Source organism: Simochromis diagramma, unplaced genomic scaffold, assembly GCF_900408965.1.
Source record: "Simochromis diagramma unplaced genomic scaffold, fSimDia1.1 OVJJ01000501.1, whole genome shotgun sequence".
Classification (NCBI taxonomy): Eukaryota; Metazoa; Chordata; class Actinopteri; order Cichliformes; family Cichlidae; genus Simochromis; species Simochromis diagramma.
In genome coordinates, this window is record NW_024387320.1 from 1,198,943 (window position 1) to 1,253,759 (window position 54,817).

Genomic DNA, 54,817 nt, shown 5'->3' on the forward strand with positions numbered 1-54,817 from the left:
AACACGTCCCAAGACAACCTCCTGCATCATCACACCTCCAGCAGTGTAAACCGTTGATACAAGGTAGGATAAACCCATCTTTTCATGTTGTTTATGCCAGATTCTAACCCTACCAGCAGACTCATCAGACCAGACAGCATTTTTTCCCCCATCTTCAGTCTTTGTAAACTCTAGACTCAGTTTCCTGTTCTTCACTGACAGAAGTGGAACCTTGGCACGTTTGATATGTTATGCATTCAAGTTGCTCTTATGCCTATTTTGGTTGTAACGAATTGTTCCTGTCAGTTCAAAGCAGGTCTGACATTCTCCTCTGACCCCTGCCATCAAAAAATACATTTTCACATACAAAAAATGTGTGGTTGATGTCTCACTGGATCTCTTCTCTTTTTCTGACCATTCTTTGTAAATGCTAGAGATGATTTTGTGACAAAATCCCAACAGATTAGCAGTTTCTGAAACACTATAACCATGTTCAAAGTTACTCAGATCATATTTTTTCTCATTCTGATTTGTTTGGTTTGTTCATAGTTTGTTTGTTTGTTCAAGTATTTTTAAGTAATAGTTATATAGTCCTTCTTCAGCTCTTTAAAAGTTTTTTTCTCCTTTTTTTTTTCCGACATGTTGATGTTTTTCCACTCATTTTTAGCCCAGTCTTTGTATCTGACCATTTTCAGAGCATTTCTGACAAGTTTGTTGAGCCACTTGACTTCAATGAATCACTGAAGCATTAAAAAAAGGAACTTCAATCAGTGTTGTGTCTACACAACAATGCTTTATTTGTCCCCATTTGCTTTAGTTGAAGACAACATCTTTTAACAGGCATAAAATTTTGTTTTTGCACCAACAAAGTGATTCTAAAAGAGATATCATATACCATATCATATACCATATACCATATTTCACCATATTGTGTAGTATGTCTTTAAAACTTTTAGGGAAAACTGGACAAGACTAAAACTTGCGACACAAATGAACCTTATTTGAAGATCGTATCTTAACAAGAAAAAAGTCCAGGGGTGAGGACCTGGAGGACCTGCCACAAAACCTGAAAAATGCATCTGGCCCTTCACCTGGTCATCTACTGTTCATTGAAACACCATCAGAAATGGTATCTTTGAAGGGTGGATGTCAAGAAGCCATTCTTAAGGAAAGGAAACAGGGAGAAAAGGCTGAGATATTTCAAATTACACAAGAACTGAACTGAAAATCAGTTGCAACATGTCATATAGAGTGATGACTCCAAATTTGAAATTTTCAGTTAAAAGCTGTAAAACAGTAAGTGTTATACATGTGTCATTACACACATCTGTAAAACATTGTGGAGTTTTTGGGGCTGAATTTCAGCCAGTGGTGTTGGGAATCTAAAATTGTTAAAATTGATGGAATTATGAACAAAAAGCTCACTGTCAATGCAGTAAAAGTCATGGACTGGCCTCCCCAAAGCCCAGACCTGTACATTACTAAAGCAGTGTGGGATCATCTTGATACAGAATGGAGAAAAAGGCAGAACTCTATTTATGACCTTGAATACCATATTACCATTTATCTTTGCACATGAATACCTTGCTGCACCTATTTGTCATTTTCCAGTATATACCACAACAACCATCAGCTTAATATTGGCCACTTTGGGATGTTGTTAAAGAAATGAGGGGTGTTTTAAAACTTGTGCACAGTAATGCACCTAACAAAGTGATGGATGAGTGTAGATTATAACAAAATACTTTATTAGTTATTAATAAGCTACATCATGGCATCATTTTCCCCCACTGTTTTTGAATTCACAATAGTCATTCTGGATTGAAATATCACTTATGGGCTTCTTAAATGTGTATTTCTGTATTTCTTCTGCATACATCATTAAATTTTCTTGTTTGTATGAACTTGATAAAATGTTTACCCCTTCTCTTTCTTAGCTTGTCTCTATTATATCAAACGTTTTCCACCATGTTTAAACAGTCTAAATGTTGAAACGCTGATTTGACTGTGTAGAACTGTACGTCTTTCTGGTCTCCACCAGATGGCAATATTGCGTCATTAATCTACAGGAATGTTCAAACAGACGCATTCAAATTATCACTGTTTGCAAAAACTGGGTCAAACTCAGATGGGGACCGTTTCTACGCAACGCAACTTGACCGCAATCACGTTATCTCACAAGTCGCCTATGCAACAATATGATCATGCTATGAAAATATATTTTAAAGGAAGTCGATGAATAATCGAAAAGTTACATATGTTTTCCCAAAAAGTTCATTCCGTTCATCTGGAAGTCTCATCTCAGTCGCAGCTGACTGCAGGTTTCCCCCCAACCTTGTAAACAGTATAGCTCTGCACAATGACTGAAACTAGCACCAAGTTTCAGTTATTATGCAAAAGTTGAGACTGAAGAAATCGCTTGGGTGAGTGACGAAACGTTTCTCCCTCTGAAAACGCTACATAGAAATGAACAGAATGAACGGGTTGGTGACCCACTTATGAGCCGTGCTTAAGGTTGTCTAACCACGCGTGTAACCATCCAATGTTTCGATCGAGGATGGAAAAAAAACGAGCGATATCTTACTGATCTCCACCGATCCACTTGTACACATACACAAAAGTCATGAATAACGTGCAGTATGCAGGAAATATCTCAGACTTCCTCTTGCTCTAGGTCACCGACAGGAAACATAAACCACTTTAACAAGTGTGAAAAGACACAGGCAGATTTTCACACAGACTAAGAACTTGATGACAGAGGCTATGCCGAGGACGTAAAGTTCTGAGCCTGAAGCTGAAGGTTCATGATGAGTTGTTTCCTGCTCTCGGTTTGGAGGTCCAGTTTGATTCTCTGCCTTGGTCAGCTTTTGCGTTGTGGTAAGTGGTACACTGGCTTCCTTTAGCTGGAGTGGATTCTAGTCAGTGACCTCGAGGATTCACTGGAGATGTCAGAATATTAACTGTGTTAAAGTAAGCTGTTGGTAAGAACACACTGTATGTCCATTTTGAATAGAATAAAAATATAGAATTACCATCAGTACATTTGCATGTTAAGCTCATCGTCTTTGGTAAAGCTAAAATATTGTCTGTGTTGTTTGCGAAAGCAAATTAGCTCCGAATTATTTTCATGCATCATTTGCATCATGAAATAGGTAGCAATAAATGTTTCATGGGTCTGGATTTTGACCCAGTGTTTTGTTTTTAAAGTATGGAATTTAAAGTGTTCAATATTCCCCTTGTGTATAGGCTATATTATTATATATTATCCCCCCTGTAGTCTGAGTGTTTCCTCAGCTGCCCTCCTGTCGTTTAGATTCCATGTTTCCTCGTATTTCCATGTTTAATTTGTTCAATTTTGGTTTCTCTTATTTTATACCTTTACGATCAGTGTTAATAGAAAGCTCACTTTATATTAACTTGTTCCTGCCTGTCAGTGTCTCCTTCATTGGGGCCCTCATTCAGTTTCACATCATCTGCAGCCTGCAGATCTTGACAAAATGTTTGCTTTCTCTGGGGAAAAAATATTTCCTACATGAAGGAAAATAAAGTGACTCAAGAAAACAAACAGTTTTTACTTGGATGAAAAGAAGACGATTGTACACATTATTTGATTTAATTCGATTTCTATCACGGTCTGAATAGCACTCCTATCCTTGTAATCTTCGTCTAGACTTGTAAGACTACCGCAGACAGTTTGTGACAGGAACCCACAGTTTCCTTAAAAAGGAACTAACAAAAAACACAGTCATATGGCTGATTGTGGCCATCACCTGGAGGGTGAATATATCTTTTTTCAAAACTTGCAAACATTTTTTCTTTTTTTAGCCGAAATGTCATAAAAACCATATTTTTGCAGAAAATAACTTAACAAATAAAAAAATATATAAATCTTTCTGAAAATATTGTGTATTCATTCCATCATTCATTTGTAACATGCCTGCAACATATATGTTAGATACTTTAATACTTATAAATACACAAGTGGCACTTTGAAGTTGCAGGATTCAGATGACTTCATTTGTGTTTTGTCTCTGCTTTACTCAGGAGAGGCCAGAGTGAAAACTGAAGTACAAGCTGGGCCTCTGTATCGTGTGTTAGGCTCTCCCCTCTACATCACCTGCAGTGTGAGTGGCTTCAGAAGTGAAAACACTGACAAACATTTTGAATTCCGTATGACGAAGCCTTCAAACCCAAACTTTGAGATCCAAATCATCAGTTCACATGAAGATGATTTTGGATATTCTTCTCACCTAAACCGTGTGATAAAAAATGAAATTACTTTGAAACGTCTCTCACCAAACTCAGTCCGCTTCGAGATAAAAAGCCTGCAGAAAACTGATGAAGGGGAATATGAATGTACTGCAGTCAACTTAGAAGGTGCTTATGATGGAGAGTATTCTGCTAAGACAGTCGTTAAAGGTAATCAATCGCCATCCTGATTTTCAGTCATAACGCTTGAATGTGTCTTCATGTAGGTATGGTACAGATGATGTCAGAGCATTCATGACTTTTGATTTCTCTGATGTGGTTTCATAGTGATTGAAGACTCCCTGAGTGTCTCATCATCTGCTTCCACACCACTGAGCTTAAACGAGGGTGAAGCTCTGACTTTAACATGCCTGGCCTCTAGCAGCACCAGCCAGCACACCCATCTGTCTGTTGCCTGGTATCTCCATAAAGATGGACAGGAGGACGCTCAGCCTATCATTTCTCTGAATAGAGATTTTACACTGAGCCCAGGCCAGGGGTTTGAAAGGCGTTACCAAGCAGGTCTCATACGCTTAGATAAATGGGGAGAGGCCTCGTACAGCCTAAAGATGGCTGAGGTTGAGCCATCAGACCAAGGTAGGATCTACTGCCAGGCTCAGGAGTGGATCCAAGATCCTGATGGCTCCTGGTACATCATCATACAGAAGAATGCAGAAGAAATGACCCTGACAGTTAAAGCCACAGGTTGGAAGCATTTCATTGATTTTGCTTAGCCATGCTATATTAAATTACATGTATTGATCAGCACATTAATGTTAGACAACTGCCTTCATGATTTAATGTGTGGATGTCTCACTGTTTTCATTTTTTATCTTGAGTAGAGGTGGTGGAGCCATCGTCTCCGTCTCTGGCAGTGGAAATCTCAGCACAGCCGGCAGCGCTGCAGGAGGGGCAGGAGCTGATGCTGTCCTGTAATATAAACACACAGGACGTGGAGAAAAGATTCTTCTCTGTAGCATGGCTCAAGGGAAGTGTGGAGCTGGCCCGCATTGGTCCCACAGGCGTTCTCACTGTGGCACCGGAGTACAGTGTTCGACAGAAAAATGGAGAGCTCAGAGCCGCCCGAAGCGGGAACAGAGATTACCGTCTCATCTTAAAGCCTGTGAGAACTGAGGACCAGGGAGAGTATATCTGTACAGTCTGGCCTCAAGAGAGAGGCCAAGATGATACTTTTATTGAGGGAGAACCCAAAGACTCCAGCCCACAGCGGGTCAGCGTCTCAGCCACAGGTGTGTCAAAGTGAACACATTCCAGGTTTAACTCTTTTCCCTTTTTCATTGTTAATTTTATCTGTAGTTATTAAGGATTACACAAGGTGATTTTTCTTATTTGTTTTTACTGTTAGTGAAATTGAATTATTTTATTATTAACTTCTCAAACACAGCAGTACTATTTGTCTCTTGCCTCATCTCCTCACAGAAAACAGGCTGACAGTCAAAATGCAGCAAGCTGTAAATGTGGCCGAAGGGGGCGGGCTGCATCTCTTCTGTAAAGTGGATGGGGTTCAAGGTCAGCTGTCTGTCACCTGGCAACACAAACCAACACCAACGGCCCCGTTCACTGAGATCATCAGCATAAGTCAGGAGGGTGTTACAGAGATAGCAGAGGAGTTCGTTAGTCGCAAAGTGAAGGTGATGCGTCCAACTACTGACAACTTCACCTTAGCGCTTGATGAGGTCACACTGTCTGATTCAGGAGTGTACCAGTGTGCTGTGTCTGAGCGCAAACCTAACGGCAAGACTCACAACCAGGCACAAACTACCACTGTGACAGTGACTTCTATAGGTAAGATGTGTCTGTGTGTTTGTGTAGTACAAACTATGTAAGATATGATATTACCTTCATTGTAACAGGTGTTTCTATCATAAATTCTAACACTTCTTTGTTAAACTACACTTCAAATATTACAGAAGAAATAGCAAAGTAAAAAGTGGATTTTGGTCAGCTTGACTATTAATCTGTTTACTTGTAGATATATTCATTAAACCATTTAGCCCATAGTAATATATTAAAAGATAATGGCATAAAAACATCCGAAACATACTGTACTGATATTGAGAGTCTTAATGTAATCCTTTGGGAACCCTTCTTTTGTTTACTGAACAACATTAAATCAAACGTTACATTTCCCCACAGGAAATCTAGATGGAATACGTCTACAAAGCAAAATCATGTTGTTTAGTGGATTTACTCTTTGCATCGTCATAAGTCAAAATTTTAGGTTTCCACATCTCAACACTCAACAATCAGATTGCACATTTATCACCAGCGAGCAAAAAATATTTTGTTTTATGTATTTTTTTTAGCTGAATTGTGAGTGTGGCTTTCAGAAAACAAAACTGTCTTCAGAATGTTTGACTGAACATTATGTTTTGTAGCATTTCAGCCCCAGGGTTTGTCATAGTGAACACACACACTCAGTTATTCAGGGTTTAATTCACTTTCCTTTTTACATTGTTGATTTTACCTGCTGTTATTAAGGCTCACTTGTAGTTTCAAAGTGTTAGTTTTCTTATTTATGTTTTTGCTGTTTGTAAAATTACTTTTTCTATGACTATCTTCTCAAACACAGCAGTACTATTTGTCTCTTGCCTCATCTCCTCACAGACAACAGGCTGACAGTCAAAATGCAGCAGGCTGTAAATGTCACCGAAGGGGGCGGGCTGCATCTCTTCTGTAAAGTGGATGGGGTTCAAGGTCAGCTCTCTGTCACCTGGCAACACAAATCAACACCAACGGCCCCGTTCACTGAGATCATCAGTATAAATGAGGAGGGTGTTACAGAGATAGCAGAGGAGTTTGTGAGTCGCAAAGTGAGGGTGATGCGTCCATCTACTGACAACTTCACCTTAGTGCTTGATGAGGTCACGCTGTCTGATTCAGGAGTGTACCAGTGTGCTGTGTCTGAGCGCATAACTAATGGAAAGACTCACACCCAGACACAAACTACCACTGTGACAGTGATTTCTATAGGTAAGATGTGTCTGTGTGTTTGTTACCTACATTACAACAGGTTTTTCTTCTTATTGAGTGTTTTGATTTGTTTAATAATAAATTAGCAAAGTAAATATGTGGATTTTGATCTGCTTGGCTATTGATCTGTTTATTTGCAGATATGTCCATTGAACACTTTAGCTCATAGTGATATATCACAAGAAAATGCTAGACAAATATCCAAAACCTGATATTGAGATCTTGTCACCGTTGGGAATCCTTCCTTTGTTTACTGTACCCCTGCAATTAAACTAAACTTTACATTTACAAGCAATGTTCTTTGCTTTTACGTAAGAAATGAAGGGTGACATAACAATAGCCATATTGTGTAGACTGAGAAGCCAGTTGTGGTTTTGTAGCCATGTATTCACATCTCCTTTTTGCTTTCAACACTAATGATTGCTTGATCACCAGCTTCTCCTTTCTTACTTGCTGTCACTGACTATTTTGGATTTTTGTGTCAGACACGCTGATGGGAGTGTCTCTAAGCAGTCGCAACACTCAGGTGACTGTTGGAGAAAAATTGGAGTTGATGTGCCGGGTCAAAGGTCCACACATGCCGGTAACAGTGACTTGGAGCGTGCAACGTGAGGCTAAAACACCAGACACCGTCCTGACACTTTTCCCTGATGGCACCATCAGTTGGTCTGCAGATCAGAACCACTACCAGCTGCGAGTAGAAAGCAGAAAAACTGAAGTCATGTACTATCTGCTGGTCATTGGTACCAGCCACAGAGAAGGAGGAAGCTACCAGTGTAATGTGTCTGTCTTACTGAAGAATGTACACAAGGAGTTGAAAGCATCCAATCAGCTTTCTGTGATAGTAATCAACCCAGGTACTGCCAGCTGCAGCCATTTTGGGGCATCATTAAATTAAATGAGTCATGTTTTTCCCTGTTTCCTCAGAAAATAATGAAAATGTTGTCTCCTTTTCTAGTAAGCAGGCTTGATGTGTCACCTATTCCTGCGTTGACAACAAACATGAACACTGACATAACAATAACATGCTCCATCATCACAAAAACGTCTGAATCATCACTCTATTCTATCACCTGGCTGCATGAGGAAAATGCCGGAAATAAGACCATTGTAAGCTTGGACCAGAATTCCATAGTAACGGAATCCCAGGTGGACCTGCGTCAGCGAATCAGCATGAGGCGCAGCAAAGGACCCACTTTTGAACTGATTATTCGGCAAGCTCGAATCTCAGATAAAGGTTTATATACATGCAAAGTGGGCGAGTGGCTTCAAGATCCTCGTGGTGAATGGTATCTGCTCTCAACAGTGTCCAAAAGCACAGTGCTAACAATTACTGAGCCTGGTGAATACATTTATTTTTCATACTGCAGAAACATGTTCACATGCCATATACAGTTGGCACCACAATAAATTAAACAGACCATTTAAAAATATATAACTTCATATTAATTTTTTTCCATTCTCTAGCCAACGACCTTCGTTTAGATAAGAAAGAGCAGCAGCTGACTGCCAAAGAAGGAGAGGAAGTCAAGCTCAACTGTAGCATCACCTCAGGAGCTTCTGGTTCTTCGGTTTTCTATCGAGTCATTTGGCATTATGCTGCACACAGTTCTTCTTTGAAGAAAGCCTCCCTGGTGGAGCTTGATCACACCGGCCTGGTGAGTTACCCAGACAACAATGACATCAGAGGCCTGCAGGAGCGGCTACGCCTGTCCAGACCCACTCAGAAAAGCTTTTACCTAAGTATTCAGAAAGCCCATGAAGAGGATAGTGGAACCTACTGGTGCCAAGTGGATCAATACCAGCTGGATAATGAAGCTCACTGGCAGCTGAAGGCCTCAGACAGTGGTGGTGCTATCAAAGTCAGTGTAAAAGTAACAGGTATGATCACAGTTTTAGAAGTGTTCTGTTGGGCTCCTAATAGTCTAGCTATTTTGTGAGGTGTATGAATTAAGGATACTTGTAAGCACATTTTAAACCAATTAAGAAGCGGGTGATGTGTTTCCCTCAGTTACAAGTTCTGTGTCAATCCATCTGACCCTAATAGTGGTGGATGACATCAAACAAGACTTAAGTTTCAATCTTAAATTCAAGTCAAAAGCTCGTGCTTCAGGCCTTTTCTAAATCTGGGTCTGTACAAAGTCATAGAGAGTTGACATCCCCAGAACAGCCATATGAGAGCACACAGCTTTGGATGTGAGTAAAGCAGCCCCAACCATCCACACTTGTGACTGGAGACCTTTAATGGAACTAGATGAACTTCAGTGGGCTGCCAAATATGACTCAAATCAAGATGTGTTTGCACTGTGAAGCATGCAAAGGTTTTTCTAGTCCCCTCACTGAATGAAGATGGAGCTAGAAATGAACAAGAGACTATCTTCAATCTTCTTGCTGTAACTTTGTATCAACCATATATAATGTAGTGTTATCATCTAATTTAACTCTATAAAAAAGGAATCAAATGTAATTCCCAAAACCTTGACAAAATGTTCCACTCTTCTCAGTTGTCTTCTGGGCACCTCTCTTGTTTTGCTGTTGATTGTTTCATCTCTTCTGTTTGGCTGTTTGCAAGCTCTCCCTTGTGTGTCAGTATAACTGAATTTCATTAGGTCTCACTGATTAGTTACCTTAATAAACTAAAGTTTTGCCCTTGTCCTTTTTCACAGAAAACAATCTCTCTGTTTCAAAGGAAGATACAGCGATGAATATAAGCAGAAACCAGGATTTTACTTTCCCCTGTAACATCAACAAACAATCCAGCAATGAATCCAAGTTCCAGGTCACATGGTTTTGGCAGAAAGAAATAGAAACGAAACAGCGCCCCTTATTTACAGTCTACAGAAACTCCATTCTGCAACACAGGTTTGGGGAGAATGTTCGCCTGAGATACGACCACCCTGACCCCAGCCAATTCAGCCTCACGTTCTTGAACCCTGGCCCTGAAAATAGTGGCCTGTATTTCTGTGAGGTAGAGGAGTGGCTGCCTTCTCTGTCTCGTGGGTGGAGAAAAGTTGCAGTGGAAAAGTCAGGGCATTTCAATGTCAGTGTTCTCACAGAAGGTAGGCATGTCTTAACACACTTAGTCATTTCTCTCAGTAAATATCACAAGATCATCTGGAAATACCTTTCTTTGTCTTCTTCTTTGCAGGTGATGCTAATGCCGTATCTGAATGCAATACAACAACCTATACAATCGTTATTGCAGTTCTCATCATTATGGTGGTGGTTATATTATTACTGATGTTCAAGTTGTGCAGAAGTAAAGGCTCACAAGGAAAAAACTCATCTTCATCTCTCTGGGCTGAATCAGTACCTATGAACAACAAACCCAGTGGAGACGATTGAAGAGCAAAGACATTTTTTTTTGGTGTCTTTTAGATATGATGCAAAAATATGTAAAATTTTCCATTTAAATAATTGTGTCCATTCATTTGTTTATAACATTCCATGAAGTAGCTCTGCTGATTTACTTTTAGTACAGGTAGGAAGATTTTTTTTCTTTAGGAGTTAATGAAACTACATTTAGAAAGGCAATTCTCATTTTATAGATACTTCTGCTCATTTTTAAGGCCCGAATGCACAAGCAGCTGAACTGTGGTGAGTCTGTGGCTTCACATCTGCGAAGACGTTGCAATGTAGCACGTTTTCATGCAGTTATAAGCATAAATTGTGGTGAATGTCTAACTAGTTCAGCAATTACTCAACCGGGAAGTGCTGTGGTAATGCTCAGAATGACTGTGTGGTCTTGAAATCCTGCTGAGTTTTCCATGTGGCAGACATTTAAATGTTAGATACTGATTGCCACAATGTTCTTAAGAATTTTCACAAGATACTTACTAATGCAAACTTTTCCCTTTTTTGCTATCGTTACAAAATTGTTTTGCTAAAGCTTACGAAATTGTTTGGTGATGACCGTATTTCTCATTTGCATCTGAGCCATGATGCACAGTGTTATATATATGTGTGTGTGTGTGTCTCGTTTTTTTTATGTTTGTCACATGCAATCTAAGTATTACATTTTTTTCATTGCTGTGGCTTGAAACAATAATTCTGATTTAAATTTTTAACTGAAGATAAAAGCCATCTAAAGAATAGACCTTGACAGTTCATCATTAGATAAGATACTGAATATCAATGGATTGTAAAAATGAACTGCACACATATGGTAGACATAGGTATTGGTCAGCCATTTAAAGCATTTTAATTCATGGTTATTCATCTTGCATTTGTCCCACTGGCTGTTAAGTTGAGTGTTACTTTTTTATGGATTGTATTCCTCTATGAATTTTATTTTTTCAAAAGTTATAGGCTTGGGCAGGTCTACTGCCCCTGAAGGACTGCTTTTATGTTGATGTGAGTGCTTTCAAAGTGAAAAATAAAGTCAGCACTTTGACGTGTCAATGTGTCAAAATAAAAAATATATAAAAAGACATAAACAATAATAGTGTGTGGCTATGCAGGGGCACATAGGATGCAATGTACTATATATGTGTGCTGTCTCACACTCTGTCATTCTTTCTCTATTTCACTCAATGTTTCCTGCATCACCCTCTATGAATCTTTAACAGTCCATCTGTGCAAAAGACTAGAATTGAATCAACTTGTTGCCTTTCCTTTTCAGTGAACAGCTGAAAGAAAAGGAAGGCTTTTGTGTGGTGTTTGTATACAAGTTGAGGTAAAACTTGCAGCGTCGCTCTGAAAGATGTGAGAGACTAAAAGAGCACTTTATGGCAGACTGTAGTTCTCTCGGCCTCAGAGAGATGTTGTGCTGTTTTGAATTTTTGAATTGGTTGAATTTTACAAAGTGGTGGACTCGGCTCCTTGGTACAGCCTCCCCCTAAACGTTACTGTAATTTCACTTGCTTGTGTTGCCATGGCAATGACTGTCGGGGCAAACAAAAAACCAACAAAAATTTGGGAGGCAAATCGCTGCACAAATGTTGCATTGACGGATATGATTTTATATAATTTTATATGATAGAGGTCAGTGATATTAAAGCAGTAGGCTTACACATTTCCCCTTCTTTTCGTGGGAAATGACACTGAAAGAACACTGCTTTTACAAAAACAATGACTCTGTTTGTCCGTACCTGCATACACAAACAATGAGTAGATTTCATATGTCAGTTGTGCATGCTGCCTGTCTGGTTGTTTAGCACACTTAAATGGCAAAGTGCCAGGAAGAATATTAGTGCCACTTGTAATGTTGTGGATCCTGTGGCCTCACCTCTAGCACCACCATGAGGACATTTTTTGGGTGAAATGTCTAGATAACTTTGACGAACCCCTAGGTTTCCATCTAGCTCCAACAACAGGATGCAATATTTCTTTTTCGCGTTGGCAATAATAATAAAGACGATCTGATGGTTGTTAACTTCAGTACAGCTACTGAGTTTTGTGGTCCTTCGATATTGAGTCGAGAGCCATCATCAGCTCAAGATTCCAGTGTTCAAGATCCTAAAACTGCAAGAAAAGAAATTCCAATTAGTCCAAAATATAAATGTCAGCAATATTCCCCAACATTTAGACTGCAAACATGTTAAACATTAAGTCTGCTAAAACAACAGCATGTGAGCACTCATAGAAGGTGACTGCAGTTTCCTGAAGGAACAGAAGATGTCCGGGGAAACCCGCTGGTCCTTATGGGTGGCTCCAAACTGATTCCATAGCCTCTGGTTCACAGCCAAGATCTCCATCCCCCCAATTTTCTTTAACCTCTTAAGCCCCAAGCCTACCTGATCTCCTGCCTTTTGCCCCCGTATCAGGGGGCATTGGGGCTTAAGAGGTTAATCAAATCTATAATTCTGGAAAACTTAACCCTTATTTCTTTCAATGTTTCTGTAAGTGTGTCTTTCACCTGCATTTTGAGCAGCAGCTTGATGTGACAATGAAACATGCAGGTCTGTGAAACACTGTAAGTCTCAAAATAGGACTTTAGGACAAAGAGATGATCTAATTGAGATGTAGGAATATCATATTGTTCAGTCTATAGCTCAAAAGAAGACTCAAAGTCCTAATGAAGCTAAGAAAAGGTTTCATGATACATGATACTACATGCAATTCACCCATTATTAGCAGGCTTCTGCTTAATTATGTGCCAACTTGAACTGGGAAAAAACTCCTGGTGTTATTTATGTATTGTTCCATAGGAGGTGTGAATAAATTGGGGATCTGTGCCATATATTACTTCTATAGATCCCTAGTTTCTGTTATGATTATAATCCATGCTGATTCATACAGGGACGAAGCATGGCAGTGCAGGGAAAGGTAAAAACACTTTGCATCTCTAGCTGGTTTTCTTTTTTTGCTGCTAATTAAAAACATCACTGATTGGCATGTGGCCTGCAGAAGCTTCACGGTTTAGCCTACAGAGCATTTCTGTTTTGTTTGCAGTTTCTATTCTGTCTCATTCAGAGTGAATTTCTAATATTTTTATTCTTGAACACATGTCCTGAACAGTTTACACTAGAATACATTTTCTTTCATCATTTCAAGTCTCTTTTCTCTTAACCAGAATTTAATATGGTGAATATGGTAATAAGGATAGATGGATGTTTTCTGATTGATACTCACTTCATAAAATGTTTTTTCCCCATACTACTTTCTGTATTTGTCTCACAAATGTGTATTTTGTTTAAGGACTAATACAGTCTCCTACCTAAAATACTTTCTTAGCATTTCTGTTGAATACATCCATTCATTCTCATCTGCATGCCCAATTCAGGGTCCTGGAGGGGCTGGAGCCTTTCCCAGCCACCACAGGGCGAGGTGTACCCTGGACAGGCCACCAGTCTGCAACAGTGCCAAGGTTTTTAAGAGTAGAAACTGCTGCTGTGAGGCTCTTTATGCCTTTTTTGAACATACCTAAGAATATTTTTTATGGCATCAGGGTAGAGAATGACAAACACATAAAACGTTATTTTGTTAATTTTATGAACATTTAAAAATAAAGTCCCCCACTATTTTTAAGCAGTCTGCAAATTAAAATGCCGATTTGAATATGACTGGATAAACTGTAAGTCTTTATGTTCTCCACTAGGTGGTATTATTGCCTCATTAATATACAGCATCATTCAAACAACCACATTCAAGCTTGCAAAGTTTGCAGTAAGTGGCCGAATTTAGATGGGGTGGTCCTAAGCAGCATAATTAACTACTTTCTCTCAAGCTGCCTATGCAAGAATCTGATCAAGGACGTAAATGTCAATGTCAAAAACGTGCATTACCTGCTGGGAACGCGCAAAGACATGAGTTTCGTTTGCACGAATTCAGAGGTGGAAGCGACTTGCTGTCTAGCAGGTTTTATTTTTAAGACATGTATTTGTAATGTCTAGCGGTGGTCAGTTTTGCCCTTCTCTCTCCCCACTCGTTTTGGGGAAGCAAGAAAAAAAAAAGAAGCCCAGTTGTCGTTCCAGTTTTGCCACTTCTTCGTACACTGTTTGGCAATTTCCCGACAGGAATTCACTGACATGTACGAGGCCAGGTGTTCTGGGAATCCATCCTACCCGTTGTTTCTACGCATGCGCACAACACGAATTTCAGTGGCGGACCATCCTACCTATGTGAATATATGCTACTAACATACTCTGACAGGTAAAATTAAGTGCCAAACCGTCCTACCTTTGTAAATGTGACGTACAAGCATACTTTAACAGCTAAAATTAAGTGGCAAACAATCCTACCTTTGTGAATATGCGCTAGAAGCATCATTTTACAGCTAGAATTCAGTGGCAAATCATCTTACCTTTGTTAATAACAGCTAGACAGATACTCTGACAGGTAAAATTACGTGCCAAACCATGCTACCTTTGTGAATGTGACCTACAAGCATACTTTAACGGCTAAAATGAAGTGGCAAACCGTCCTGGCTTTATAATTATGAGCTACAAGCATACTCTGATGGGCAAAGTTAAGTGGCAAACCGTTATACCTACTTACATTTGTGCTGGAATGAATCTGTGACAGCAGAAATGTGCATAAACTACTTGCGGTAGGACGTTTTGCCAAAGTAGGACGTTTTGTCAGAACACCGGAAATGCACAGGAGCAGTCTGAACAGGCCAATCACAATAGTAGCCGTCTCCCTCAGCGGGACGCGCAATAACATTTCCAAGAAATTGCACGTCATTATGTTCCCATTTACGGCGTGAAAGGTTTCAAAGAGGTTCGTAACGTACCTGAAGCGCAGGCAAATCAAGGCATGAAAAGGCACAGAGAGATCACACAGTACACATTAACCAAGGGCTTGATCGCAGCCGAGGACGTACAGTGTTGAGCCTGAAGTTGAAGGCTCACGATGAGTTTCGTGCTCTCTCTATGGAGGGCGGGTGTGATTCTCTGCTTGGGTCAACTTTTATATTGTGGTAAGTAGTACAGTGAATTCCTGTAGTTCCATAATATTAATTTTAATGTCTCAGATAAACCCAAGATGTTGTTTGTGTTGTCTGTAAATGTTTTTTTCACATTTTATGAAATTATATTTAGCAGAAACCTCAGAGTAAACTCACTGATTGATAAATGTTAATTCTTTTTTGGTCACCATAGTTTAATATCAGTTTAGTTGCTACAGAAAATTAGCTCCTCCAAATTATTTTCACTTTTCACGAATCACTTTTATGACAAAGTAGTAATGTTTGCTTTCTGTGGGGAAAAATATATTCCTGCATGAAATAAATAAAGCCAATCGAGCCAACAGGACACACCGTTACAGGTGATATCTGACAAAACTTGCAAACATTTTCTTTTAATCATAAATGTCATACAAACATATTTCCACAGGGAAATAAGACCTCTAAAAATAAAAAATGTCAAAATCTTTCTGAAAACATTGTGTGCACCTGTATATCAATGGATGTTCTATGCACAATTCATGCAGTGTGCCATAACCTACAGTATATGTTAGATACTTATAAATATACTTGTAAATACATGAGTGACACTTCAAAGTTTCAGGATTCAGATGACTTCATTTGTGTTTTGTCTCTGCTTTACTCAGGAGAGGCCAGAGTGAAAACTGAAGTACAAGCTGGGCCTCTGTATCGTGTGTTAGGCGCTCCCCTCTACATCACCTGCAGTGTGAGTGGCTTCAGAAGTGAAAACACTGACAAACATTTTGAATTCCGTATGACGAAGCCTTCAAACCCAAACTTTGAGATCCAAATCATCAGTTCACATGAAGATACTTTTGGATATTCTTCTCACCTAAACCGTGTGAGAAAAAATGAAATTACTTTGAAACGTCTCTCACCAAACTCAGTCCGCTTCGAGATAAAAAGCCTGCAGAAAACTGATGAAGGGGAATATGAATGTACTGCAGTCAACTTAGAAGGTGCTTATGATGGAGAGTATTCTGCTAAGACAGTCGTTAAAGGTAATCAATTGCCATCCTGATTTTCAGTCATAACGCTTGAATGTGTCTTCATGTAGGTATGGTACAGATGATGTCAGAGCATTCATGACTTTTGATTTCTCTGATGTGGTTTCATAGTGATTGAAGACTCCCTGAGTGTCTCATCATCTGCTTCCACACCACTGAGCTTAAACGAGGGTGAAGCTCTGACTTTAACATGCCTGGCCTCTAGCAGCACCAGCCAGCACACCCATCTGTCTGTTGCCTGGTATCTCCATAAAGATGGACAGGAGGACGCTCAGCCTATCATTTCTCTGAATAGAGATTTTACACTGAGCCCAGGCCAGGGGTTTGAAAGGCGTTACCAAGCAGGTCTCATACGCTTAGATAAATGGGGAGAGGCCTCGTACAGCCTAAAGATGGCTGAGGTTGAGCCATCAGACCAAGGTAGGATCTACTGCCAGGCTCAGGAGTGGATCCAAGATCCTGATGGCTCCTGGTACATCATCATACAGAAGAATGCAGAAGAAATGACCCTGACAGTTAAAGCCACAGGTGGGAATTTTACTCAGTCGTGCTATATTTATAACACATCTTGAGATTGGTCAGCACATTAATGTTTACTTATCCTATAGACACCTATGTGGATGTCTCACTGTTTTCATTTTTTGTCTTGAGTAGAGGTGGTGGAGCCATCGTCTCCGTCTCTGGCAGTGGAAATCTCAGCACAGCCGGCAGCGCTGCAGGAGGGGCAGGAGCTGATGCTGTCCTGTAATATAAACACACAGGACGTGGAGAAAAGATTCTTCTCTGTAGCATGGCTCAAGGGAAGTGTGGAGCTGGCCCGCATTGGTCCCACAGGCGTTCTCACTGTGGCACCGGAGTACAGTGTTCGACAGAAAAATGGAGAGCTCAGAGCCGCCCGGACTGGGAACAGAAATTACCGTCTCATCTTAAAGCCTGTGAGAACTGAGGACCAGGGAGAGTATATCTGTACAGTCTGGCCTCAAGAGAGAGGCCAAGATGATGCTTTTATTGAAGGAGAACCCAAAGACTCCAGCCCACAGCGGGTCAGCGTCTCAGCCACAGGTGTGTCAAAGTGAACACATACACACTCAGTTATTCAGGGGTTTAAGTCACTGTACCTTTACATTGTTTGTCTGCTCCCAAAGAGAGGAGTGAAGAAGTTGTGACAAACACTGCAGTCAAAATATCCACTTCAGCTGTTGTTATAAGTAGCTTCATTGACTACATCCACTGGTCCTACTAAAATTCACTGGACACGGGCACACACAGAGGTTGTGGCACAGTGTGAAGCACTATTAAAATTATTACTTATTAACTCAGTTATCACACTCCAAAACCCACTACACTCAATTCCATCACCTCACCAGGTCCGACCTAACACCTGACCACTTCCAGTGAATACACCAGCTGCTACCAGGAAACCTTAAATATAACAGCAGGACCAGGGTTAAAATCACTAACACAATATCTAAAACAAAAAAATTTAAATAGGAACCATTTAAAAACTCCAGTGGATAATAATTGGCACATGACTGGAATTCGAAACAGAAGCAAGGAATAATTAGAATCACGCATAGCATTAACACATCATACACGACTGCATTGCTACAAATATGCTCAATAATTAAACATGTAAATCCCCACAGCTACAGGTTAAGGTTCCTGAGGAAGGGCTTTAACATAAATTTGCATCAATAAAATAACAAAATGGCTCAAGAGGTACTTCACTAACACCAGCTTGCTTTGTTTCATTTTTTTTTTTAAGTTTATGACATACTTCTAAAAGAAACATCCAGCCCCAGGTTAGTAATTAATCTGCTAAAGTGACTCATCTAGCTGATAGTACATTTACTGCACAAAGATGAGGCCGGTATTTAATCAACCCCGTTCACTGAACAAGACAAAGGCCTACCACACCTGGTGCACAGCCTTTTGTTACCTCAGCACCTCCCACTAATACGCCCATTATTCTCAATACTGCTGATTCTCCCAGGAACCTGTAAGTTTCCATACACTAGGTTAATTTTATCGAATGTTATTAATTCTTTCTGTTGCCTCATCTCCTCACAGAAAACAGGCTGTCAATCAAAATGCAGCAAGCAGGAAATGTCACCGAAGGGGGCGGGCTGCATCTCTCCTGTAAAGTGGATGGGGTTCAAGGTCAGCTCTCTGTCACCTGGCAACTCAAATCAGCACGAATGGCCTCGTTCACCGAGATCATCAGTATAAGTCAGGAGGGTGTTACAGAGATAGCAGAGGAGTTCATGAGTCGCAAAGTGAAGGTGATGCGTCCAGCTACTCACAACTTCACCTTAGAGCTTGATGAGGTCACGCTGTCTGATTCAGGAGTGTACCGGTGTGCTGTGTCTGAGCGCAAACCTAACAGCAAGACTCACAACCAGGCACAAACTACCACTGTGACAGTGATTTCTATAGGTAAGATGTGTCTGTGTGTTTGTGTAGTGCAAACTATTCAAAACATATGATATTACCTTCATTGTAACAGGTGTTTCTCCCATAAATTCTAACACTTCTTTGTTAAACTACACTTCAAATATTACAGAAGGAATAACAAAGTAAATATATGGATTTTGGTCAGTTTGAGTAATTAGCTGTTTACTTGCAGATATATTCATTAAACACTTTAATCCGTAGTGACATATTACAAGAAAATGGCAGACAAATATCCAAAACATACTGATATTGAGAGTCTTAATGTAATCCTTTGGGAACCCTTCTTTTGTTTACTGAACAACATTAAATCAAACGTTACATTTCCCCACAGGAAATCTAGATGGAATACATCTACAAAGCAAAATCATGTTGTTTAGTGGATTTACTCTTTGCATCATCATAGGTCAAAATTTTAGATTTCCACATTTCAACACTCAACAATGAGATTGCACATTTATTAACAAAAAGCAAAAGTTGTTTTGTTTTGTGTGTTTCTTAGCTGAATTGTGAGTGCGACTTTCAGAAAACAAAACTGTCTTCAGAATGTTTGACTGAATATTATTTGTTGTAGCATTTCAGCCCCAGGGTTTGTCATAGTGAACACACACACTCAGTTATTCAGGGTTTAATTCACTTTCCTTTTTACATTGTTGATTTGAATCTGTTGGTATTAAGGCTTAAACAAAGTGTTAGGTTGCATATTTTTGTTTCTGTTTTTTTTTTACTGTTAGGGAAATTATTTTGTCTTCTCAAACACAGCAGTACTATCTGTCTCTTGCCTCATCTCTTTACAGAAAACAGGCTGACAGTCAAAATGCAGCAGGCTGTAAATGTCACCGAAGGGGGCGGGCTGCATCTCTCCTGTAAAGTGGATGGGGTTCAAGGTCAGCTCTCTGTCACCTGGCAACACAAATCAACACCAACGGCCTCGTTCACCGACATCATCAGTATAAATGAGGAGGGTGTTACAGAGATAGCAGAGGAGTTCATGAGTCGCAAAGTGAGGGTGATGCGTCCATCTACTGACAACTTCACCTTAGTGCTTGATGAGGTCTCGCTGTCTGATTCAGGAGTGTACCGGTGTGCTGTGTCTGAGCGCAAACCTAATGGCAACACTCACAACCAGACACAAACTACCACTGTGACAGTGATTTCTATAGGTAAGGTGTGTCTGTGTGTTTGTGTAGTGCAAACTATTCAAGACATATGATATTACTTTCATTGTAACAGGTGTTTGTTCTTATTGAGTGGTGTGATTTGTTGAGCTTTTCTAAAACCACTTTGGGAAGGTTTAACTTTCTGTGAAGTATGATTTGTTGGCTCTGTCAAAACAGAAAAGGTTTGATGATGCTAAGGTTTTCATTGCATCTTGATGATGGACAGAATTACAAATGAGTATATCACAGGGGCAGCTCAGGATTAGCTGTTTCTTTGGACATATAAGTTATAGAGGCAACGGTGAGCAGCATATGTGAAAAGGAGGGTAGTGGTTATAATAGGCAAACAATGCTGAATATCAGTCTAATAGGCAGGATGGTAAAAGGAATTATTTTAATTTCTTTGCATTTTCATAACTATATGACAGGAGACATTAACACTCAGCGGGTAGGTTACACATTAACAAACCACAAGCACAAATGGGTTTTTTTGCCAAGCCAGGCTTTCAGGGAAAAAAAGCTATCCATATGGAAAATATATATATAAATCTTATAAAGTTTGTATCTGTCTTGTGTGAAACTTGTATGAAAAGCATATAAGAGTGAAAACAGATATAAGATCCCTTGAAAAATTATATAATGAAACTCGTATGTTTTGGATACTTACTAAAACAATGTATGAAAGTAATGAGAAAGTGGCCACTTTCATGAGTAAATCACATATAAGTTTTTACTATTTCTTTTCCATATGGGTATCCTTAGAATGTTTGTGTTTGACTGAATATTTTGTTTTAGGGCAAATGTGGTTTAGGTTTCGCTTACAGTTTTTAAATATGACACGTAGCTGCATAAATATATGGCTAAAGCTGGCTAATGCATGCATTTATAAGCTTGAGACATAGATGTCATGACACATATTGGATGAAAGTCATTTTTGTGTATTCAAGCTAACCTTTTCTTTTTTTAAAAGATGAAATGATGCATGATTTTTTTTTCTTTGACACTCATGATTGCTTGATCACCAGCTTCTCCTTTCTTACTTGCTGTCACTGACTATTTTGGATTTTTGTGTCAGACACGCTGATGGGAGTGTCTCTAATCAGTCGCAAGACTCGGGTGACTGTTGGAGAAAAATTGGAGTTGATGTGCCGGGTCAAAGGTCCACACATGCCGGTAACAGTGACTTGGAGCGTGCAACGTGAGGCTAAAACACCAGACACCGTCCTGACACTTTTCCCCTGATGGCACCATCAGTTGGTCTGCAGATCAGAACCACTACCAGCTGCGAGTAGAAAGCAGAAAAACTGAAGTCATGTACTATCTGCTGGTCATTGGTACCAGCCACAGAGAAGGAGGAAGCTACCAGTGTAATGTGTCTGTCTTACTGAAGAATGTGCACAAGGAGTTGAAAGCATCCAATCAGCTTTCTGTGATAGTAAACAACCCAGGTACTGCCAGCTGCAGCCATTTTGGGGCATCATTAAATAGAAAGAGTCATGTTTGTCCCTGTTTCCTCAGAAAATAATGAAAATGTTGTCTCCTTTTCTAGTAAGCAGGCTTGATGTGTCACCTATTCCTGCGTTGACAAGAACTATAAGCACTGACATAACAATAACATGCTCCATCATCAAAAAAACATCTGAATCATCACTCTATTCTATCACCTGGCTGCATGAGGAAAATGCCGGAAATAAGACCATTGTAAGCTTGGACCGGAATTCCATAGTAACGGAATCCCAGGTGGACCTGCGTCAGCGAATCAGCATGAGGCGCAGCAAAGGACCCACTTTTGAACTGATTATTCGGCAAGCTCGAATCTCAGATAAAGGTTTATATACATGCAAAGTGGGCGAGTGGCTTCAAGATCCTCGTGGTGAATGGTATCTGCTCTCAACAGTGTCCAAAAGCACAGTGCTAACAATTACTGAGCCTGGTGAATACATTTATTTTTCATTACTTTATTACTTAACATGCCATATTGTATATGGCATATGGCATAAGCACAAAAATAAATGAAACATGCCATTTAGAAATATATAACTTCATCTTCTTATTTCTATTTTCTAGCCCCCAACCTTCGTTTAGATAAGAAAGAGCAGCAGCTGACTGCCAAAGAAGGAGAGGAAGTCAAGCTCAACTGTAGCATCACCTCAGGAGCTTCTGGTTCTTCGGTTTTCTATCGAGTCATTTGGCATTTTGCTGCACACAGTTCTTCTTTGAAGAAAGCCTCCCTGGTGGAGCTTGATCACACCGGCCTGGTGAGTTACCCAGAGAACAATGACACCAGAGGCCTGCAGGAGCGGCTACGCCTGTCCAGACCCACTCAGAAAAGCTTTTACCTAAGTATTCAGAAAGCCCATGAAGAGGATAGTGGAACCTTCTGGTGCCAAGTGGATCAATACCAGCTGGATAATGAAGCTCACTGGCAGCTGAAGGCCTCAGACAGTGGTGGTGCTATCAAACTCAGTGTAATAGTAACAGGTATGATCACAGTTTTAGAAGTGTTCTGTTGGAATGTTAATGTTCTTAATGTTGTAGCTTATGTTTGCATGGATGTTTTTCTCCTCCTCTTTCCTGATTTTTCCTGATTTTTTTTCCTTCATTAGCCCTATAAGTCTTTAACACCCAAGGTAACATTACTAACGCATTCTAATCTCTTTATTTGTAATGAGAGATTATATCAAAAGAAGAGTTCAGATCAAGGAGCACGAGTATGTTTAAGAGCCCAGAGACAGCTGACATTAGTAAATCATTGGTGATTTGATCAGAACTGTGTCTATACTGTGAAGTGTCTAAAAGTTAGAATTAAATATTTGGTAAGGTGAGAATACATTTATAAAACAACTGGAGAAAAACATTTTGAAAGGGTTTACATCAAGTTTCTCAAGAAATGGAATTATCAGGTCTTATCAGGTCTGATACCTTGTTAAACAAAAGTTTTATCCTTGTGCGTATTCACAGAAAACAATCTCTCTATTCCAAAGGAGGAAGCAGAGATGAATACAAGCAGAAACCAGGATTTGACTATCCCCTGTAACATCAACAAACAATCCAGCCATGAATCCAAGTTCCAGGTCACATGGTTTTGGCAGAAAGAAATAGAAACGAAACAGCGCCCCATATTCACAGTCTACAGAAACTCGACTCTACAGGACAGGTTTGGGGAGAATGTTCGCCTGAAATACGACCACCCTGACCCCAGCCAATTCAGCCTCACGTTCCTGAACCCTGGCCCTGAAAATAGTGGCCTGTATTTCTGTGAGGTAGAGGAGTGGCTGCCTTCTCTGTCTCGTGGGTGGAGAAAAGTTGCAGTGGAAAAGTCAGGGCATTTCAATGTCAGTGTTCTCACGGAAGGTAGGCATGTCTTGACACACTTGCCTTAACACGTCATTTTTCTCAGTAAATATCAAAAGATGTGGAAATACCTTTCTTTGTCTTCTTCTTTGCAGGTGATGCTAATGCCGATTCTGAATGTAGCACAAGGACTTATATAATAATAGCTATTGTAATTCTCATCGTCTTAGTTTTAGTCCTATTGCTACTCGTAGTCACGATGTGCAGAAGTAAAGGCTCACTGGGAAACAAGTCAGGGCCATCTCTGTGGGGTGAATCAGTGCCTATGAACACCAGTCGAAGTGGAGATGACTGAACAGCAGAAACTTTTTTTTGTTTTTTTTAAACGCACACATGCAAAAGTTTTCAGTTGGACTCCACCTAGTTTTAGACAAGTGGTCCACCACACTTGTTTCAGAACTCGAGGGGACTGATCTTTCCAAGCTGTTGCACCCAGACTGTTGAATGTGCTTCCTCTATCTGTACAGCGTTTGGACTTGGTGGAGACCTTCAAAAAGCAGCTAAAGACATTTTTATTTCGAAAATCTTTTAATTAGACCAGGGCTTTTATGATGTATTTATGACTGTATTGTGTTTTTGATACCTCTCTTGTGAAGCACTTTGTGACATCTGTCTGTAAAATATGCTACATAAATAAACTTTTACATTTACTTTACTGTTCTTTTACTTTCTGCCTTTACAAGTGTCCACTTTATTTGAAATAAACAAACAAAAATCATCTATACAGGCAGCTTACATTTGTGGATCTGTGCAAAGTTGACAGCATAAAATTTGCTTGAAAACCCCACGTGGGCGTGCGACATCATCTGTGAGTACCAGGTGAGTGGTGCACACGTATTCAAGGTTTTGTGAGCGAGGAGAGGTGTTACGTGTAGTTTCAGACATTTGTATGCACAGAAAGGGTTTTTATAGAGAAAATTATCGATTTGTGAGCAGAACTTAAATTGTGCGTGAATGATGAGTATTTATTTAGGTTTGGATGTACTCATTTGTAAAACAGTTTAACATGTGGTCAGATTGCTTTGTATTTGTGTGTGGATTGGAGCACACGACTGTGAGTCCTCTAAAATTACATAAAAATCACTGTACACTGGTGTAAATCTTAGTCCTGTCAGCCTTGGATGTAATCAGGGCCATCCTCACACACATGAAGGAGGTGCTCATTGATGAATTGAGAACTATATCTAGTTTTGATTATGTTAACTGTGAAGAAAACTGCCTCGCTTTTGTGTGGAGCCAAATATAGTTGAAATGCACAGGGGCACTAAAAGTGGAAGGGTCATCTCACACAATCTGCTCTTTCAGGTCCACATCGTCTTCGAGATTAACAAAATGCATCAGGAGAGCCCCAGCATTTACTCATTGGTCTATTTTCACTCTACTTTTCTAATGGCAGAGCACCATTTGTTCCTTATTCTTTCTTTCCTTTCTTCGTGTCACCTGTATCTTTTTTTAACATTACCCATTGCAGTCATCTGTATTTCTCCTTTCTTCTTTTTACATCACTTCTGTCTACTGTCTTTTCATGTGTACCTTACTCATTCTGTCTGCACTTTAGAGTCAGTGTTTACCACCTGGAATGCACTGAGTTGATTGGCTGACTGGTATCATGTGGGATGGCTTAACTCGCATCAAGTTGGTCTGTGCATTTCTTCAGCCACTGAACCTAGATCATAACCTTCTGTTTTGGCTGTAGGTCCGGGTCTGTATAGGATAGCAGTCTGCCTGTTGGTGACCTCTGGCCAATAACAGTCCATGAAATAGCTCTACCGGTTTACTTTCAGTGCAAATACGAATACTTTTGAAGAATAAAATCAGCACTTTGATAAACTAACATACCAAAATAAAATGTGTTGCTCTGCAAATACTCAGACTGCAATGCACTGTATATATATTCTCATATATTTTTGTATAAGTACTAGTGAGATTCTGAGTGTCTGCTGTTATTTGCCTTGGTTGTATGGTTGCTGCACTGGCACAAAACTGTATAAATCCAATCAAAATTTTAATGCTTTTCCTCCATCTGTCTCACACTCTCCTTCTTTCTCTCCTCCTCTTTCCTGACTCAATTTTTCTTTCCCTTCATCAGCTCTATAAATCTTTAACACTCCACCTGTGTAAGAAAATGGAATAGAAACTACTTTTTGCTTTTGCTTTTGAGGGAACAGCCATAGACATCAGATTACTCTCATACTGAGGGAGGCTCATGTGTGGTGATTGTGTACAAGTTGAGGTAAAACTTGCAGTGTTTCTCTGAAAGATGTGAGAGACTGAAAGAACACTCAGGAACTTTATGGCAGACTGTAGTTCTCTCAGCCCCAGAGAGATGATGTTGTGCTGCCTTTGGTCTTGGGTTTTATCATCCTTTCACAGCCTGGTGGACTGGGCTCCTTGGTACAGCTACCCTCGAAAATTTTGTCTAATTTCACTTCCTTGTGTTTCCATGGCAATGCTTGTCAGTGCAAACAAAGAAACACTGAATTTGGGAGGCAAATCAATGCTTGCAACTGTGCAGTAAAGGCTAGTAGAGGCAAAATCGCATCCACAGCAGCAGCCATTAGACCTCCCTCTTCATGTTCTTTGTCTTTAATATGCCAATGTTTGAGTTTTTAATAAACAGTCGGTTCATCCGTTATTTTCCATACATCTACAGTACAATCCCTCTCTTTTCTCAACTTGTACTTTTTGCCTGCATGTAACTGAACACATTGAGCTGGTTATCGTTATTGCTGTCGGACTCATTCCAGACCTAATTTGACATCAGCTTGATGTACCGGCCTTCATGTGCCATGAAAGTTGATTTATGACAATTGTGCAGCCATTTTTCTATTACAACTTTTCTAAATACAGGAACAGCACTGCTGTGAACTTAAAACACACAAATGCTGTAGTGAAATCAGTGATTTAATAGCAGTAGGCATCCAGTGTCTGGCAAGAACACTACTCTTACAAAAACCAGTCTCTGTTCATACTTGTTTACATGACAAACTGGCAGTTGTACACTCAACAGTTATACTCTACAGTATCTGGTTTATCAGCATACCTGAATGGCACGGTAACACAATGTATTTTATTTTCACTTTTACTTCTGTTGATCCTGTGACCTCTCTAGCAACACCATGGGGACATTTTTGGTAAAATGTCTTCACAACAGATTTACTCACGTGAACCAGGCTCCCAGTAGTTGGATAAGATTTGGCTTTCGTATGAAATAATTTCTGTCCTGTAAAACACACACACATGCTAAAAAGCACAAATGAGCCAGATAAATGATCATTTCTTTTTTAAACAATAATACACAGAAAACCCCAACAATCAGAACACTCTCTTTGAGCCAGCACTTGGCAACGATAGTCCATATAAACAGTCCAGATAAACAGTGGGTGAGGGGCTGAGTATGGAAAAGGCATCTGACAAAAAAGGTTTTGCCAAATCAAACATGTGGATCATCAAAATGAGATTTCCATACCAGATTGGTTGGAGCCCTGATTAAGGAATTTAAATGTGGGGGATATGGCTGGTATAGAGATAGAGACCTGGCTAATATAATTAAGAGAAGGGAGGAAGCTAATCTGTGTGCAGAAGATCAGGTGGCAGGGAAGTAAGACCAGGCACAGTGAAGAGGGATTCAAAGTGTTCTACCATAGTGCAGATAGGAAAACAAATAGGGTAGGGTATTCTTGAAGGAAGAGTGTACTCATGGTGTTGTGGAGGTTAAGAGTATCAGACAGGATCATGAGTATGAAGCTAGAAAGTGAATGGGGGATTTGTATTTATGCCATGCTACCAGATTGGATGGCTGGCTTACCTGTGACAAAGACAGCTGTACCAATAAGGTGATGTCTTCACTCGCACATCCTCCTCCCAAGTAAACAGAAATGATGCTCCGCTCTCAGCCTTTCTCATATGTAAGGCACTACAACTCATGTTTTTAATTAGCTAACAAGCTATGTGCTGTTCCACAAAGGGGCTGGCACAAAAGTAATATTAAAACTCATCACTTCGCTAGAAAATTGTGTATATAATATCAAAAGTAAAAATAATCAATCTGAAGAAAAACATTCCTCCAAAGCAGGGGGTGGGGGGGTTAAGCTTTAGCTTTCAGCTATTGTTAAAACTCTGATCAATTTTATTCAACTCAATTCAGGTATCTCAATTTAATTATGACATGTTCAGTAACATCATGTATGCAGTAACATCATGATGAATTACAAAGCAGCACTAACAAAAGTAATGGAATGAGAATGCTGAAAACAAACAAACAGTTGTTGATTTGCCGTCCTTAGATTAAGTTCTCTCCTCGTGTGACAGTAACAGAAATGATGCATTTACAGGTAAGAATGCAGCAAGGAAAGATTAGATAGTAATCTGTAGGATGATTTTGAAAAAGGAAGCACATGAAGGTAGCTTCAATGATTAAATGGTGGGAAATGAAGAAGCAAGAATGTTGCACAGAGTACAGGGAGGAGTTGAAACACGCTCTGGGTTGCAGGAAAAAGTTATCAGATAACTGGGAGAGCACAAATGAAGTGCTGAGGGAAACTGCCAAGAAGGAAAGAGGACGAGGAGATTTGGTGGTGCAATAAGGAAGTACAGGAGAGTATTCAAATGAAGCGGTTAGCAAAGACAAAAGGGGAATAGTCACTAGATGAAGAAAGTAGACAGGAGTACTGGGGGGCTTATCCTTGAAAACACAATAAGTTTCTATCACCAAAGTTGTGGGGCTGGAGCCTTTCCCAGGCACCACAGGGCAAGGTGTACCCTGGACAGGTTGCCAGCCTGCCACAGTGCCAAGGTTTTTAAAAGTAGAAACGGCTGCTAAAGCTCTTTATGCCTTTTCAAACATCCTTAAAATAACAATCAGAGGAGAGACCGACAAAAATTGAAAACGTTATTGTCTTTATTTTATGAGCACTTCATGTTTCTACATCTAAAAGTAAAGTTCCCCGCCATTTTCAAGCAGCCTGGTTATTGAATTGCCAATTTGAATATGACTGGTTAAAACTGTATGTCTTTATCTTCTCCGCCAGGTGGCACTATTGCGTCATTAATATACAGCATCATTCAAACAAATAAATTCAAGCTTGCAGAGTTTGCAGAAAGGGGCCAAATTTAGATGGAGTGGTTCTAAGCAGCATAATTAGCTACTTTCTCTCTCAAGCTGCCTTTGCAAGAATATGATCATGGATGTAAATACGTTTTTTAACTGAATCGACGAATAATCGAATCCAAAAAATCTAAAAGTTACAAATTATTTTTGTATTTGTATTTATTGTCAGAGAGGAAGTAGCTGCAAAGGTACAGTCTTTGTGACAAGGACAGGGGGACTGGGGGAAATTATCTTTCTCTGAATTTGTCAAAAACTTGCATCACCTGCTGGAAACAAGCAAAGTCGTTGATTTAGTTTACATTCAGAGGTGAAAATGTCCAGCAGGTTTTATTTTTGATTTATTATATTTAATGCTAAGTCTTGCAATGGTCAATTTATGAGCTGGTCTGGGATGCCCTTCTCTCTATTTGATCCCCACTCCTTTTTGTCCCTCCAGTTTTTCCACTTCTTCGTACGTTTTCTCACGTCCAGTCCCACAGGCTTGGCAATTTCATTGGATATGTATCCTACGAATCCTTTTATTGGGTTCGGGAATGCACAGGAGCGATCTGAACAGGCCAAATCACAATATTTGCCGTCTTCCTCAACGGGACACAGAATTACATTTTCCCATTTGCAGCGGGAAAGGTTTCAGAGGGTTCGTAGCCTGAAGTGCAGGTAAATCAAGGTGTGAACAGACAGAGCGATTACACAGATTACACAGTTGCATTAACCAAGAGCTTGATCGCAGCGGAGGACGTACAGTGTTGAGCCTGAAGTTGAAGGTTCACGATGAGCCGTTTCCTGCTGTCTCTTTGGAGGGTCAGAGTGATGCTCTGCCTGGGTCAACTTTTACATTGTGGTAAGCAGCAGTGAATTCCTGTAGTTGCATTTGAGCCTGGTTGATGATCATGAGGAGTAATGGGAAATGTCAGAATATTAACTATGACCAATTTATAAAAGTCCAATAAGTAAAAATAGATGTAAATGAAGGTTAATGTCTATGATAATTCTAAAATGCCATCTGTGCTTTTTGCGAAATGATTTTCAAATTTTAGAAAATGTCATTTAGCAAAAACAGAGTAAACTCACTGATAAATGTTCATTCCTTCTTGGTCTCCATAGTTTTAATATCAGTTTAATTGCTGCATGAAAACAAATTGGCTGTAAATTACTTTAAAAGTCTCGTTCATGAAGAAGTTGTAAAAAGTGTTTGCTTTCTTTGGGGAAAAATGATTTCCCACATCAAATAAAGTGAATCAAGCCAACATACCACAAAAAGCAAAAAAGAAAAAAAAAAAACGAACAACAATAGGATTGGTTGAAGAAAATAGATGTAAGGAATGTAAGGAAAAAAACAAGCAAAAAAGAAACCAAACAACAAGATAACGTCACTATACTCCTGACAAGCTCGGTCTTTGTCTAGACTTGTACACATTATCTCATATAGTTTATAACAGGAACTCCCAATTTTCAGAAATAGAAAAATTGTGACCAAGATACAGATGACATTTCTGACAAAACGTGCAAACATTTTTTCAATCAGAATTACAATTAAATATATCTTTTTGAAAATATTCTTTATACCTGCAAAAATTGATATATCAATAGATGTTCAATGCACAGTCTATATAGTGTGCCATAACCTACAGTATATGATACTTTAATACTTATAAATACACGAGTGACACTTCAAAGTTTCAGGATTCAAATGACTTCATTTGTGTTTTGTCTCTGCTTTACTCAGGAGAGGCCAGAGTGAAAACTGAAGCACAAGCTGGGCCTCTGTATCGTGTGTTAGGCTCTCCCCTCTACATCACCTGCAGTGTGAGTGGCTTCAGAAGTGAAAACACTGACAAACATTTTGAATTCCGTATGACGAAGCCTTCAAACCCAAACTTTGACATCCAAATCATCAGTTCACATGAAGATACTTTTGGATATTCTTCTCACCTAAGAAGGTTCTGGTAATTACACGAGAAACTGCATTTTGAACCATTTGAATCCTATGGAGAGATTTCTGTGATTATCCAAAGCAAGGGCGTAGATTTGGCATGGACGGAAGGGACGTGTCCCCACCAATATCCAGCGATTATTGAATTGTCCCCACCAATAATTTGATATCTTCGAGTAAAGAAAAACAAAACCTAGAGAAAGAAAAGAAAAACGATCTGTCAGCGTCTCATTCACTCAGCGGAGCAGAAAGAGTTAAATTACGTTCTTTACTGGAGTCCTACGTCATGTGACAAATATGGCCAATGTGATTGGCTGTGCCTTTCAGGGAGCTCTGTTTAGTTTTATCAGCGGCAAGCCTTACTGCTAATGTATCAGAGATGTTGGTGTACTATAACTGAAGTAATGTTGTTAAGTCCTTAAAGTCATATTCTTTTATTGTTTTTACTGTATATGAAGCTGTTTTTATTTTTGTATGATACCTGATTTATATGGAATATGGCTGAAGTAAACTAAAGTCTAAAATACTTAGTCAGTCATTTATTTAATAGTAATTTAACATTATATAATTCACATATAAAACTATGAATTGTAATTTTAAATGGTTTAAAAGCATGTAGAATTGCATATGTAGGCAAGTATATTTCTCCCTTTTTTTTTTTTTTTTTTTAAATCAAGAAGCAAACACAAAAAGGAAGAAAAAAAAAGAAACAGGGCAGGGTTCGGTGGTTGAATCATCCGTCCCCACCAATGCCAAAACCAAATCTACACCCTTGATCCAAAGTAAACAGAATCATTATAATCAATAACCACATAACCAGCGCAAACAAAAATAACAGTACTGTTACCTGTAAATGATTGGCATAGCTAACTAATAATACGAGGGGAATATTCAGTCCAAGTGATACTCATATGTTTCAAAATATAAGGTGCTATCAAAACAACACCTAGACTCTAAACCTGGGAGGAAGGAGCAATTAGAGAAAAGTCAATACATGAGAGAATTTACCACATTTATTCAAAATGGTTTTAGTTCCTTTAAGAAGAACTTCTGTTTTCTCACTTTTAATTTCATAAAATTAGCAGATAACCACAATTTAATCTCATATAAGCAGTCGGTGACAAAAGAAGGTGGGAGAGTGGAACTAGTCTTAGTGGAAAGATACAACTTGGTGTCATCAGCTTAACAACATAAACTTATGCCTAAAAATGTGAGCTAAAGATAAAAAATGAATATTTAGGCGTGAGCAAAAGACAAATCCTTGGGGAACACCACAGACAACCAGAAGGGGTTGTGATCTGAAATTTTTTAACTTTTCATACTGATTATGATGTGAGCTGTGATAAACCAGGCATGTGAACTGACAATATTACCAACTCATTCTAATATCTTTTAAAAAAAAGTTTTCTTTGTCCTTATTCACAGAAAATAATCTCTATGTTCCAAAGGAAGATACAGCGATGAATATAAGCAGAAACCAGGATTTTACTTTCCCCTGTAACATCAGTAAACAATCCAGCAATGAATCCAAGTTCCAGGTCACATGGTTTTGGCAGAAAGAAATAGAAACGAAACAGCGCCCCATATTTACAGTCTACAGAAACTCCATTCTGCAACACAGGTTTGGGGAGAATGTTCGCCTGAGATACGACCACCCTGACCCCAGCCAATTCAGCCTCACATTCTTGAACCTTGGCCCTGAAAATATTGGCCTGTATTTCTGTGAGGTAGAGGAGTGGCTGCCTTCTCTGTCTCATGGGTGGAGAAAATTTGCAGTGGAAAAGTCAGGGCATTTGAATGTCAGTGTTCTCACGGAAGGTAGGCATGTCTTGACACACTTCTCTTAACATGTCATTTCTCTCAGTAAATATCAAAAGATCATGAGGAAATACCTTTCTTTGTCTTCTTCTTTGCAGGTGATGCTAATGCCGATTCTGAATGTAGCACAAGAGCTTATATAATAACTATTGTAATTCTCATCATCTTAGTTTTAGTCCTATTGCTACAGGCTTGTGGACATCAGATAAGGTGGAGACGACTGAACAGCAGAGGCTTTTTTTTTTTTAAACACATGATGTTATATGCAAGACTTTTTAGTTGGACTGCATATACTTTTTAGTACCATTTAGAACCAGTCTTCAATCAACCTGTCTATAACATTCCATGAAATAGATCTAGTGATTTACTTTCAGTGCAAAAACAAATAAGTTTGAAGAATAAACTCAGCATTTTGGTAAACTACTGTGCCAAAATAAAATTGTGTTGCTCTGCAAATACTCATACTGCAATGTATTGTATATATTTTCGTACATAAGTGTAATTTTCTCCTCCTCTTTTCTTTTTTTAATATATTTTATTTTTGCTTTTACAACTGAACACAACATACTTATACAGATTCATTTGTAAACAGTTACTACAGTTAGCATATGTGGATTAGTAAGCATGAAGAACAATAAATGAATGAAAAAAAATAACTAAGGAGGTAAAGAAAATTTAGAGAAGAAAAAAACATAACAATAATAAATAAATAAGTAATTAAATAAGGAGGGGGAGGAATAAAATTAAGATCAATTCATTTTTAAGAATTTTAGAAATGGCTGCCAAATCGTGCAAAAACGCACCAGTTTCCCTTTCCTGTCAAATCTTATCTGTTCCACCCTGGCCACAGACACCATCTCGTTAAGCCACCTCTTAAAACACGGGGCCGAAGGAGACCGCCACTGTAAAAGCATGAGTTTCTTTGCAGCAAGCATACCCATTGTGATTATCTGTTTTTGTGAACAACGTCTGTGTAAGAGACTGGAACAAAATCCACTTGTTGCTTTTACTTTTCGGGGAACAGCCATAGACATCAGATTACTGTCATGCCGAGGAAGGCTCTTGTGTGGTGATTGTGTACAAGTTGGGGTAAAACTTAGTGTTTCTCTGAAAGATGTGAGAGACTAAAAGAACACTCAGGAACTTTATGGCAGACCGTTCTCTCAGGCTCAGAGAGATGATGTTGTGCTGCACTTGCTCTTGAATTTTGCCAGCACTTCGCAGAGTGGTGGACTGGGCTCCTTGGTACAGCTTCTCTCTGCACCTTGCTGTACAGTTCACTCCCTTGTGTTTCCATGGCAATGCCCGTAAGAGCAAAACAAAGAAACACTGAATTTGGGAGGCAAATCAATGCGTTTAACTATGCAGCAAAGACTAGCAGAGGCAAAATCACATCCAATGTTTTTAACAAATTAAAATACATTAACTTTACATTCAAACATTAAAATATTAAACAGTCAGTTCATACGTCTACAGTACAATCCCTCTCCCTGTAGCTGAACACATTGAGCTGGTCATCGTTATTGCTGCAGTGTCATTCCAGATCTAATTTGACATCAGATTGATGTGCTGGCCTTCATGTTCCAGCACAGATGGAAGTTGACTTTAGATTTCCCCACGTGTACCAGGCTCCCTGTAGTTGGATAAGATGTGTTGTTTGTATGAATTTATGTCCTGTCAAACACACACACATGCTAAAAAGCCAGATAAATTATCATTTCTTTCTTTAAACAATAATACAGAGAAAACCCCAACAATCAGAACACGCTCTTTGAGCCAGCACTTGGCAACGATAGTCCATATAAACAGTCCAGATAAATGTGTTGTTGTTTTGCACATATGTCTTTCCTTGTTTGTTTCAAATGTGAATTTTCCTTAGGGACTATTGCAGTCTTTCTAATACTTTCTTAACATTTCTCCTCTTTTTCAAACATCCCAAAAAAATAAAGCAACTAAAAGAGAGAATTTAAGGACACTGGGTAAAACTGAACTTCTTTTGGTTCTCCACCAGGTGGCACCATTGTATCATGAATCTACAGCATTACTCAATCAAATCAGTTCAAAAGGGGCAAACTTGGATTGGGGGATCAGATTAAATACCCACTACTACTTTATCTCTCAAGCTGCCTTGTATGAACATGGTCATGTTATGTAATTAAGTTATAAACTGAATCGATGTGTAATCGAATCAAGAAAACGTGAAAGATGCACATACAAAGTTACAAAGCTACAACTTAAAGCTAAACTTTAAGATTAGGACGGGGGGCAGGGCAGGGGTCTTTCTCTGGACATTCATGCTATGATTATAATTTATTATACTGATAATATGATTGTTTTTCTCTCACTAATAAATTCAAAAAGTGCAGAGGAGGAATCGATTATACTGAACTGCAACACAACTGTTGCTGCCTGTCTCACTTTATGCCGCAGGGTTTTGTGGGGGGAGCCCACAGTGGAAGATTCAACACAGAAGTCTAAATCAAGGTGGGAAAAGGCGCAGACAGATTTTGATACAGCTACACTGACTGAGGAAATATTGTTGGGCTTGTAGCTGAAGGTTTGGATGATGAGCTTGAAAAGTACATTTTAAAGGAGAGTTAGTAAGTAGTGCTATTGGTGCTATTTAGTAAAATATAGATAAACACAGAATCACCATCAATAAATATGTCGTCTGTGTTGTGTGCAACTTGCCTTTTCAAATTTTATATGATTACAACCCTCAGAGATTAAACTCCCTGTTTCATAAATGAGAATTCTTATTTGGTCTCTATGTTTTAATATCAGTCTAACTGCTATATAAACTTAAATTAACTCCAAATTATTTTCATGAATCACTTTTTATGAAAAAGTAGCAATAAGTGTTTGCAATCGTTGGGGAAAACTGTTTCCTGCATGACGGAAAATAAAGTGAATCATGCCAACACGCTCTTATTACTTGCATTGAGAGAATCATGAACATTTTATTAATTTAACACCATATTTTCTGAATCTACTGTAGGATTATCCTCTTCTTTAAACAGTAAGACTGAGCCTTGGAGCCACACGCCAAAAGAAAATGGTTAAGACATGTACACACTACCTCAGCCACTTCTTCATGATGGTAAACCACAGTATCCTTAATAAAAAATTAAACATCCACAGGTTAGAAGCATTTAATTGATTTTACTCAGTCATGCTATATTAAAAACACATCTTGATATTGGTCAGCACATTAATGTTTACTTATCCTATAGACACCTGTGTGGATGTCTCACTGTTTTCATTTTTTATCTTGAGTAGAGGTGGTGGAGCCATCGTCTCCGTCTCTGGCAGTGGAAATCTCAGCACAGCCAGCAGCGCTGCAGGAGGGGCAGGAGCTGATGCTGTCCTGTGACATAAACACAGAGGACGTGGAGAAAAGATTCTTCTCTGAAGCATGGCTGAATGAAAGTGTGGAGCTGGCTCTCATTGGTCCCACAGGTGTGTTCACTGTGGCGCTGGAGTACAATGTTCGTCAGAAAAATGTAGAGTTCAGAGCCGACCAGACTGGGAACAGAGATTACTGTCTCATCTTAAAGTCTGAGAGAACTGAGGACCAGGGAGAGTATATCTGTACAGTCTGGCCTCAAGAGAGAGGCCAAGATGATGCTTTTATTCAGGTAGAAGCCAAGGACTCCAGCTCACACCGGGTCAGAATTAACACATGCACATTGGGTTATTCAGGGTTTAATTCAGTGTACTTTTTACATTGTTAATTTTATCTGTTGTTATTAAGACTTACACAAAGCGTTACTGTCACGGCCAGCGGGGGCAGACCGTGTGGAGAGTGTGTGTGGTGGACCCAGGCGCGAACACAGGCGAGGAGACGGGAGTGAGCTTAAACTGAAAGCGAGCCTTTATTTGGGCTGATGCAGAAGGGAGTAGACAAAACATAACAGGGACAGAGACTGCAACTAACCAAAAACCTAAACTGGAAAAACACTAACCTGACTGAAAGGAATAACTAGGACCACCGTGAACAGAATGCTGTGCAGATGCATGGAAACTGTGAACCAAATGGCGTGACGAAAACAGACATGAACATGACCTGCACGGAACCTCATTGTGCGGCTGCATGAAAAACAACATAAACCAAATGGCAAACATGAACTGCACAGAATCCTGAAAAACCACTTAACTTGACCAGAGGGGAAGTACACAGACAACACGACGACAAACAAAGGAAGACTGAGGACTTAAATACACACATGAGGTGATCAGGGGAAGTGGAGACACATGAGAACACAGCTGACTAGAATGAAACATAATGACAATATAGAGGAGAGTAACACTAGCTACAATGAACAAAGAACACCAGACTCTTCCAAAATAAAACAGGAAACATGGAGACATAGACATGGAGATAAAACATGACATGAACTTAACCGCATAGACAAGAAACATGACACATAGACGCAGGAACCAGGGAGACTGAGTACAGGGGGAGATGACAGAAACAACTAAGAAATAAGGACTAAACAGCAACCTAGAAATTAACTAGATCGAAAATGAATACAAAAACACCTAAAAACTCAAACACTGGGTCACGTGACCCATAACCGTGACAGTTACTTTGCTTATTTATTTTGTTTTCTGTTAGTAAAATTACTTTTTCATGAGTAACTTCTCAAACACAGTCATACTATTTGTCTGGTACCTCATCTCCTCACAGAAAACAGGCTGACAGTCAAAATGCAGCAGGCTGTAAATGTCACCGAAGGGGGCGGGCTGCATCTCTCCTGTAAAGTGGATGGGGTTCAAGGTCAGCTCTCTGTCACCTGGCAACACAAACCAACACCAATGGCCTTGTTCACCAAGATCATCAGTATAAGTCGGGAGGGTGTTACAGAGATAGCAGAGGAGTTCATGAGTTGCAAAGTGAGGGTGATGCGTCCAGCAGCTGATCCTTGAGCTTGATGAGGTCAAAATGTCCTGTGTACCCGTGTCTGGGCAGAAACCCAATAGCAAGACTCACAGCCAGGCACAAACTACCAATGTAACAGTGATTTTTATAGGTACGATGTGTCTCTGCTAAAACAGATTCAGGGCACATGAAGTTACAGAAGTACCCATTTTGAGTTAAAACAGGATACATTTTTGCATTGTGAAGCATGTAAAGCTATTTTATAGAATCAGTTAATAAACATGGAGCTGAAAATGAGCGTAAGAAGCTATAATTAATCTAATATCTTCTTGCTGCAGCTTTGTTTCAGTTGCATAGCATTGAGAGTCACACTGATCATCTGATTTAACTCCTTGTAAAAAAGCATATTTCCCAAAACCCAGCAAAATATGCCACCTCTCCTGGTCATCTTCTGGGCACAGCTGATGTCTGCACTATCTCTCTTTTTGATGTTGATGGAGTCATTTCTTATTCTGTCTCTATCCTGTGTGCAAGCTGCTTGTGTCCTGCCTATTGTTAAATTGTTTTTTTTCCCTCAGTTTGGTTGTTTACAAGTCCTCCTGAATTCTCTTTTATCTCTTTTGTCTGCCAGTATAACCCAGAATTTCATTAAGTCTCACTGACTGGTCTGTTATTAAAGGTCTGTTAAACTAAAGTTTTACCCTTGTGCTTATTCACAGAAAACAGTCTCTCTATTCCAAAGGAGGAAGCAGAGATAAAGCAGAGGAACAAGAAAGCAAAATTTCATCATCCCCTGCAACATCAACCAACAACCCAGCCATGAATCCAAGTTCCAGGTCACATGGTTTTGGCAGAAAAAATCAGAAACTAAACAACGCCCCTATATTCCACAAAACGCTATGAACAGAATCGACTTTTGGAGATACCTTTCCTTGTCTTCTTCTTTGCAGGCAATGCTAATCACATCTCTGAATGCAACATGAGTACCTATAAAATAACTATTACAGTTCTCATCGTCATAGTCATGGCCATATTGCTACTGATGCTCAACATGTGCAGAAGTAAAGGCTCAAAAGGAAAGAAGTCAACTCCATCTCGCTGGGGTGAATCGCTCCCTTTGAACACCAATCAAGGTGGAGACGACTGAACAGCAGAGACATTCTTTCTATGTGATGCAATATATGCAAAAGAATTTAATAGCTGTACTTTATCTTCTTTTAACTCATATTTTCCAATTAAATCACTCATGTTTCAATTTATCTGTTCATAGCATTTCATGGAATAGCTCTACCAGTTTACAGTGCAGCTGGGAATAATTTTAAAGAATAAAGTCATACCGTGGTAAACCAATGTGCCAAAATAAAAATGTGTTGCTCTGCAAATACTCACAGACTGCAATGTACTGTATATATTTGCCTATAAATGCTAGTGTGGATCCGAATCTCTGGACTTGCACAAAACTGAATAAATCCAATCAAAATTTTGATGCTTTTCCTCCATCTGTCTCACACTCTCCTTCTTTCTCTCCTCCCTTTTCCTGACTCTTTTTTTTTCCTTCATCAGCCCCATAAATCTTTAACACCCCATCTGTTTTAGAGACTGAAATAGAATCTACTTATTGCTTTCACTTTAGAAGAAACAACTGCAGACATCTGATTACTGTCATACTGAGGAAGGCTCTTGTGTGGTGATTGTGTACAAGTTGAGGTAAAACTTGCAGTGTTTCTCTGAAAGATGTGAGAGACTAAAAGAACACTCAGGAACTTTATGGCAGACTGTAGTTCTCGCAGCCCCAGAGAGATGATGATGTTGTGCTGCCTTTGGTCTTGAATTTTACCAGCACTTCACAGAGTGGTGGACTGGGCTCCTTGGTACAGCTTCCCTCTTAACTTTACTGTAATTTCACTCCCTTGTGTTTCCATGGCAATGCCTGTCAGTGCAAACAAAGAAACACTGAATTTGGGAGGCAAATCAATGCTTGTAACTATGCAGCAAAGACTAGCAGAGGCAAAATCACATCCAGAGCGGCAGCCATTAGAGCTCCCTCTTCATGCTCTTTGCCTTAATAAAGTCTCAAACATTTGCATATTAAACAGTCATTCCATCCATTTTTTTCTTTCATATTAGTGCTGCTGCATGCAGTGTAAAGTAAAAGCCTGGATTTACTAAAACAGTACAATCCCTCTCTTTTCTGAACTTGAACTTTTTGCCTGCATGTTGCTGAATACATTGAGCTGGTTAGCGTTATTGCTGCAGTCTCGTTCCAGATCTAATTTGACATCAGATTGATGCTCTGGCCTTTGTGTGACATGAAAGCACTTGATTTATGACAATCGTGCAACCATTTTTCTATTACAACTTCTCTAAATACAGGGAGAGCACCAAAGTTGCTTTGAAAGGTTTCCCACATAAATGTAAATTATAATAGCAATAGTAACAGTGATAGATAGTAATAGCAGACAGTAATAGAGATAAAACAGCAGCGGGCATACGGTGTCTGGTGCTGCGATAAATACGTCTTTTTGGGAAAAGAAATCAAAAGAGCACTACTCTTACAAAAACAACACCCCTGTGCTTACCTACATACATAAACAACTAATAAGCCAGTTGTGTACTGTGCCTGTGTAGTTTATCAATGCATGTGAATGGCACAGTGGCAAAATAAATGCTAATAAATCCCCCAAACTCTTATTTTCATTTTTACTTTGCTGATCCTTTGACCTCTTCTCTGGCGAAACATCTCCACACGTGTTGTCATAAAATGTGCAACACATAATCATGATGTGCACAGAACGCTAATTGCTGTGCTGAGCCCCTGACTTTTAATCTAGTGACAAAAACTGGATGCAAAATTGGATTTTTTCTTCTAGTGCCACCATCAGTTTCGAAATAATGACCTTAACAGCCTGCCTATCTGACAGATGAAGATTCCAGGTCAAAACCCCAAACCTGCAAGAAAAAACATTCACATTAATGCTAAATACAAGTGTCTTGCATTCTATTTCACTAACAGTCAGAAAGTGAAGTATTATATTCGTATTTTATCTGCTAAAACAACACGAATTGGAGTTGACATTAGATTTCCTCACCTTAACCAGGCTCCAAGTAGCTGTGTATGACGTGGTATTTCCGTAAGTTCATTTGTGTCCTATCAAACATACATACGCATGCACACACACACACACACACACACACACACACACACACACACACACACACACCGTAAACAGAACAAATGATCAAAGTTAGACCTAAAACACCCTCCTGAATGAGAGGATAATGTGTCCTGGCAGAGGTAGGGATATAACATAGGGAGGAGAGAGAGACACTCAAACTGCCATCTGCACAAATTACGTAACGCCTCTCATCGACACTGAAAGTCTTCTCTGAAGCACTGCCTCCTTTCACCTCATCTCGCTGAATCTCTTTGCTTATACCCCCAACTCCACTCTACTCCCTCATGACTCCTGTCTTGCCTTTGATATTCCCTTTTCTCACAAGAAGAGGACACAGCCTGACAGCGCTGCCTTCTGTTCCCAGTCTGAACCAAAAGCTTTCTCTCTCTCTCACTTGCAGACACTTTTCCCTCCCTCTCTCTTTCTCTTTCGCTCACAGTCTTATTCGTCAGCACCAGAGGGAGCTATTGTCACCCAGAATGACAGAGATCCACAGCAGTCATCCCGTTACCATAGAAGTGAAGTGCTGGCCAGCTTGTCATTGTAGCACCCAATCTGAAAATGTAAGACTTTGAAAACTGTCAAGTACTTTCTCTCCTTTCACTTGTTGATTTGAGGTCTCTTGGTGCTGGGAGCTTTGTGTGCAAGTTTTCTGTCTGTGTATATGAGAGAATAGAAGAAAATTGTCTGCAAAGTTGCAAAAGAGCATGAAGCAGAGAGACGTATAGTCTCTATAGCTGTTTTCACACATGCACTTCAGCCCTGAACTTTTTTAGACCCTACCCAACGGACATGCATGAGTGAATGCAAAAGATTCCGTTAGAAATGGCATTGAGCAGTCCTTAACCTGTCAGCTCCCTGCTCCATTGTAAAAATTGTGAAGGTAATAGTTCTGTGTATTCATACAGACTGAGTGCTTCTTTTTTTTTTGCAAGCCTCCAGCATACTTTACCCTAGCAGCACCCTCGCCTAAGCCAAACGGTGAGAATGCATCTGAAGCAGAGTGTCTCACACTGTCAGCTACATGAAAAACAGGGATAGACATCTGAAAAATGACCTCTTTCTACTGACATGGTCTGGAGTTCATGTGTGAAAATCCCTTAAGGGTCTAAGGATGTAATGCCACTTCAAGCTGCACATTGTCTTCTGATACAGCATTTAGGAAAGTACTTGCTAACGGAGTGTGACTGACAGGTCTTTTCACACAAGCACACAGAGTATTACCTCATTTATCCAGGCCCACCGCTCAACACACAGATATGTGGGCACACAAACTATATACAACTCTCTAAACTGTTAAGAGCTGTCTGCTTTTTCTTGTTGAGGCCTGATTATTATCCCCAGAGACTGTGCCGGCTGGTAGAAGGAGCTGGAGAGTCCAAAATAAAAACAGCTTAAATGGTGCAATATGAAGTAATAGCCTGTTCTGCTCCCTGTCAAGGGAGCTCTCAACAAACCCAGAACTCACTTTTTTTTCTTTCTTTTTTTTTCATTTCTCAGCTTTACTCTCACATACTGGAACTGCATGAATGAATACCCCAAAGCTGCTTTATCTGTGTGCCTCCTGTTATTACAGTATAACTTACCAGCGTGTCTGTCATGTTTGCCTGTCTACATGTATGTGCATGTGCTGTCACTAAAACCTTTAATCATGTTAGAAATAACTGAGCCTCCCCTGACAGTAGATATAAAAACAAGAACGAAGAAAAAAAAAACCATATCCAGCAAATTCAAAGTTCATTATAACTGCACCACAAAGCATTGATTCATGTGTCAAAATGAACTTGAGTTTGCTTTTTTTTTTCTTGGCATATTTTTTATATATTTATTTTTGTTATTGCTTCCTTTGTCATGCTGTTGGCGCATGAATAAAACAATGAATCCTAACTGACTCTTGATAGAGCATTTTTGTTCTTTATCATTCCATCTCGCCTATTCTCTACAGACCACTTCACTTAATCAGACATTCCCTTCCCACTGACAAACAAGAAATAGATTTGCTTTTTGGGGGATTATATGCTACATACCCTCCAGAGCTGATAAAATGATAACGCTTGCCCTGTCGTTGTGCCTTTATAGGACTGCTGGGGCTTTTCCTCTGGTGCGAGCCTTGCAGCTACTCTTGGTTGTTATTGTGACTATCAGCATTCGTGCTAGAAAATGCACTGCTTAAAAAAACATTAAGGGACACGCAATCCTGAACACAAAGTCAGTTAAATTTCAGAGATATTCGTCTCTCCCATTAGGGAGCGTAAACCATTGTGAATCCATTTCAGCTGCTTAGGTGCAAATAAAAGTGGCGACAGGTTTACTGTAGAAGCAAGAACAAGACAACCCCTAAAAAAGGAAGTGGTTTTGCAGGTGGTAGCCACAGACCATTGTTCTCTTCCTATCCTAACTGATTTTTCTCTTGTTTTTCTTTTTGCTGCTGTTTTTGTCGCAACTGGGAACATGAGATAGCACCTGCAGGTCATACAAGTTGCACAGGTAGACCAGTTCCTCCGGGATGGCACATCCAGACCTGTTGTCTCAAGAGGGTTTGCTGTGTATCCTAGCACAGTCTTAGCAGGCACACCAGGACATATGCCACTACACGAGGAGAGCTGGACAAGGTCGACAATCCAGCGGCAGTATCTGCTCCTTTGTGTGAGGAGGAACAGGAGGAGCGCTGCGAAAGCCAAAAAACGTCCTCCAACAGGCTACTCATGTAGCGATACCATGGCATCTCCAGATGTTTACCACATCTGTCACATGTGTTCAATGTGAACCTGCTCTCATCTGTGAAAAGAACAAGGTGCCAGTGGCAGGCCAGCCAGTTCTGGTGTTCGCTGGCAAATGGCAATCAAGCTGCACAGTGCTGGACTGAGAGCACAGAAAGGACGTCGGGAGCTCGTGCCACCATCATGGAGTCTGATTCTGATAGCTTGGCCAAAAGTATGCAGGAGAGTGATATATTTGAAGTTTTACTGGGTTAGTGAGGCTCGACTGTTCTCTTAATATTTTGGGCAGTGTATTAACAAAAGTCTGATTAACTAAGGAGACAGAAGGCCCTTACTTATGAGATGAGATGTCATCGACAGCAAAGGTTTTTTACATTTAAGATCATGTCTTAGAAAGCCAAAAGAAAAAAAATGAATGCACAAGCAGATTTGTTACCACATTAAATTTGTCTCACCTATGATCGATCATTTAACCACTCACTATATACTGCATAGAGTCTGAGTATACATACATATATACTCCCTCAATTCTCTCCGTCACCTGCAAACTCATCATTCTGATTAATTGAGATTTTTGGCCAGATTTCTTCTTTATATTTCTTTTATTTTTTTCACAGTTCAGATTTTTTTGTGTATTTTTATTTCCTTGTGTTCTTAGTGGAGTTCTCCCGGTGTATGACCTTTTGTCTCGACGATGCACTTTGCCTGCTTCCTGCTGGAACTGGTTGTCCTACTGACTGCCTAATTTAGATCTAGGATTTTGCTCACCACTTCCTCGTCCTCCTACACTTGGGTCCTGTTCTCTACGAACCTTTACATCTTTAGAACATAGAAGCCAATCTAAAGCACCTCGAGATGACCGCTGAAAACAAGTGATACATAAATTCGACTGATTAAAAAAGTGTAAAAGGATCAGGGAAATTTAAAGAAAAGGCTCTTAGCAAATTCTAAACATTTAGCAAAAGCCAACATAATGGCACACAATTGGATTCTGACTGAAGTTATTAAATGAGAACTCTCTGTGGTGAGAAAATGGGAAAGCGGCTAAGCTGGTTCAACACTGTCTGTTTACAGTTTATCTGATTTCAATACTGACAGCAGTGCTACAGAGAAAAGGCCTCTTAGCTATAAGGGATGAGAGCCGAGAAAAATGTCAGCTGCCTCCAAAACATTCGTTCGCTGGTATCTCAGAGCTGGGCAACAAATGCAGCTATCAGGGAAGCCTATCAGCAGCGGCCTTCCAAGCTGGCACTCATCACCCTCTGGCACTCAGGCTTTCCTCATAACCACTGTCCAACAGGGTCTCGCATCCAAAATGTTTCCCTGAAAGGTAGCAAGGCGAGAAATGTCATGGTCAGTTTGACTTTGACTACATGCTCCAGCTTCAAATTTTCTTAGAGGAATGAGAATGAGATTGCTACCACCGTTTTAGGTGTTAGCTGCTAGGAAAATCTGGCACCTGTGGTGTCTGTTTGCCACCTTCCACCACAAATTATGTGTGAAACCTGTCTGCTGCTCTATGCAACTTAATATAGCTCCCTTTTACCGAATATATTTCTTTACACCCTTCTTATTTATAATTTCAAACCCTATGTTTTTTCCTTCAGGAATACATAATTATTTTTTCACCATTATGTGAACCTACATCAAACTGAAACTCACATTTAAGAGATGCAAGAACTGTTTCCTGTACTCTCTAAATTGTCATAATAATTCAAAGAGATAAGCACAACGAAAGCCACCTGAAACTTAAAAAAATAATAGAAACTTTCAGTTGCCCTTGCTGCTTATGAGCCACTCTATTCCAGTCTTTGTGGATTATTGTATTTGCCTGTGTATCCAAATTATGCAGCAAAGACTGAGATGACACAAATTGGCTCAAAACTCAAATCAGACGGATCCATCGAGCAAACAGAGCCAATCTGATTGTATTTACTTTTTTCTTTACTTTAGTTTTGAACATTTGAGTAGCTGTGCACTGCCATCAGGACACCGACACCCCTACTGGAGTGGGATAATTGTGTGCTCAGAGGCACAAATGTCTCTGTTCTCCTCACTGGCATGTTGAATGTCTGACGATTCTGCGCTGTCTGAGCAATTTATTTACGCCATAATGCCAGTTTTGACGGCTGCCTCGCCTGTGACTAAGATGGCTGTGCCAACAAGCTGATGTCTTCATTAGCAGTGGTTTAGAAGCATTACCCCCCCACCCTCCTCCCAAGTCACCAGAAATGATGCTCTGCTGCGCCCATCAGCTCCCATCAGCCTTTCTCTGCATGTGAGGCACTCCCCCAACTGCTGTAGCACTAACTCATGTTGCTAATTAGCTGACAAACAGTGCTGTTCCATGGAGGGGCTGGCATCTTACAACACATATTTGTATACATCAGCAACCGCATGCAAATATCCAAAATGTGCACTTACTTATGGAACTCAAGTATGCAGTGTCACATTCACATGGCAATAAAAGGTACTGCCATGTGCATTCATACATATGCACATAGATTTACTCAGCGTTTATAGGGTTTTTCCTTATTAAGTGTATACACTATAGTTCTTTGATATTCAGTATATGCATGATCATCTCTTCTGTGATGGGGAATCTGATTACCATCCCCCATTTTAAATCCCCCAGTGGCTACTATGGTAACCCACTCCTTGAGAATATTAAAGGTAACTGTGAAGAAAAAAAATCATAAAGTAAATGAAACAGTAATTTATAACTGACATTTATCTTAGATTTATCTCATCTATGATTCCTGTGATTCCTTTGTTTATACCCTGGACCACTGGTCAAATAAATGGAGAAATATAAACCATTATATCTTTTAATATTTCTGTCACTGTCTCTTTCACTTGCACTGACATTTTGAGCAGCGGGTTGATGTGACAGTGAAGCATGCAGTCCTGTCAAACATTGTAAAAGTCTTAAAGAGCAGCACAGTAGGGCTTTGGAGCAGAGACATGATCTGGTCCAAGTCCACATGTAGGTATATCATATTTCCTAGTATATGGAACAGGATTACTCAAAGTCCTAATGGAGCTAAGAAAAGATCACATGATACCTTTATTACTTGTTTGGAATACATTCCTTCATTATCAGCTAGGTAAAAATGTGAATGTTATATTATCTCATCTATAAATTCTATAGATCTATATTTTCTCTCTTTATTGTCATTATAATCCTTCCTGATTCACACAGGGAGGAAGGTTGGCAGTGCAGGGAAAGTTTGAATCGCTTTACATCTGTAAGCAAACTGCAATTAGAGATGTAAATGCAGTTGATTTTCTTTTTGCTGCTAATTGAAAACATTACTGATTGGGATGTGGCCAAGAGTGTAGCAGCTTGACAGTTTAGCCCACAGAGAGCATTTCAGCAGCAGTTTCGACTCTCTCATTCAGGGTGAATTTCTAAACAAAGTTTAATTCCTTAGACACATGTCCTGAACAATTTAGACAAGAATAAATGTTCTCATCCTTTCTTTTCTCTTAATTGGAATTTAATATGGTGAATATGCAGACTAGTTAGTTATTTACAGCTTGCCTAAGAGGGTTTTTATTTTACCCCCCAACCTCAACGGCATGAGAGGAATGTAAAAAGAGAATGCAAGGGAATAAAAATAAGCAACTTCAAGAAGAAGTTGAGCTTTTAAAATGGGTAAACTACTCTGAATTTACTTGAAGTAAAGTAACCAAACCAGCCAATTCATACATTCTAGTGATTCAAACCATTACTACAGCTATGAAGTGAACAACAAAGTTCTTTGGTACACTTCTGTCGGCTTTCATATTGTTTATACAAAATTCTAACACTATGAATGTCTAAATGTCACAGGAGACACTGAGACTCATCAGACCAGGCAATATTTTCCCAACTTTATGTTGTTCTATTTTACTGAGCCCGTGTGAATTTGGTTTCCAGTTCTTTACTGGGAGGAAAGACACCAGGTAGTGTCTTCCCATCTGCTTCAAGGTTAGACATATTGTTTGTTCAGAGAGGTTTTTCTGCTTTTTTCTACTGTAGAATTAACGAGTTGTTATTTGAGCTACTGTAACCTTCATATTAGCTCAAAGCAGTCTGTCCATCATTCTCCATCAAAAATGCATTTTCACCCAGAGAACCATCGCTTACTGGATATTTTTTGTTTTTCTGACCATTCTTGGTAAACCCTAGAGAGGTTTGTGTGGGCAAATCCCAGTAGATCAGCAACTTCTGAAGCAATCAGATTAGCCTGTTTAGCACCAAAAACCATGTCATATTCAAAGTTGCTTTTGCTCAGTTTGAACTTCAGCAGGTAGTCTTGATCATGTCTACATGTCTGAATGCTCTGAGTTGCTGCCATGTGATTGGTTGATTAGATATTTACATTAATATTAATTTAAACAGGCATATCCAATGAAATGGCTAGCGATGTCAGCAGAATCAAACAAATAAATCTAAATTTAGCATACAGTTGCAACAGCAAAGAAAATTAATCTAAATGTGGTAAAGATGTGGGATAACCCATGCACCTGAATTTATGATTTGTGTTGTTGACTGCAGGGAGAGTGCATGGATATGAGCACATTTTTACTTTGCTTTAAAGCTGTGGATATATTTGATAACCTGTGTACAGTGGAAATAGCGAAATATTGCACAGACACAGCTAACATAAACAGCTTACGCCTGGCAAATCTCAAACAGGAGATATGACCCCATAGCATGTTTGTCATGCTTAGCCTCGCTTTTCTGGGTGAAAGTATTAAACCGACAAAGCTCATCCAAGTTTAAATCCTTGTCTAACAGCAAATGCTGTTGTTTAAATGAAGCATCTGTAGTATATTAGGGTTGTATTCGTGCTGAACAATGTGCCATAAATATACATATACAAATAAATCAACCCAGCATGAACATTAGGTTGTTCAAAACCATAATGCCAGTGGTCTTTAAACAACTTGGTGAGGGCTGGGATACAGGTTTCACCGTAAAAGAACTTAGAAGCCTTTCATCCTGAGCATCTCTCCACCACAGCAGGCCCATTAGGCGTCATGATGCAGTGTGCAGTAATTGGTATTTCTGTTGGTAAGCAGCTTCCTTATCCCAGAGCTCAGCCTCACGCTGTGCTGGAGACAGTCTGATATCAGAGCTGCAGAAAACACACGACTGAACCTGTACAGTGAGCAACATATCACTCCGATAAACACCTACCAGGATTTTTTTTTTTTAAGACTCCAATACTTTACTAACAAAATTCAATCATTCTGTCGGGAAAGAATTTGTTTATTTTCCAGCCACACTCTGGAATAATATCCATATTGAACATAACAGCAATCCCTCCCTAAAAGGTAATGGCTTTTGGATATTATGAGCATAGTTAATAAAATGACCCTAACGAAGCTAAAGGGAAGTTTAGAAATTACAATTTTTAAATGGTCCATGTCATCAAAATTGGCTGCTCACTTTCCACGAATGGCACAAGGGTGGTCGCCCCTTTGATGTGGTAATAGGCTGTTTTGATTTCTGTGTGTCAAGCATGTTTTAAACGGTGAGAGGCATTCCCAACAGCTACTACTTCAAAATCAATTAAAACCTTTTTGCTAACAGCCCTGCCTGGTTCAAAAGGAGGAAAACTAATTCTCTCACTCTTCCCTCCCTCTCTCTCTGTCTCTTTCATACTCATACACTCAGTCATTTGAAGAATGTCGAAGAGACGAGATATACAGAGTCCTGAGGGTCCTGGATTCAGATACTTTCTTTGCTTCGTGTGTGCAGTATGCTTACAGTAAAGCATGCACGTATGAGCCATGAGCTGAATAATGCCCTGTTCTTGATTTTTTTTACATTTTATTTTTTCAGTTTTTACAAAGGTTGAGAGCCTGTTTGTAAGTTTGTTGTTGCCATAGGGATTAAGTAAATCTACGGTCATTACCTCAGACAAAAGCTGAAAGGGAAAGGGGATTTTAGTCTTAATCCACCATTGATTGTTGCAACTAATGCTTATCGCTTGTGCAATCCAAGCCAAATCTTTTCAATGACAATCTGATTAATTACTCATCTGAACTTCCTGTAGCATTTGCAAGTCCTTGAACTAACATCCCCTGGAACATTTAATATGCTTACACTAATATCATGTTTTGCTCATGCTGATCTAGAATCATATTTGCTCATTTAATCCTAACCTATAATTACCTTTAACTAGTATAAACTGTCATTATTTTCTTTGAAATAACACATTTGGTGCAAAGGGCTAACAAATCGAGTTGCAAATAGAAAATGTCAAGGCGTGCAAAGTGTTTTATGTTATGTTTGATCGGATTAAGGGCCCTCGTTGCCCTTAGTGCTTACAGTAAGAAGGCTTTGAGTTTTGAGGTGTATTTGGGCAAGATCAGATTTTGAGCACAGTCAACACATTCTTGTATGAGCCTGTATGTAGCCATGCATGAGTGTTTGTGGGTCTGCACAAGATGGTTACATGTTCATATTTTTGCACCCTTTCCCTCCTCCCTGCAGAACACTATTTCACCGGGAGCAAAAATACAACATTGTGTGAATCTGTTTACGGCTGTGGAGGGACATGAAAAGCACATGTGAACGTGACTAATCGATGCTGGAGCGAGGAAAAAGGGGAGCAGGCTCGAAGGCATGATCGGGAAGGCATTTTTGCATGCAAGTGATAATATGAGATAATGCTTGCATCAAAGTTGTGTTGTGGTTTTCACAGCTGATGTACGTGTACCCCTAAACGTCTGCGCACCATGAGTCTCTCTGTGAATGTCCGTGCAGATAAATATGCAAGTGTGTTTGTTTAAGAGAGTGAAGTGCATGACTCAGCCTGAGGTAGGCAGACAGCTCATGTTTCTTCTGCTTGGCAGGCAGCACAGATAAGATCGAACTGAGCTGACCATTTAAGAAGCCCTGGGCTTTACCTCTGCCAAAAAAGAAAACACGGCCGACTCAGAAATCCTTATCTGCAAATGCTCAACTCCCGTGTGACTGGTTTGATTAAGTATCAGTTCACAGATTCAGATGAACTCAACCATAAAAAAAAATATATATATATATATATATACAGATATACGGACAGATAGATACTACAGTGAGACCGTGGTACTGTCATCAGTCTACCAAGTCAGATTTCACCACTGATGATGATGTCACATTGTTTTCTGGCTGGCACAGCCATGCCCTTGCAAAATTTGTAACTTTTGTGGTTTTAGGTTCAAGGAAACTCAGGCAGAGGCTTTCCCGGATAAGTGAATGCATTACTGAAATCTGGTTACTATTAAGTTTCCCCCTGAAAAACCTGCTAGGTTAATGCTGCCATCTGGGCCCAGGGCACTCTTGCAAAATAGTTTTTGGATCTCAAGAGTTTCACTTACAAGTTAATGATTAATAAACTAGTGCTGTTTGAATTACTGCACAGTTTTGTTTTGGGCTTTCTTAAATAATATCACAACTGAATATTATTTGCCTTATCTATGGTACAAGAATAGCATAAGAATGGCCATAGTGCTAAAGGCAGGTAGTTTCAGCCTGTTGGCTGGCTGGGTGGAGTATATAGATACGCCAACTTATGACTCAGAATTGCTTGTAGGTGCGGGAAGTTGTGTGTCACCTCTTCCGTTTGTAGTCTTGTTATCACTTACTCATTGTCCGTTGGTATGAGGGAGTGGATAATTGATGCAACCTAGTAGCTCAGTGATAAACACACTGTCACCTTAATAGCTTGACAATTTAAGTCAGTATTCATTTTGCTTTATTGCAGAGATAATGGATTGATGCTGCTCTCATCTTTGCATGCTAAACATGAAGCTACAGGCAGCAAGCAGTCTGCGTTTCTTAATATTGCAACCAGAAGCAGGGAGAAACAGCTCAGAAAAAGTTCACTAATTAGCTAGCACATTATGGCTTGTTTGTTTGGAGGATTAAATCATCTGTTACTTACTCTGCTCAGCGTGCTGGTAGGTTGATTTTTATTACCTTTTGGATGGAGCCAGGCTTTTTCTTATTCAATGTTTATGCTAAGCTAAGCTAACTGCCTGCTGGCTTTAGTCCTCTTTCATTTCAGGAGAGAAGTGTTTGATCAAGAGCAACCTCCAGGGCTGGAAAAAAGAACCACCGCTGAAGTCCCAAAAAAACAGATTTCATCAAATGTGCACTTGAGGCTGACAAAAATCCCTATTCAGTCCATTTTATTGTAAACTGCCCAACTTTACAGCAGAGATAATCATGACTAAAATCTGATATATATATATTATTTTGTATTTTTTTACAGTCTGCTATAAGATATAGCAAGCATGATTTTGTTTTATTTGTGTTGCTGGATCATTTTAATGCAATTATCAAATGCTGAAGCAACAGTCCATCTGCAAAGTCTACTTCAGTAGTGAAACACTAGTATTTATACTAAGCACTAATTAGCGGGTATCTGTGTCTGAGCCATGCATCTCTCTAAAACACTTGCTAGCATTGGTTTTGATAACTTGAGCCACCTCAGGCTTAAAACGTTCATTGTTGACAAGGTTTATAGCTAGTCCTGGATTAGGTGGCCCTGAAGCGCCCTTTAATTTTGCTGCTATAGGCTTAGACTGCAGGTGGACCTCCCAGGAAGCACTGAACACTTCTCCTGTTTTCCACTCCTCAGTTATTATATGCCACTACTGAATGCCATTCAGTTTTGCTTTCTCTCTCACACAGTTTGCATTTTAACTTGTTTGTTGTCTCTCTGTGCTCCTCTGCCTTTTGTTTCTCTCCACCACCCAACCAGTTGCATTAAGGTACAGACACAGTAGAGAAAACAGTGTTTATAGACCAAAGCACAACCATATGCAATCCAATCACCTAGAAACCGAACATGGTTCAGTTGTTGTGCTGACCAGTCAGTCAACACATTTACTCCCTTACCACCAGTTTATCTTGATCACATGCAGGTTGCTGTTTTTAATTGGACATAGGTCTTTGGTGGCTGTTTCTGCCGGGGAACTTCTTCCTCCACACCACAACCCCAGTGATCCAAACCTCATACTTGGATTGTTGGAGTTCCCTTTTTAATATTACCTTTCACATAGAATTAAAAAAATGCCTCGAGATTATATTGTCGCTAACTCACATTATAAAGAAAATAAAGAAATAAAGCTTAACTAATTAAAAAATTAATTAAATCACTCATCAAAATATTGTCCCTTATTGCACGTAACATACGGCATGGCAGTGGCAAATATGCTAATATGCTTTTCTCAGTGGCTACATGGGATCTTTTAAATGCAGTGGGTTTGATTCCCAGCCACTGGCCATTGTGTCTCTTAGTACTTTGATGGAGTGAAAATCTGACTGGAAAAAGAAATCACAGGCAATGAATGCCAGAATTGTTTGCACCACCTTTATAATACAAACAGGTATTAAACATGTGGCAAAATAAAGATACTGACCTGAAAGCATGCTGTTTGAGACAGAAGTAATCGCCATTTCACACTCACCAATTATATGCCAGCTTGCTATGACATAATTAGTACTTAATGTTCCTGCTGTCAAATTAACCCCTTAAACCACTTTCATGCACAGACCCTTTATTTAACTCTGGATTATTTGAAACCAATTTGACCAATTTACCAATGGAACTGCTGTCAAGGGTAGGCGACCGAACTCTAATGCTCACCATTGTTCCATAGAGATAATTACACACAATTCCCATACCTCTACCAAAGTGTTCAGCCAGTTAACACTGAGTGCTGCATCTTTATTTCTTAGATATTTTTAAGAATTATTTTATTCTTTTCATCTGTTAAAAAGGCCTCTAAAAACCTGTTAAAATATGCAACAGTAACAATTATGGTTTAGATGACCAGCAGCAGACTAATAGCCTGAAGGTAGAAGTGCTGCTCTGTTAAGCACATATTAATCCCATAATTATTGTTTTAACATGTGTTAGCACCTTTTCATAAAAAGTAAAACAGTGTTAAATGTGTTCAATGCCCAATATGTTAATATTAGAATGAGTTGTTCATTGTGAGACATTCAGATATTATTAGAAATCCTAAATGTGACTGCTACTTCTCCAACAACTCTGAAGAATAACCTGCAGTGTACATACAATTTATTGCCTGGTTTATACTGAATGTAGGTAGTAAACACAATATAGAGTAAAGGTAAATGATACATGTGAATGCAGCTCTCAGGATGATCCTTAGTGTCTATAAAAATTAATAAAATTCTGCATGGAGTGCTGCTCCTTTGTTACCAGCTTGGATAATGATGTGATTCAGTAATCTGGTGCTGTATTAACTCTGCCTCCAAAAGCCTTTATTGCCCACATGCTTTCTCTTCCAGCCATGAGTCATGTCAGTTTTACATGGGTTGTGCGGTGTGAATGAGTTACCTTGCTCTGCAAAGCAAATGCTCCAGTAAATGTGACCATGACAAGCAAATAATGTTTTGTAGCCTGGAGTTGATAGATATCATCTGCCTTTGTTGCTGTTACCCAACAGCAAAAAAAAAGAAAAGAAAAAAGGAAAAGTCTGTACCTGCGAGGGATGATGATGAAACGCGTGTGTTGTTGTGTAATGTCGTTGGTGTTTTGGGGCGTAAAGTCGAATGATTTCCCGAGCTCACCTTGATGCTCCTGCCTTCATGAGCTATTCCCTGAGAATATCTCGCCTGCGTGTGCGTCAGTTTGTGTATGTGTGTGTGTGTGTGTATAAGAGAGAGACGAGCATGAACCAATGAATAATGCATGACATTCATCTGTGTTTGCATGTTGGGCAACACCCACATAATCAAGAAGAGAAAGAAAGACAAAGACAGACAGAGAGAAGAGAAGAGATGAATGCAACATAAATGCATGAAGCCTACTACAATTACTTTTAATGAAGATCCCAGGAAAAAAAAAAAAAGAGTTCTGCTGCCTGCATTGAAGAACGAGTGCACAGCTGTCCTTCACTGAGACACAGGAGGATTTTTTTTATTTTTATCCACACTGCTGCCAGAAACTACCGTAATTGTATTTGACTTGTTCTGCTGCTGACAATGTGTGTATGTGAACACCTGGTGTTACACTGTGTAATTTTACCTACAGACTAGTCTAGCCAGGCTGGCGGAAAGCATCTACTGTGGTGTCCAAGGATTTGTTCATTTTATTCAAAAGGAACAATCATGATTCATATTTAACTATATATATATATATAAAGCTCGGGTCCTCTACCAGAGGCCTGGGAGCTTGAGGGTCCTGTGCAGTATCTTAGCTGTTCCTTAGACTGCACTCTTCTGGACAGAGATCTCCGATGTTGTTCCCGGGATCTGCTGGAGCCACTCGCCTAGCTTGGGAGTCACCGCACCTGGTGCTCCGATCACCAAATGGGACCACCATTACCTTCACCCTCCACATCTTCTCGAGCTCTTTTCTGAGCCCTTGGTATTTCTCGAGCTTCTCGTGTTCCTTCTTCCTGATGTTGCTGTCATTCGGAACCACTACGTCGATCACTATGGCCGTCTTATTCTACTATGTCTGGTTGGTTAGCCACCACCATTTTGTCCATCTGTATCTGGAAGTCCCACAGGATCTTAGCTCGGTCAATCTCCATCACCCTTGGGGGCATCTCCCATTTTGACCTCTGGACTTCCAGGTTATACTCGGCACAGATG

The 54,817-nt window shown here is 39.6% G+C and overlaps 1 protein-coding gene and 2 long non-coding RNA genes across 9 annotated transcripts; 2 read left to right on the forward strand and 1 right to left on the reverse strand.

The window, feature by feature from the left end:
• Positions 1–2,277: 2,277 nt before the first annotated feature.
• Positions 2,278–24,212, forward strand: LOC120717492 (immunoglobulin superfamily member 3-like). Of its 7 annotated transcripts, XR_005692212.1 has the most exons (12): positions 2,550–2,856; positions 4,024–4,398; positions 4,516–4,932; positions 5,070–5,477; positions 5,668–6,033; positions 6,856–7,221; positions 7,707–8,078; positions 21,757–22,140; positions 22,275–22,688; positions 23,169–23,561; positions 23,657–23,938; positions 24,005–24,212. XR_005692212.1 is itself a non-coding variant. In XM_040005535.1 (11 exons), the coding sequence occupies exons 1-11, from the start codon at positions 2,784–2,786 to the stop codon at positions 10,564–10,566; spliced, it is 3,765 nt and encodes a 1,254-aa protein (XP_039861469.1). In that variant the 5' UTR covers positions 2,278–2,783; the 3' UTR covers positions 10,567–11,639. The 7 variants fall into 7 exon arrangements, 6 of the variants coding, with proteins under 6 accessions (XP_039861469.1, XP_039861472.1, XP_039861471.1 ...); XM_040005535.1 differs by lacking the exons at positions 21,757–22,140; positions 22,275–22,688; positions 23,169–23,561; positions 23,657–23,938; positions 24,005–24,212 and adding exons at positions 8,180–8,563; positions 8,689–9,102; positions 9,888–10,280; positions 10,370–11,639 and having other exon boundaries at positions 2,278–2,856; XM_040005534.1 differs by lacking the exons at positions 21,757–22,140; positions 22,275–22,688 and adding exons at positions 8,180–8,563; positions 8,689–9,102 and having other exon boundaries at positions 2,516–2,856; positions 23,657–24,212.
• Positions 10,456–15,523, reverse strand: LOC120717493. The gene is made up of 2 exons (XR_005692213.1): positions 13,880–15,523; positions 10,456–12,684 (listed from the first exon to the last, which is right to left on the reverse strand). It is a non-coding gene; the product is annotated as an uncharacterized LOC120717493 (long non-coding RNA).
• A 5,184-nt stretch (positions 24,213–29,396) lies between the features above and the next one.
• Positions 29,397–34,672, forward strand: LOC120717494. Its single transcript, XR_005692214.1, has 4 exons — positions 29,397–29,512; positions 30,398–30,617; positions 32,030–32,422; positions 32,521–34,672. It is a non-coding gene; the product is annotated as an uncharacterized LOC120717494 (long non-coding RNA).
• Positions 34,673–54,817: the final 20,145 nt, after the last annotated feature.

Excerpts from the sequence above, each read along its gene's own strand:
- LOC120717492 (XM_040005534.1), top strand. The coding sequence starts at position 2,784 with ATGATGAGTTGTTTCCTGCTCTCGGTTTGGAGGTCCAGTTTGATTCTC. Across the intron at positions 4,399-4,515 it reads TGCTAAGACAGTCGTTAAAG|TGATTGAAGACTCCCTGAGT; the intron begins GTAATCAATCGC and ends GTGGTTTCATAG. Across the intron at positions 6,034-6,855 it reads TGTGACAGTGACTTCTATAG|ACAACAGGCTGACAGTCAAA; the intron begins GTAAGATGTGTC and ends ATCTCCTCACAG.